The following is a 63916-nucleotide window of genomic DNA, read 5'->3' as shown; positions in this document are numbered from 1 at the left end:
AAAAAAAAAAAAAAAGAATATCCCGAGGAGAGGAAGTGGCAGGATTCTCAATGCAAGGACAACTGGTTTGTGTCAGGTGATTAGTGATGCCACTCGGAACTTTAATGATTGACTTAAAACTTTAATGACTGAGAAAAGCTCAGTAACTGAGCTGAGGTCTGATCTCTCTGTTTCTCTCTTCTAAACCTCCTCAACATTGGCAGGTAATCAACAGTACCACATCGAGCAACGTAGCTCATGCCTGTAATTTCTGATACTTGAGAGTCAGCGATAGAAGGATCAAGATTCAAGGGGGGGGGGGGGAAAGGAAGCTGGGCCCAAGCGCCAGAGGCTTACACCTGTAATCCTAGCTCAAGAGGCTGAGATCTGAGATCATGGTTCAAACCCAGTTTGAGAACAGTCTCCACGAGACTTTTACCTCCAATAAACTACTAAGGAAAAGCCAGAAGTGGTGCTGTGGTTCAAGTGGTAGAGCAGTAGGCTTGAACACAGGGAAAATGCCCAGGCTCTAAGTTCAACCAGGACTGGCAAAAAAGAAGCTAGGCATGGTGACTCATGCCTGTAATCTTAGCTACACTGGAGGCCTAAGAAGCTCTCAGTTCTGTCAGTTCTGGGCATAGGGTGAGATCTTGCCTATAAAAAATAAAGCCAGGCATCGGTGGCTCACACCTGTAATCCTAGCTACTCAGGAGGCTGAGATCTGAAGATCACAGTTTAAAGCCATCCGGGGCAGGAAAGTCCGTGAGACTATCTTCAATAAACCACCAGAAAACCGGAAGTGGTCCTGTGGCTCAAGTGGTAGAGCCCTAGCCTTGAGCTGAAGAGCTGAGGGACAGCGCCAGGCCCAGAGTTTAAGCCCCACGACCACCACCACCAACAACAAAGCAAAGCAAAAGGGCCTGAGGTATGGCTTAATTGAGTGCTTTCCTACCAAGTGTAAAGAAGCCCCGAGTTTGTATAACAGTACCACCATATAAACTTCGAGGCATATATATATATATATATATATATAATTTTCCAGAACCTCCTAGAATAATCCCATGACCCCATGACAGAGCTAGGTAACCAACCAGAAACTATTATTTGGGAGAAAATAATATTACAATGTAGCATTCATTCCAATCTGTTTTTTTTTTTTTTTGTAGGTTGTGAAGTTTGAACTCAGGGCCTGGGTGCTGTCCCTAAGCTCTATGATTATGGCTACCTCACTACCACTTTGAGCCACAGCACCACTTCCAGTTTCTGGAGCTTAATTGGAGTTAAAGAGTTTCACAGACTTTTCTGCCTGGGGTTAGCTTTGAACCTCAATCCTCAGATTTCAGCCTCCTCAGTTGTTAGGATTACAGGCGTGAGCCACCAGCACCCAGTGTCCCATCCTTTCAAGAAAGCATGAAGACCTCTTGTTAAACACCTAAAAGTTTTGCTGTTTCTATGTAATGACAAAATCTATTGATGGAAAAGTGCTCAATTAATGCTTTAGAATGGATAGGCATGCTCTTTACCAGAGCAGTGGTTTAAACACTTGGGAGACAGTACAAGATGCACAAGGTCAATCATGCACTTGGCATTGACCTGGTCCTGCTGTAGTGTCTATCGTCCTGCCAAAATTAGAGAAGTAGGCCAGTCGTGAGGGATTGGGACAGCTGACCTTCCTGCTTTCCAAGACCATAGACTCTCATCTTGCCCAAACTGTTTTCTTGATACTGTCCATTAGAAGTTCTCACCATATCCTTCTTTAGTCTGAGATTATTTTCCATTTCCTGCACTCTCCTTGGCGAGGAGGTAAACATCTCCTGGTTATTTCCTACCTAGGTTTTGCATGAAGGGTGGATACAACCTTTGCTCCTCCTCCTTTTTTGTTCCTAAAAGGCAAAAAAAACACTCAGGACTAATACCAGCATTTGCTCAGTTTGACAAGAGCTGCAGCTCCTAGGCATACAGAATCAACAACTGTTGAAAGCACACATGTGGACTCCACAATTTTAAAGACACTGAGAGACTATCCAGCCAAGCAGCCATCCAACATGGGGGCTTGTCCCATGCACAAGAGTATCTTTTCAGAAGCTCACGCACAAGGCCTAAGCCTCCTCCCCTGCCACCAGCTCCTCTGCCTTGAAAGGTACATCTGTACATCATCTTGGTATCTGCTGGTAGATGGTTCTCCAGACTGACTTCCATGCAAACCTTGGAATTCTGAGGCGTAGGCTTGGCCAGGAGAATGATCAAAGGACTTAAAGAGAAAACAAACAAAATTCACTTTCCCATAAAATTCAACGCATATCCTACAAAACTGAGGGAAGGGAATGATGAGAGGGATGGGGAGAATGATGAAAGGGATGACACTGACCAAGATGCGTGTAGTATTCATAAATGGTTGAATGGCAACTCCTTTATACAAGAAGAAGAGGAGAGGAGGAGGAAGAGGAAGAAGAGAAAGAGGAAGAAGAGTAAGAGTAAGAAGAAGAAGAAACCTCCCTTCCTTAGTATTCTCCCTGACCTCTTCTAACACAGTGCTGAGGGACCAAGGTGAGCTCTACTGCCATGTTGGGCCTCCAAGCCACTAGGAAAAGAGCAGTATGCTCTTGCATGATGCTGCTAATTCCCAGAAGCCCAGGTAAGGGAAAATGCAATAGGGCTGGACGGAGCTAGTGGCTACTGATTTAAAAGTCATGTTTGGGGGCTGTGGAAGTTAAAGAGGGCCAGATGGTCAGTCCCCTCCAGTGCCCAGCTTCTCACAAACACCCCAGCCAAGATTGTGAGACTATAAGCCGGGCAAGGTGATACAACACACCTATCATCCTAGTACAGGATGGCTGAGATAGATCACAAGTACAAAGTCAGCCTGGATGACATAGTGACACCTTTGCTCAAACAGGAAGGGGAAAGAAAGCTGGGTGCCAGTAGTCCGTGCCTATAATCTCAGGAGGCTGAGATCTGAGGATCGTGGTTCAAAGGCAGCCCAGGCAGAAAAGTCCCTGACACTCTTATCTCCAACTCTCCACCAAAAAGCTAGAAGTGGGACTGTGGTTCAAGTGGTTGAGAGCCTCATCCTTGAGCAAAAAAGCTCAAATATAAAAAAAGCTCATATATATATGTATCTATATATATATGTACATGCAAAGAATATAATTATACATAAAGAATATATATATATATATAATTTTCCATAAGAATCCTACTAGGCCAGGAACCCCCAAAGTAGCATTTGCAGAATGAAAGGGCTACACAACATTAACACTGTTGATTTTTTTTTTCTGGGTGGCAAAATTCCTAGGGTCAAGTGAGTTTGAAAAGCGGGTGAGTTAGGATTTTTTGAAAATTTCACGTTATTGTACAATGTGACTTTCCGGGCCGGGGATAGAGATGGCATATTCTAAGTCGTTTCCAGGGAAAACATTACCACGATGCCAGTGTCCACAGAACATTCTCTGGGAAGCACCACGTGGCTAAAGAGACATGAATTTGGAGGTTGCGAGTGTCAGGATTCTGGTGCCACAGCTGTAAGAGAGACCACAGGTGAGGGCCAAGCTTCTTGGCAGGTATCATGGCAAGCAGGCCTCCCTCCACCTCTGGTACCCCATCCAAGGCCCATCACAAGTTGGTTGTGTGCTATTTGCTTTGAGGGTAGAGAGTAGGGGGGGGGGGAAGGAAAGAACTCCTAAGTCTTTATTTGCCTTAGAACTGATGAAAATATTACAGGAAAAAAAAGATCTGGGATATTTAATATATATTAATATACATAACTATTACTTGGAAATAGGTAACACACTTCATTTCTACCCTGTGCCTTGTTGCTGCTTGAATGTCTCCATTGTTCTTCCACAGTTACGCTGCAGCCAACATGTTGCACTCCAGAGAAATAGTCCCCGTCACCCTCCCCCAACCCTGCAACTCTTGAAGGTCTTTCCAGAAGCTGGGAAAGGCAAAACTGTAATGGAGACAGAAGGGTGGCCTTCTTCCCTTTGGCCAGGTACCTGGCACATGCTACTCCCATAGCTTCAACGGGTCATGGCTTCTTCTATCTGTGGATGCTTATCCAGATGTGGCTCTCCTTTCATGATCAAAATACCACTGGCTAAAAACAATCACATTAGGCTGGGAAGGTGGTTCAGTGGTAGAGTGCTTGCCTTGCATGCATGAGGCCCTGGGTTTGATTCCTCAGCACCACATAAACAGAAAAAGCTGAAAGTGGAGCTATGGCTCAAGTGGTAGAGCGCTAGCCTTGAGCTGAAGAGCTGAGGGACAGCGCCCAGGCCCAGAATTCAGACCCTATGACCGACCCAGGGTATGTGTGTGTGTGTGTGTGGGGGGGGATCACATTTAGCAAGTACCTATGTGATCTTTGGCTCTCTGGGTTTGGGGCTTACTATTAATGTTATTATTATTATTTTGTCTTTTGGTAATTGAACCTAGCGCCCTGTGTATGCTAGGCAAACACTATTTTCTGAGCTTTACACCCAGCGCTTTCGTTTGCATTTCATTTTTGATAAAGGGTCTTGCAAATTTTGCCCCAGTTGACCTCAGACTCCTGCCTCTGCCTCCAGAGAAGCTGAGATTAAAAGCACATACCACCATGCCTGGCTTACACTGATCCATCTATGTTGGACATTGTTAAACTCATTTCATCCTTATGCAACCAATTCTCTACCATCATGCTCGAAAGATTCTGGGTGGAGAAAGATGGTGGTCAGCAGCCAGTTGAGGGCTACCTCTCTGAGAATATTTAGAGATGAGGCAGTATGGTCTGTAATGGACCACACTGGACCACTGCCAGTATCCATTTCTTTCTGTATAAAAGCATCCACATCTTCCTTTAGGAATCGTGTTCAGCACAGAGACTCAAAGCAAGGGGAGGAAATTTTCTTTTTCAAAGTATTGGGTATATTTCTGAGTCCAATAGAAAGCAGAATATAAAGGTCAACACTGCTGGAGAAGAGGGATAACCCGTGAAAGAGCAGAGCTGTGACATGGGAGAAAGTTGAATTTCCATGACATTGTTTGAACCTTGGATAATCAGCTAAACCTCAAGTCAAATGCACTACTTAAGAGAACTATGCCTTTTGAGTCAATTTATTCGATTTCTCATTGGCAACTATACTCTACTCAGGCCAAAGCCTGAGGACTTGTCCCTTACTGGACTTCCATATTCCTATCATAAAATCTCTGGTCTCAGGAAAAACCAATCTCTTTTACTCCGCCATCTGTCAACAAGGCAACTCATAGTTTAGGAATGCCTGGTCTGTGCCAGGGCTTGAACTGCATGCATAACTGTTGTTCAAAGCCTGAAGGCTGAAGGACTTGCTCAAAGGTGGCCCTTACAGAAACCTTGGATGAGTCCAACCCTATTTCTATGTTATTCCATGCTGTACCAAACAGGCTATAGGCAAAGTAGACTCACACAAAAATCTCCCAAGTGGCAACTAAACAGTCTGCTTCTTTTTCTTTCTTGTTGGAAAGCCTGCGGTTCCTTACAGCTTAGTTTGGCTTACACGGAGCTCTAGACCAGACAGTCCTGGGGTCAGCCAGACCTTCCTCTCTGCCTAGACTGCATCAATGCAGTCAGAACATGGCATACTTCTCTGAAATGCCTGTGGGCCTTTCTTTTTAAATGTCACACTTGTCAAGGGACAGTCTGACCCCAAACCACATGTAGGTGCCGTAGTTTGCATCCTATCTTCTTGATTAGGACATTCAAGTACTAGATGTAAAGATAAGTCCTATGACTCAAGCTGACATTAACCTACTAGGTGGCAGGCCACTCTGAATCTTTACCAAAGACAACCCAAAAGAATCCTAATCACAACTACTGTGTTTAATTAATAAATCCTCAACACCAGTGTGGGGTGAGGCACATGGTTCATTCTCATTTTCAAATGAAGAATGAAGTAACCAAGCATCAGAAAGATAAAGGACCATGGACTATTTAGATTCCACCATAGGTCTACTACTCCCCAAGCCTGTTATTTTCACAACATTCTGTGTATGTTCATAAAACAAAAGCTTTCCTTGATAATGACTCATTTGTTGATAATAAGCCTTAAAAACAACAAAAAAAAAATATAATCCTAGCCATTCAGGAGCCTGAGATCTGAGGATCATAGTTCAAAGCCAGCCAAAGCAGTCCAGAAAGTCCCTGTAAGACTTACTTCCAATTAACCACAAGAAAACAGGAAGGGGAACTGTGGCTCAATGTGGTAGAGCACTAGCCTGGAGTGAGAGTTTAGGGACAGTGCCCAGGCCCTGAGTTCAAGCCAAACAACTGACCAAAAAATCAAAACAAAACAAAAAACAAAAACCCCAAAACAAACAAAAGAGCTTAGTAAGTGTTGAACAGGGGAGGGGGGGAGTATTTGGAGAGTGATCAAAGGGTACCATCCAAGATTGTGGAGGTGTTTATAGAGAAGGTGACTCAATGAGAAGGGAAAGCCTTAGATCAACATTCTTGGCTTTTAACAATAATCTTATCACACCATAGATACTAATATGGAGTCATAGTCAAAGTCACCGAAAACTTTTTAGTCCTACCTTTCAAACTTGCTTGACAATGGTCAATAAACTCATTTAAGAGATGATTAGTTATGATTCCCTGTCCATCACTGGCTGTACCTTTGAAGTCTTTGTAAACACACTCACCCATGTGGTTTCCAGCGTTTTAACTATTAAGCTAGAAAGCATTTTATTTTACTTTATATTTAATTACGCTTGTTCTTTAAAGAAAAAGAAAAAAACCTTGTCTCCCTGAAAATACTCTCACAAGTCTTTCAAAGCTTGCAGATTTTTAGGTACAAGGCTTTCAATTGCCCAGTAGGTAAAATCACGAAGTAGTCAACAAAGGCTAAAACAGAGAGCAGAGAGAGAACGTGGGAGTATCCAGGCGCCAAGTACATTCAACTCTTAAAATATCCAGCCTGAAGCAAGTTGACAAAATTCAAGTGAGATCCATTCACATAGTAAGCCAGGCACCATTACAAAATATATGGCCTTGGCTGGGAATGTGGCGTAGTGGCAGAGTGCTTGCATATCATGCATGAAGCCCTGGGTTCAAACAGGAAGGCTGGAAGTGGCACTGTGGCTCAAGTGGTAGAGTGTGAAGTCTTCAGCAAAAGCAGCTCAAGGACAGTGCCCAGGCCCTGAGTTCAAGCCCCAGGACTGGGGGAAAAAAAAATGGCCTCCTCTCATGTTTTCCCTCCACAATAGGGACCATGAATAAAGACATGTGAAATCACCATGTAGCACTGCTATAAAATAATCCATCTTCATCAGTTTGCACATATCATTTGGAGAAATTATTAACAATTCAGCCAAAATAGTTGTGAGTGCAAACTTCTTTAAAGGGTTTGGGAATGGGGAAAATAAGAGAAGAATAGTATGCCTTCCCTTTTCAGAGAATCACAACTATCAGAAACCCCTACATTGCTTTGAATCAGGTACTGACTCAAGGCCTATGCGCGAGATTGGAGTCAGAAATCTGAGAGGTATGAACCAGCTATGACTAAGAACTGGAGTGGCGCTATGCTCGACAAAATGAAGCTGCTACTCATTTGAGCGAGTGATCCTTAACATGGATAAATTGGTCCACAAATGGCTTCATGGATGTGGCCAAGGAGCGTACAAAAAGGCCTGGCCTGCATCCTCACATTCCCACGAACTATTAGTCACTTCTAAAAATCAGGCCGGAGTCTTCTGGATGGGGAAGGTCAGCTTCCCCCCGTGTGCAACAGAAAACTATGTAACCCCGTTCTTCTCACACCTGTGACCAAAGCCCTAACCAAGCCTGTACTGCAGCCTACCCAGTTTCCCTCACCCAGGTGAATCTTACCACCCATCACCTGAAGGTGCTGCCAAAACGTTGGTGCTTCCGTTTCTCTATCTCCCTATGATTTTGTGTGCGCACACACTGGTACTGAGGGTTTCAACTGTGGCTCGAGGCTGGTGCTCTACCGCTTCCAGCATTTTGCTGGCTAATTGCAAGTTAAAGGTCTCTTGGGTATGTCTGACTTGGCTGGCTTCAAACCTGATACAGGTTTGAGCCACCAGCACATGGCTTCTCCCTATGATTACACCAAGTTCTTCTAGCCTCCTGGACCCCATCCTACCTACTTCCTTTGCTTGTCTTTAGGACACTCAACAATTCTGCTTGGTGACCCTGGGACTTAGCGGTAGCCCTGGCCTCACGGAGGGGCCTCCCACCATAAAGATGGAAAGGGGACTGGCCAATTTATGTTACAGAAAAGACAAGTGTCACGTTGCATTTAGCCTTTATAAGTCATCCTTTACTTATTTTTTCTACAAAAAAAATGCTTTTTAAAAATATAACACAGGGGAAGCTAAGGGAAAGTAAAGAGAGGGGTGTGACATGGTCCAAAAAAAAAAAGAAGAAATGTATTCATTGACCTGACTTATGAAATGGTAACCCCTTAACAATACTGTAATAATAACCCAATACAATTTATTTACACAACCCACGACGCTCAGCTGCTCGCCTTGACAAGTTAGTTGGGCTTCAGCAGGTCTTCCTGGGGTTCTTTCCCAGCCATGCCCCAATGTTCTAGCTTCCTCCCATCCTGGCCAGGGGTTCTGAGAAACATTGTAGAATAATGGTGACAGAGACTGGCCCCCTCTATTGAAGAACAGAAGCAGAACATGCACTCCATAGACAGGTGAACACAGCGATTCTGCCATGACACACAACACGTGTACTTGCACCCTCACACTTTTTTTTTTTTTTTTTGCTAGTCTTGGGGTTAGAACTAAGGCCTGGGCACTGTCCCTAAGCTTCTTTTTGCTCAAGGCTAGCACTCTACCATTTGAGCCACAGCACCACTTCTGGCTTTTTCTGTTTATGTGGTCCTGAGGTATCAAACCCAGGGTTTCATGCATGCTAGGCAAGCATTCTACCACTAAGACACATTCCCAGCCCCCAAAGTTTCTTTTTAAAGAGGTGAAACCTTACCATTGAGTAACTGTTGCTGTGATTCAAGGGTATCTGTCAACAGAGGGGAACGAACAGACAAGCATACACACACACACACACACACACACACCTCAAATGCTGAAATCTCTCTACCCTTAGCAAGCAGTTGGATGAAGAGGAAACAAAGCTGGGTACAAGAGAGAGAGGGAGAGAGAAAGACAGACAGACAGACAGACAGACAGAAAGACAGATGGGGGTGGGGAGGGAGAAATTGGGATTGCAGGAGCTGAAGTATCTCCAGGACACACCAGCAACCAGCAAAGGATGAGTTCTATTCAAGGAATGGTATTCTCCTGATAATCTGAGAAGGGTGACAAGCAAGCTATTTAAATAAATGTTACATTTGTGAGCCAGGTATAGTAGTAATACTCAGGAGACAGAAGCAGGAGGTTACAAATTCAAGGCCATGCTGAACTACACAGAAAGATGGATCCTGTCCCAAAAGAAAAAAAAAAAGTTGTATTTGCCCTTTTTTTTAATAGCAGTAATATGGGCACTACTCCAGAAGCAGCTCTGCCAGACAGAGGGCTGGGACCCACCCCAGACACTACTGGGTTTTAAACCAGGAGCACATACCTTCTCTACTGCTGCTTATACCTACCACTCAACCGACCATTTCCACAGCTCATATCAAAGCACAGGAGGCCCCTATTTGGGGATGGCATGTTTGAACAATAGGAGGCCCCTATTGTTGGATGGCATGTAACAGTCCAAAGCAGCATGATGCTTAGCTCTCCATCTGAGTTCCATGTGGGCAGAGCTAAGCTAACCCAGTAGTGGTATTAAAACAATTGCAATAGCAGGGCACTGGTAGCTCACGCCTGTAATCCTACCTACTCAGGAGATTGAGATGTGAGGATCACGGTTCAAGGCCAGCCATGGTAGGAAAGTACACAAGACTCTTAACTCCAATAAATTACTCAGAAAAGTCCAGAAGTGGTGCTGTAGCTCAAATGGTAAAGCGCTAGCCTTAAGCACAAAGAGGCTTAGGGAAATCCTAGGCAGAACTCTTAAGATGACGATCCACTTACTTACAACCCTGGCTGTTCCAACACTGATGCAGATTCTCTGTGATCAGCTGGCCTTACGATAGGAAAAGTAGTCTCACCCAGACTATACCTGAGCCATTTAGAAGTCATGCTTCCTCTAGCCAACATCACAGAAAAGGTAGTAGATTAGCAGCATGAATCTGTATTCAGTGTTCTATTGTCGGCTATATAGTTAGAGGTAAGTGGAAATATGGAGTACAGCGCCTTTATATAAGCAGAGGATTGTCTACAACTGACAGACAGCCAAGAAATGGGAACTGCAACTCCAAATCCTGAATTTCAACCTGAATGCCCTGGAAAGCATATACCTTCCCAAAGCCTTCAAGTGAGAGCCCTTCCTTGCTGACATAATGACACCAGCCTTGTGAGAGACCACAGAGAATCCAATCTCACTCACCTCACGTCTAACCTCCAGGACTGTGAAAGGCTAAGCAGGCATTGTTATTAAGCTGCTAAGTCTGTGATCATTTGTTATGAATCAAAAGAACAAACAATATGGGAAGCTCTCCACAGAGTACCTGAATTCAGAATGGCCTGGCCTTCTAACTCTGCTTCCTCCTACACTCCCACATCCCAGAGAACATACCCTTTCCTCCAGCTCTTTTCACTGACAAAAAACAAAACAAAACAAAAAAGACAAAGACCACCCCCAGTGCAGGATAACATTAGACTTTTCCCTCTGCCAACTATAACCCAGCACAAACTAAATATAGAATATTAGATGGCAGAGGCAAATCAGTCCTTGGTCCTGAGGACTCCCTACACGCATTCTTGCCAGGCTCCAAGCCCTATCTCAGAACCATATTCAAAATAAGTCATGAGCCATCTTAAACAAGTCTGTCATCCACTTAGACTTTTAAATGATGAGATCTAATATTTTTCCATTATAAATATCCAAAGAACAAAAATACCCTTTTTTCAATTTTTTTTGTGGTAATAAGAATTTGCATGATGGGGCTATTACAAGAACATAATAAGAAAATCTATGGCACACCTGTGATACAGAAAATACCTAGACACATCCCTAACTGTCTTCTCCAGCCCAGCCACTTACAATGAATCACATGTCCTTGATAAACAACCCATTCATGAGTCCAAAGAAAAAAAAAAAAGTCCAGTATGGAAATTTCCGATATTTGCATAGCACTGCCTGATGCATATGAAACTTCCATATACCGTGGCATTGGTCCTTACGACGGAAAACTTTGGTCAAAAAGTTGTAAGTCCTTGCAGAAAGAGCTGTACCAGGCTGCCCATGCATGCGTGAGAGCCACAGGACAGAAGGCCAGAGATGGATGTGAGCTAGAGGAAACACAGAAACACTGTCCCAGTGAGCCTTCCCCCAGGCTGGCCAGGGAACTCTGGTTGATTGAGTCTCTGAAGAATATTAACAGCACCAGAGAAACAGCTGGAAAATAAGGTGTTCTTGATTTGTATTTGCGTGCTGACATTTTCAGTAGAAACTCAAGAAAGTCGTAATATAAGTGGCTCTCCTGTCCTGGGTTGAGTGGTATGGATGTGGTCCCTTTGGTGTCCTTGGCAGCTTCTGCTTTGTCTGTCAGCCTTCTCCTGTGAAGGTGTCACTTGAGAGTCTTGCTAAGGTTCGAGAAGCCAATGCCAACACAGGTCATCAACACTTTGTCCCCACCCTTGAGTTCTTCACCACAGGGTTTGGTTTCAATTTTAAACATAATCTGGAAAAAGCTCTTCAAGTGCCGCAAAAACTCTATCCTACAAATGAAAACAACAAAAAAATGTTAAAGGAGTCATTTGTAAAGGAAAATTCTCCTTCCTCCTCCAACTTTAGAATCCAAGCTTTGCCATTCCAAGACTTAACAAAGATGAAAATGAATAACTTCTAATCAGAACCGATTTACTAATGGCTCATGTTCAGCCTGCTGGTTTTCAAAGAGAACACAATGCAGCAAGATACGTTTAAATTAATGACAGGTTAGAGTTTAGCACATGACATATTTAGTCCCACACAGCTGTTAAATACAGCGATAATTCGGAATGGCCTGTGCGCAATTTATTCTTCATGATTCACAAACACCATGAAGCTAAAAAAAAAAAGTCAGATACTGGTGGTTCAGGCTTATAATCCTAGCCATTTAGGATGCTGAGATCAGGAAGGCTACAGTTTGAGGCCAGGTTGGGCACACACACTCCCCGACCTACCAAACCAAGAAATAGCCAGGCACAGTGGCATATATCTGTCATCCCAGCTAAAAGGATCACCACTCCAGGCCAGCTCAGGTAGATAAGCAGATTGAAAACCAGGGGTAGAGCCAGGTAAGTGAGATCCTAACTCAAAATAATCAGTGTAAAAGAGCAGGAGGCAAGTGCCTGTAGAGCAAGCTCATACCCTAGAAAAGGAATAGAGTAGAAAGAACAGGGTAATCAAATAGGCAGGGTGATTATCTCTGAGGCTAAAACAAATTCATTCCTCAACAAATGCTACTGGACAGATGCTCACTTGGTACAGGCATTATCAATGTGGGTGCTGGGGTTGCTGCAGCCAACTGAAAATCCTTAGCTTGAAGATTTTAATCTAATGGTGTAGATGAAATGGCAAAGTTCAATATTCTTGAAAGGATCTAAGAAAATGAAATATAGTGACAAGGGGAAGAAGCAGGGGGTTAACAGTAATCATGCAGATTTGGAAGGACCAATAGTAAATAAAATGTCAGGGAAGGGCGCAAAGCGGTCATGGCAGGGTTTTGTATAATCCTGCCTTAACACTGAAGGATGGCAGCAACCCTAAAGACATTAGGATAGACTGCAGTGTAGGTATACCGCTTCTAATGGGCTGCCCCTGCAAACTAAGCACTGCCCTCGTCAGTCTGACTCCAAGACTCACCTGGAGAATTCATTAACACGGGTTCCTGAAGGTGCTGACAATCAATTTGCAACCAGCAGGAACACAGTAGCCATGCAAAGGAGCGCATGCAAACATGTCCCCTCCCCAGCCCTCTATTACAATTCTTACCAGGTACGTTCAGCAAACACTGACTTAGTGAGCAGTGACAATCTGTGCGTCCACAACAGAGTATACAGAGACCTCACGTTATGCCACCTCCCAAGCAAACTAGCCAAACTCTCTACTGCAGCCACCTCGCTGTCAACCTAACTGTACATGGAATCCATCATTTAAAAGACATTTTAGGGGCAGGGAAGGTGGCTCCGTGGTACAGTGCTTGCCTTGCATGCATGAGACCCTGGGTTCGATTCCTCAGCACCACATAAGCAGAAAAAGCTGGAAGTGATGCTGTGGCTCAAGTGGTAGAGTGCTGGCCATGAGTTGAAGAGCTGAGGGACAGAGCCCAGGCCCAGAGTTCAAGACCCACGACTGACAAAAAAAAAAAAAAAGACATTTTAGTCTTTGTAACAATATTGGGATTTGAACTCACAGCCTCACCCTTGCTACAAAGGTGTTCTAACACCTGAACTATGCCTTCAGTTATCTCTCTCTCTCTCTCTCTCATCATGGCTGGCCTATTAACATTTCATGCTATAGCAAGGCTGACAGTTGGGCGCCATCACACCCAGCATTTTTTTCTGGGAGGGTGTCTCAAGAACCTTTGTTGCTTGGGCTGGCCTGGAACCTTGATTCTTTCTATCTTAGCCTTCTGTCCAGCTAGGTGGACAACCATTTGAGGAGCCTTATTTGAAAAAAAAATGGAGGACAGCAAGGTAGCTCCTACCTGTAATCTGACTACCAGAAGTGGAGACTGGAAAGAATATGGTTCAAGGTCACGCTGCTGAGAAAAAGCCACTATCTCAAAAATAAACAGCAATGTGCTAGTGGCTCACGTCTATAATCCTCACTACTCAGGAAGCTAGGATCTGAGGACCAAGCCAGCCCAGGCAAGAAAGTCTGTGAGAGTCTTCTCTCCAACAAAACACTAAAAAGCCAAAAGTGGCTCACTCAAGAGGGAGAACACTAGACTTAGGCAAAAAAGCTCAGGGGCAGTGCTCAGGACCAGCACAACAACAACAAGATGACAACAATAATAACCAGAAAAAAATATTAGGGCTGGAGGCAGGGTTTGGGGGTACGATGCCAGCCTAGCAAGCTCAAGTCCCTGATTTCAAACCTCAGTGCTATCAAAATACATACCATGCATACAGACAGATGGTACACAGAAGATCAGTGGAACAGAACTGTCAAGATATAAATAAACTCACATGCTTAAGGGCAGTTAGATTGGGAAGAATAAGCTCTTCAACAAATGGTGTGGGAACATACAAAAGAATGAAGTTTGGGACCAGATTTGTGTCTGAAGTAGTAGAGAAATTTAGTGCTTTCCTCACATCCAACACAAAAAATTGATTCGACTAGCTCAGAGACCTAATTGTAGGAACTAAAAGTAAGTATAAAACTCATAGAAGAAAACAGGAATAAAAATCTTCATTACTTTGGGTGAGGCAAGAATTTCTTAAATGTGTAATTCCTTACATTAACATTACAAACAGAACAATGAAAGAGGGAATAAAAAAAAACAAGAAACTTTTGTAACTCATATGTAACTTTAAAAACCAATTAAAGGGGGGGCTGGGAAGATGGCTCAGTGGTAGAGTGCTTGCCTTGCATGCATGAAGCCCTGTGTTCAATTCCTCAGCACCACATAAGCAGCTGAAGAGCTGAGGGACAGCGCCCAGGCCGAGTTCAAGCCCCTTGACTGACAAACAGAAACACAAAAAACAGCAACAACAAAAACAAAGCAATTAAAGGATAGCCAACATATCTAAACTGGCATTTCCTGAAAGAGGTGAATAGCCAACAGACTCAGTATCATTTTGTCATCAGGGAGCTGAAAATCAGAAGGTAGGTGATCACCACTTCATACCAAATAGGTTGACTACACTACAACAGCCAGCTGCTAACAAGGAAGAGGTGAAGAAGTGAGACTCTCAAGCACTGTAGGTAGGTAGGAAGGTAAAGTGCTCAGATGCCACTGGAAACAATCTGGTAATTCCTGGAAATGTTAAGCAGTGGGTTCCCATAACTCAGTAACTCCCCTTTGAGATTCACCCCCAGAGAAATGAAAACATACACGCCCACAAAAAATGATACCCAATCATTAACAGTACTACTCATTGCATTTATGAAGGAGCAATAACCCAAATACCATTGGGATTGCATGAATGGACTAATACCATGCGTTCTGTCAGTTATTCAGCCCAATGAAGTACAAGGATGAGCTTTGTGAACAGTATGCCAAGTGAAAGGGACCACGTTTTGTATGGTTCCATTTATATGACATGGCCACAGCAGACAAATCTATCACCGAGGCAAAAGGCAGGCCAGTGGGGCTGGAGAGCAACCATAAATGGGCACAGAATTTCTTTCCGGGGTGATAAAATTTTTCTAAAATTAGATTGTGGTTGTGGTTATACAACTCTGTAAATATTCTAAAGGCCGTTGAATTGTATGCTTTCACAATAAAGGTGTTTAAAATGTACCAAAATATACTTACGGAGTCACAAAAAGGGGAGGGGAGGAGAGGAGAGGAGAGGAGAGGAAATACTCAAGAGTATATATACCACACTAAGTACAGAGCCTACTGCATTGACTGTGTGTCTCCTGCTGCTGCCCTTCTGGTTCAAAAGAGGAAAATGACAGTGAGGAGGAAAGGAATCCCAAACAACCCACAAAGATGGGCTGAAATGACTGGCATGTGAAGGGCTACCAAATGAGTCAGTAATACCTACTATCTACCATCGCAGTTACTAGGGGTGGGAGAGGACTAGAGATTGGATTACAGCCAATGTTAGTGAGACCTTATCTCAAAAACAAGGCAAGTGTTGTGATGCACACCTGTAAATCACTCAGGAAGGAAGGGGTAAGAAGATCATATTCTGAGGCCCTATTTGAAAAACAAACGTAAAAATGAAGATCTGGGGTGTAGCTCAAGCAACAAAACATCTGCCTAATATAAATATGAGGCTCCTAGAATCCCCAGCACCACCAACAAAACAGAAAATCCACACTTCTTTGCTTTCCCTTCTATCTGGGAAGGAGTGAACTGATCTTTAGAATAGCATCCACTGGTCAGCAATTCTACAGTCTTCCTAGCCATGCCTACACCCCTTTCCCTCCCTTCTGGGTATTCAAAAGCATTCTGTTCTTGTGCTGCCTAATTCAATGCCTATGTGTAGTTGTCTCTGTAACTACCTCCCCTCTAACCCCCTGCAGTCATGACCAGATTTTCTACAGCTGAAACCCATTCTAAAGCCCTCAACAAAAGAGACATCAAACAGAATTTAGGAGTTGGAGGTAATTTTGAGAAATGATTTCAACATTCTCAGCATTTAAGAGAAGTCTGCTCTCCCCCTGCTGGCTTCCTCTCTTACTAACCAAGAGAATTTTTTTTCCCTCTTTTTTTCCCCTTACTCCATTTCATCTAGCCTAACACCCTGTCCCAGGCAAAGAAGAAAACAAACACATCAAACTCAAAAATAAACATCTGTGGGCCAAACTTGCAGCTGACAGCAACACAGAAAATGGCAGCCAACTCATCCACGCCTCGGTCTTGTAAGGATAAAACATCGTGTTCTCTCTTTTCTTGCTTTGGATGAATTCAAGCCCAGGGTGCGATATTCTCCCAGGGCCTCACCCAGCTGCTTCACTCTGAACCATTCCGCTGTGCTCAAGCACTCAGTCACCCTCCCCAGCTGGCAGGCTTCCTGGCGGCCTCAGCTTGCTTGATCTCTTGGAGAAGGGTGGGAACACAGGCCTGAGTGTTACAGACCTACATATTTGTAGCTTTGGGGTGTTTGTTACCTTTGGAACAGTTAGAAAAAGCACAGTCAATGTGACTTTTAACATCATGTTCTGCCAACTCTTTGGTCTGCCTGAGGAATGCTGGAGGGCAGACTGGATTAAAGTACGAATGTCTTCCCCTACGCCCCAGCCCTTTCTCTTTTTGTCTCCTAATAACTAGGATGTTTAAAAAGCCCAAAATGTGCCAGATGCCAGTGGCTCACACCTGTAATCTTAGCTACTCAGGAGGCTGACAGCTGAGGATCGCCATTCAAAGCCAGCCCGGTTAACTACCAAAAAAGCCAGAAATGGAGCTCTGGCTGTACCAGAAGTGGCAGAGCACTAGCCCTGAGTACAAAAGCTCTGGTCCATATGCTTTCTCTGCAACCTGCAGCTCTGCACCCGGCCTACCAGGTTCACTACACTTGGTGCTCTTTCCGTCCCACACCATAGACTACAGAGTCACATTTCCTAGATACAACTACCCAGCCACACGAGCAGGAAAGGTCACCATACACTGAAAGTAACTCTGTCCTTCCACAGATGGCCACCCCCACACAGCCATTAATAGCTTCTCTGATGAGCTTCTCTGTTACTCTTGTATGAAGGATTTTAATTCCTAACTTGAAGAACTACATGTGTAATGAGCCACTGTTTAAGATCAAGTGATTTGTTGGCAAAAATTAAACAAACAAACAAACACTCCAGCCTTTTCTACAAAAACCTAATCAACCTGAAGAGAGCAAGCTTCAGAGATTTCCGGAGCAGAGGAATTTTTTTTCCCTCTGTATTTTCAAAAGGCAGATTGTTACCACAGCTGTTGGTCAAGAGGTAAATGGAACGTGGCCATTGAAGCCCAAGTGCCCAGGTCTTCCCAAGCTCTGCCCTTTCATGACAGCCTTTCTCTCCAGGTCCCTTTCTGAATGGGGTGGAGGGAGCAATCATGGGGCCAACCAAGCTGCCTGGTTATGGGACAGAGTTTGGGCTATCTGCGTATCAAGTATACGGAGTTGCATGGGAGGCTAAGAGGCAATATCTGGGGGCAGGAAAAGAATCTGCTTGATGTATCTCCCTCAAGTCAGCATATGACAGCTTTAAAATACATTGCTGGTGTTTATCTATAACAGCTTTTCCAAAGCCCAGCTAACTTCCACTGCAAGAATGACATTATTAATATCAGTTACAGTAGCAACAAGAAACAGAACAAGCCTAGCTATATTGGTGGGCCACTGGGGTGTCCTAGCCAAGTTTAGTCAGAAAGTCACCGTGAACAAATCACTGAATTCTTTCTTACTGTAAAGTAAGAGTATCATGCTGGGTGCTGGTAGTTCATGCCTATAATCCTAGCTACTCAGGAGGCTGAGATCTGAGGATTATGATTCCAAGCTAGCCTGGGCAGGAAAGTCCGTGAAACTCTTCTCTCCAAATAATCACCAGAATACTGAAAGTGGCACTGTGGCTCAAAGTGGTAAGAGTGCTAGTCTTGAGCAAAAAGCTCAAGGACAGTGCCCAGGCCCTAAGCTCCATGACTGTGTTAAAAAAAAAAAATGTACGAGTATCATTTGCTTTTACTATGTGGCAAATATGTTCTAGGCTCAAAGGTATTGGAGTATCACAGTCTTTGTAAATGTAGAACTCACAAAAGCAATGAAGACACTGAATCAGGTGAGCTTCATATGAGTGGATCAAGAAACTCTGATCAACTGCAGTTGAACGAAAGGGCTATAGTTCCAGAAGGAAGGGGGGGGGAAATGGCATAGTTTATGGTAGACTTCCAACTAAAGATCTTTGAGATCACTTTCAACAGAATTTGAAACAAGGTCTCTCCTGGCATCCTGACTCAGGCAAAGCTTTTGAGTTCAACAGTAATGGATGGAAGTCCAGTTTCTGCCTAAGAGGGCAGTGGCTAGTGGGAGCTAGCTGGATGAAATCAGCCCAGCTCTGGAGTGTGACATAACCTCTAACTGAGCACTTGTTAAGTTGGAGCACACTGCCTGCTCTCTCACTCCCAAAGGTTGATGCGGAAAATGAAGAGTCAGGTAATTTACACAGAATTTGGGGACTGGGAATGTACCCTGGAATCGTACAGCATTAGCCTGTCATCGATCTCCAGCACAACAGGGAAAAAAGAAAACAACGTATGACACACAGTAGTTCCTATGACTATATTAAACACTTACCTTTCAGGGATAGCAAATAAAGTGTATGTAGTGTGATCGGTAATGTGACGGGAAGAATTTAAGCAGTTAATGGATACAGAATTATAAATAGCTGTGTAGACAGATTAGTAGCTGACTTCAGGCCTGAATTCACCCAGAGGGAGTTTACCTTCTCATGTTCTAAATGACATGACTGAGAGACTACACTGGGGCAGGGCAAGAAGATGTCTGGTGCAAACTAAGGAAGAGCACTGAGCGTCTGAGCTCATTTTAGCTTAGGACCACTCACGTTAGCTCCGGAGAAGACTGAGGCTCACAGATGCCGAACACCATCTCAATCTCCTTGAGGCTCTGTAGGAGAGCCAGAACTCAAGTTAAAACAGACTGGACCCCAAAGCCTGTGCACTAATAGCCAGTCTCTTACTATAATTTCTGAAGGGCCTCATGAAGGTGTTCGTTGATAGGTACTTTTCTTACTATTAACCTAACTTGTTTTATTTATTTAATTTTTTTGGGGCCACTCGTGGGGCCTGAACTCTGGGCCTGGGAGCTGTCCCTCAGCTCTTCAGCTCAAGGCTAGCACTCTACCACTTGAGCCACAGTGCTACTTCCGGCTTTTTCTGCTTATGTGGTGCTGAGGGGTTTTAAATTATATTTTTATTATCTGTAAGTAGTTGTACAAAGGGGTTATCATTCACCAAATCAGTTTATAAATGCAATGCATTCTGGCCAGTGTTACTCCTTTCATTCTTCTCTCCCAACCCACCCCACCTCTTCCATTCTTAGTTTCCTAAGATATGCACTGAAAGTCATGACTGCGTTCTCCAACTTTAAAATAAAGTAAAAATACACACTAAATTGTAAACTTAAGCCATTTGAGCAGGAGATAGAAGCACCAACTATAAAACATGTACAAAAATTCATCAAATATATCAGAAATAGATGCTCCATACAATATTGTGTTATCCAATACTATTTTAGTCTTCTGAAAAGAATTCCCCTAGCCTTCCTTGGAAATTTCACATATAAAACTTAGCTTTCTTGGGCAGAATACAGAATCAGCAACAGCAGCTACCTAACGCAAGAGGAAGAGGAAATAGAGAAAACAGGGAGGCACGCGGAGACCCACACTTTCCAGCTTGAAAGCCACACTGAAAGAAAAAATTCCAGTGTTCTGTAACTAGACATTTAAAGAGCTATTTATACAAATCCAAGCACGTACAAACTGCCAGAAGAAATACATTCTTGGTAAAACCAAACAAAGTTTTGCTTCTGCTTTTAGAAATGGGAGGTTCCACATATGACATAAGAATATGATTCTTGTGTCCACAGCTATTGAATCTAAGTAGAATAAATTGTTTCCTCCACAATGGTCCCAACCATGGAGTCCGTCCCACTTTACCTTTGACCATTCTTACAAACAGGATGTTACTTACACCTACACATCCCACCTTTAGTCCTCCTCTATGATTAAGAGCAAACCCTTTTTGCTCTTAATGATACAAGTTTCCTGAAAATTAACTCACTTTCCTCTCCATGTGCTGGCTTACTACCAGATGCCAAAGGACAGGTTGGAGGTGTCATTTATTCAACACCAAAGGGAGACACTGGGGAACAGGGACTTGAACTGGAGGGATAATAAACAGGCTTTGGGGAGGAAGGAAGAATAAGATGAGAGAGGAAGCCAGGAGCCAGTGGCGGCTCACACATGTAATCCTAGTTACTCAGGAAGCTGAGAGCTGAGGAGCTTGAGTCAAAGCCAGCTCAGGCAGAAGTCTAAGAGATTCCCATCTCCAAATAGCCAGCAAGAAGCCAGAAGTGGAACTGTGGCTCTGTGGTAGAATGTAAGCCATGAGCCAAAAAAAGCTATGGGAAAGTCCCCAGGCCCTCAGTTCAAGCCCCAGTAAACACACACACACACATACACACACACATACACACACACACACACACACACACACACACACACACACACACACGGGAATACACCTTTTCACCCTGAAGCAGGTCCTCAGAGGGTAATTTGTCTGTGCCCTAGGACCCAGTCTTATACCATATAAGGGGGTTACAGTTACATGAGTAAGGTAATGAGTACACGTCCTACCGAGCAGTTACCCCCTTTGTTTTTCCCTTACTATTACCCTTTCCCTCCCCACCTCACCAACTCCTCCCCCCCCCGCCCTGCCACCAACCCCAAAATTGTAAAGTTCGTATTCAACATAGTGTCTTGTATGTCTCATTGTTATACTGGGTCAACCTGTATCCTTGTTTCAGTATTTTGTTATTTTCCCTTCCCCTGTCCAAATTAGAAAAATGTATATACAAGATGCAGGGCACCAGAATCAAATACAGTGACAACAAGGGTTGTACCATAGGGGGAAGAATATACAAAAGAAACAAAAAAATCACATAGTACATTAAAAACAACAGCAACAAAGAAAAAACCTCTTGTGTCCATATCTTGGGGTTCATTTCTCTTAGCATCATCTTATATATTCATATGTACATAGCTTTTGACCTTTTCTGTTTGTCTGTTAAGATTATCTTAGACATATACTAGTTATTGCAAATAAGGGAAACAATGGGAACTATGTTCCTTTGGATCTGGCTTACTTTGCTTAATATTGTTCTATTCTTTTAATGCTCTGTTGAGAGCCCACCATCCCGAGATGCTGCAATTATAGACTTCTGGAAGAAAAGACATTGCAATTCATGTTTGGTGAAGGGTGCACTGAAGAGAAAACCATCCAGTCACATCTTGACCATCTCCAGTGAGACTGCAGACTTTAATAGAAAGATGATATACAAGGCCCTGGAGCCAAACTGAAAAACTCCAAAAGCAAAAAGACATGTCAAGAAAAGAAAAACTTATATTCCATTTTCACATGATGTTCTGCCAAAACCCATGCCCTGAGACCACACAATTTGAAGACAGTAAGTCCTGCTGTGTGGGCTGTGAGGCCTGCTGCTGTCCTTGAAGCACAGCTGGGAAAAGATGCGGCAAAGAAGCTGGCTGGACCCCGAGTGGGAACATAGCCACCAATCACTTCCACCAATAGCCAATGGGAAGTCTAGCTCCACTTGGGGTGCCGTACTCACAGCCCTCACCAGCTCCCCACACATTTCACTGCCGTGTCTGTTTGAGCAATGTTGAACTGCTGGTGTCAGTGTGCCATTTAGGATTGCTCAACTTTAGGTTTCCTGTCCTGTGAAATACTTACACAAGTGATCAGGAGGTAACACCCAGCTTACCATTTCCCTGCTTATCAATTTTCCCCACTGATAACCAAATGTATTCTCTCCCATTTTCCTGTTCCCCAAAAACCTCCCACCACCTACACCAAAAAATAATAAAACCTCTAAAACAATCCCTTTGTGGCTCCTGGTTTCTAGGCCCTCAGCCTCTCCACAGTCTGCTCCTCTTTCTCAACGTGATGGCACCACCATTCTTCAGTTATCACAGTACTGTACCTTTCACGTATACAGCATCGGTACCATGATAACCGAAAAAGGACAGTTCAGTCTCACAGCTAGCCAGCTCCTCCTTCTTTTCTTCCTCCTCCCTCAATCCCAGCCATTTAATCATCTGCAAGCACATGAGCACATGTTTGCACATGTGTGCAGGCACATATATCCGAATTGAAGCAGGCTGCTTCCAGCAAACTCATTTACTTACTACCCATGGAATTGCTTCTTTCACTATATACTTTATAACTCAAGTTTCCAAACTAGCTGTGCCAGCCAGTTAATATACTATCAGCTGAGACAAATGGACAAGCCCCAAACCACAGCAAATGAGACTGCTAAGGCAAAGTGGACTTTAAGAAAACAGAGAGAGTCAAGGGAAGGGGTGATATTATCCAAAAAGAACTGTAGTCATTACCTGACTTATGTAACTATAACTATAACTAAAACTAAACTAAAACTAAGAACACAATCCAAGCTTAGAGAACCAGAAGCTTACCTGTAAAATAGGAACAAAACTGAAAGCACAACTCAAAGAACCGCCTTGTATCTATCATGCAACTTCAATCACACAGGAATGATGGGACTTTTAAGGAAAGCAAGGAAGGCAACAATGCCTGGGTTAAACACCAGGTTCACAGTAGCATTTGCTGCCTCATGTAAGTGAAGCAGTTGAAGCCAGTGATCTGATGATAGAACACATGCACCACAACTCTGTCATTTTGTGCAACTGGAAAAGTAAACTGCACAGAACAGCGAGACTGAAAGGAACCAACTTACGTGTAAGGGGAAAGTGGTCCTAGCAGAACTTTGGAAACATCCTGCTGTCCAAGGGTCATGAGCAGTAGGGCCAGACTTTGGTTGGTTGAGTCCACACACCCACCCTGTAAACACAAACACTTTAATCTTTGTACAAAGCAGAAAATGAAAAGAAAAAAAAGGAGAAGAGGAACAAAGCCATCCAGAAACATACACTAAGAATATCAGAACTCACAGAAAAGCAGACTACAAAAATAAAACAGAACAAGGAGTAATGAGACCAATCCTTATGCCAACTAATTGGAGGTAGTTAAACAAAGTTAATCCTAACAATGATCACAGCTGATATCAGTATGAATGCAAACATTTAAATATCTTAAAGTGTAATGTACTGAAAAAGGATACTTTCCCTTTTATAATCCAAGCAACAGTGGATATCACTTTACTGAATATAACCAAAAACAGGAAAAGAATAAAAAAAGGCAGAGCCAGACATTGGTGATTTACACCTGTAATCCATCCCAGCTACTCAAGAGGCTGAGATCTCAGGATCCTGGTTCAAAGCTGGCCCAGTCGAGAAAATCCATGAGACTCTTATGTCTAATTAACCACTGTAAGTGGAACTGTGGCTGAAGTGGTAGAGAGCTGGCCTGGAGCACAAAATCTCAGAGATAGTGACAAGGCACTGAGTTCAAGCCCATGACCAACGCAACCCCTCTCCCCCCAAAGGGGAAGAATTTTCATAGGTTGTATAGACAAATCTAAGGGTTAAGTAAATAATGCTTCCATTTATTTAATCTGTCACAAAAGAACAATATCTGACACTGGAAGGCCTTTTCCTTAAGGGCCTTATCACTACACTTATTCTAATACACTCAGAAACTGTTCACATGTTCTTAACTTTTCTTCACCTCTTATGTGTGCCTTAAAACTGGAAGACGTAAAAGACTCCTTTTTCTTTCAAACCAGTATACAGAACAAGTCTTTCCAAAACTTTCTCCTGAGGCACAACTGCTTTAATTGTCTTTCTTCCTCCATTTTTCACTTTTCTCACCATTTCAGCCAGTCTACGTATATGTATTACTAGTATTTAAGTTTGTGGCTTTAAAAAAAAAAAACCACCATAATTTCTGATCATTCTTTCTGAGGCTGATCTACAATCTAAATTTACATTGTACAAAGTATAAGCAGGATGGCCTAAACTCTCAACCTATTTTGCATAGATCAGAATGAGAAGTAGTTTCTGACCATCAATCGTAAATAGAACAGTTGCTAGGTTAGACTTGCTTATGGGGTACACTGCCCTTCTTATGGGTTACACTGCCCTGCTATTTTAAGTGCACGTAGGGTGTGTAATAACTCAGTTCCAGGTGCAATCACCCATTCTCTGACTGTCGGACTTCAGTGAGTAGTCCTGACAAGGACATAAGAAATAAGGAAGTTCATTCTATTACTAATCTTTATGAAATTCTATTACTATCCCCAAATTACTTAAGTTAACGAAGGATGGAGAACATCTTTTTCACACAGCAAGATTCAGGACAAAAGTTCCTTTTCCATACAAAACAAAAAGCCTGCCCAACAAACCAAACTGTCCTGCAGATCTTGGCCCCTTATACAATTGCCTCCTGTCACTAAGCTGTTACTGTACCACGCTCAACTGATTTATGTTCGGTATTGGAGCAATATTTCAATACAATAAATGCTTTAGGGTCTCTGGACAGTATGGAGGAAGAGGAGACTACCAGATGTCAAAGGACAGGTTGGAGGGGTCATTTATTCAACACCAAAGGGAGACACTGGGAAACAGGGACTTGAATTGGCTCTGGAGGGATAAACAGGCTTTGGGAAGGAAGGAAGCACAAGATGAGAGGAAAGCAATGACTTGGGGCCAGTGTGGCGGACAGAATCAAGAAGCCAGCCTCTGGACAGCACACACAACCTCAGCAGGGAGGAGGAAGGGTGGTCAGACTGAAGCAGGCCTTCTCAAACTGGGTCAGCCACACTGACTTTATCCCAGAAGCCAGCAGAGATCTCTGTACTCAGGAGTGAAGACGTAGAATCTGTGATTGAAGGAGATTCAGACGGAAAGGATACTGGAGAGGATTTGCGAAGACCTTCCACTAAAGGAGATGGAGAGAGCAATCTCTGAGGTGAGGTGGGGAGGCAGGAAAGCAGGACAATAGGCAGAGCAGTAAAAAGGATGGAATCTGAAGAGCAGTCCCGGGAAGCCCAGTGCAGAACAAGAGGCTGTGTTAACCTGCAAACAGGAGGAATTCAGTCAGAGGCTTAAAACTCTGCACAAAGCGAAGAGTGCCTTCCAAGGAACTGAGTTTTATTACTCATTTAAAATTCATGTCTCATCATGTACCTGTAGACAATTATTCAAAAAATAAAAAAAGGGATGAAGCACTTTTATCCTTCTACTAATTAGACATCACAGACACACAAAGGAAGTTTTGCAAATGACTAAACAATGTTGGCCCAAGAAATGTAAAATGTTAAAAAGATCTCAATTAAAGAAAATAAATAATGAAATGAACTAATTCAGACTGCATGTTTCTTGTCTTGTATCCGACAGGCCTGTCCTTTTACCCTGAAGTAAATAATCTGCTATTTATGGAAATGCAAAACCCAAATCCCAGCTGTGCTGGGTCCCACCCCTCCCCCACCACTGAACGGCCCTGTGATGGGATGCTTTCAATTTTCCCAAGACCTACTTAAAAAGGACAGAAGTGTCCCTGCAGCCAGAGAGAGGACCTGGGAAAAGGAAACTGGAGGAAGGAGCCTAAGAAACAGACAGACAGACAGACACACACACTACAATGGGCAGCTGACAAACTTCATAAATTAACTGGCAGAGTAACTGCCCCACCATTTACTCACAAACTTTTAGCAATTATTCCTCATCTTTCCAAAGCATCACTAAATTTAACATCAGAAAATGAGTTAATGCAGCACTAAAAACTGCAGCGGACTTGACTGCGCAAGACCTGTGACAGGACATGTCCTGCGGCAGATGACATTTGTTCCTCCACCATTTCCCGCTGGTTCCCAAACAGTGGCAGGCAGAAGTCTGCAGCTGCGTTTCAAAGGCGGCTCACCTTTGGTGTTTTGTCTCCCAATTTTTAATTCCATAGATATTAAACAGATGTGGGCATTTTAATTAATTCTGAGAGTTCATTCTCTCTAGCACCACCTTTCAAGGTTGCTGCTTTGGATTAGGTTGGCGGGCTGTGACTGTCAGCTGGCCTAAATTGTGAGGCCAGTTTCAGGAGTACACAGATGATGAGCCAGGCTTTTCTTTACCACAGCAAATTAATGAACTGACGCAGTGACCAAAGAGTAGGTTGTAAGAAAAACAAAGTTACCTCTGTATCCTTTAACTGGACCTTATTTTTACAGTCCCAAATGTGCAATTTTGCTATTTTAAAAAGGACAAAACAGTTTTACTATTTTAAAAATGGACAAAGTCAGAGATGAGTGAAAATTATAAAGAAATATACATAGAAATGGCAAATATGAAGTCTGCAGCTCCTCATGGACAGAGATGATTAGGAAGCATTATATACTCTCCAACAACAAGCCACCTGAAGAATAGTTCTTGCTAGTGTTCAGTTGAAGAATGTGGGGCCCTGCAAACACAGAACAGAGAAACAACCATCTGTCTCAGAGCCTGTCCTGGACTTTCCCTATGGAAAACGCGAGGCACAACCAAGGCAAAAAAAAGACAGTAACATCGTGAAGCAGGTGTGTGACCCTCCCAAGCAAATCATATAGATCTTAGAGCACTGTATTTTCAGTTAACCTCATCTTCATCTTGTTGGTATCTCCGTCTCCCACCATTCCTTCCCTACTTTTGGTCACCACAACTACTGAGGTGCATGGATGATCAACACACGGTGGCCAGGGAGAAAGCAGGTGACCTAAGTTGCTTCCTACCACATAGCCATAGAAACAAAACAGCTACCAGTTCAAGTCTGTCTTCAACGATGTGTCAACCTTTGTCTATCCCAGTTCTTGTTCTTTCTATAACCCCCCTACCACACTATACCACAGGCCTGCCTCCCTGGGCTTTTCTAATGTTCCAGAAAAGCCTGAAAAACCTAGCCTATAGACATTTTATCTTTGAGTCAATTATCACATACAAATTTAGATTTCTAGCGTCTCTCAGAGTTTTAACGATAGCCAGGTGCTGGCGGTTCATGCCTGTAATTCTACAACTCAGGAAGTTGAGAGCTGATGACTGTGATCCAAAGATAGCCCAAGCACAAAAGTCTGAGACTCTATCTCCAATTAATAAACAAAATAGCAAAGCTCAAGTGACAGAACCTCAGCCATGAGTTAAAAAGCTGAGCAAGAGTGAGAAGTCCTGATTGTTCAAAGGCCCAGTACACACACACACACACACACACACACACACACACACACACACACACACACACAGAGGCTGAAGGCAAGGATACGTATGGCAGCAACTAGTAAAACAGGGAGATGGTACCCTCTCTCGTGAGGGATCATCTCACCTGCTTCTTGCTTGAACTCAGCACTGGGTGCTATCCCTGAGTTTTTATTACCGTCAGGACTAACACTTTATCACTTAGAGCTACAACTCTACTTCCAGTTTTCTGGTCAGTTAATTGGCGATAAGAGTCTCATGCACTTTCCTGCCCAGACTGGCTTTGAACTGTGATCTTCAGATCTCAGCCTCTTGAGTAGCTAGGATTACAGGTGTGAGCCACCAGTGTCCAGCTCACCTACTTCTTTTTGGAGGTTGCTTTGGAGGGCTAGTGGAGGATGGGGACAGGGGGAGGAGCTGTTTTATTTTATTTTTCATCCCAGGATTTGAACTCTTCATCTAACGCTTCTGCTCACTGGCTATCGTTTTACCACCTGGGCCATGCCTCCAACGCCTAGATTTTTCTTTTTAACCTTCATTCCCATCTGTTCTAGTTCTTTCCTCTGTTCCCCCATTCATCACCACGTATCTGCTCTAGATCCCAACCCAAGAGGGACTGGATGCCTTCTTCTTGAGCAATTCAATCAACTAATTAAAGTGTTGCATGCACAGGCACAGGTTAAGTCTTTGGAGAGGAATAAGAATGACAGACTTCCGATAGCTTTTTCCTGGTTGTTCCTTTTCCAGCACCTAGGAAGCGGCTTAGGACATACCCTGTAGATTTCTTCCAGCAGCAGCTGGGCACAGTTCCTCCCGAGGTCCTCTGGAAGCACTGCTGCTCCCTGACCCTGGGGGTTGGAGGCGAGTTCAGCACTGAGGAAGGTGCCATTGGTGGTCTCAGCAACCAGTGACAACCCAAAGCCTGGAGATCTGCAGACACAAAGGTTCAGATGCTGAGTAGGTACAGCACATATACCAGCAGGCAGAAATCAAAGACAGACATCTTTTGGATGGCATTTTATCCTAAGGCTATATATCCTAAGGTTATATTAAGCCTTACCAGACTGCCCCCTAGTTTACACTGGAAATACAGCCTGCTGTATAAGGCACACTCAAGAGAGATGCAAAGTTGACGCCACTTGTCCTACAAACCCTTCTCCCTCCCTCCAACCCGACAACCAGTAGGACATGATGAAGTAACATCAACAGGGTGACCAGATGGTGAGCAGCTACTTCGTAATTACAAACCAAGCACAAACTTACATCATGCGTTGGTTTTTCTATGTAATTTTTCAATGGTGCATAGAGTTAATGGCCCACAAGTCTACATCATTTCTCATTGTACACTTTGACCCTTGTGTTAAGATTTCCACTCACCATCAGCAAGTATGAAACTTGATCGTGTGCTAGGGTCGCTGAGTCACTGGCACTATAAAAAGCCACACCAGTTGGTGGCAGGCAGCGAGGCCTCCTGGCCTGCTCTGCTTCAGTCCTGCCCACTTTTTGGTAAGGATAGCGATCAGACAGAAAGGGAACCTTTATCAAGATCTGACCCGTCAGACAGCAGCTTCTACTGTAACCTACGCTGCCTCAACCTTCTGTAATCTCCTCTATAGAAAATAGTTGACACATTAATTAATTCTAGACCCAAAGCCAAAAAGGCAGGGTAAAGCCAAGGTTAGATTTGCAGGCACCATTTCTGTAGCATCCACTATGTGCCAGAAATCATACTGTTAGCTTACATTCAGGATTGCTTCATATGTACAATAACCATGAGGATGCAAGCATTAGTACCATCTATGAACAAATGAGAAAAAGACTATTGATGTTTAAGTCAAAGGTATGGGCTCTTCCCTGACCTTTCTAATCCCCACAGGAAGGGCTAGCTTTGCACACAAATCCTTTCCCAACTGTAACCTCTGGTACCTCTTTTCTGTTGCTTTGGACTCTGAGTCACCACCATGTGTCTGAAATCACCTTTATCTTTCTATTGGGCCCCAAAGGTCAAAGATTCCCACTCACTCAATACTCCTCCCCGCCTTCATTTTTCTTCTTCTTTTTTTTTTTGAAAGTTTTAGCAAAGGTTTAAGTTAAAGAAGGGAGAAATAGAAAAAGAGAAAGATTCATGTCCTATTCTTCATGCAAAAAATAGGAATTAAAGAATCTCACCCTTACTCTGACCTTCTTGCTAACTCATAAGAACTAACCTCAGACTCTGGGAGTCTTACTGTTCAGAGATAAAACTAACAACTTCAAATTCAAAACATTAAAAAAAAAAGATGTCATTACTTACCTGAGAATGATTTCACAAAAAATTAAAACAAAACCCACAAAGAAAAATCCACGAATGTGGCCAAATATAAATTGTTAAGCCCAAACAACAGAAAAATACACAAGTGTTTTACTGTACTATTCCTCCCATTTTTCTATAGTTGGAACACTTTTTTAAGTAACGAACATGATTTTAATTGCTCTCTAATATCTCAATCCTAAATACATAATAAGCTCAGTCTAAAACAGACATTTGCATTAGATAGATCACCAAGTTCTTCTATTTTTGTTTTAATTTTTCTTATTTACAATGGTCTTAATTTTCTAATATTTCCAGTGCTGGAGATGATACATGTTAGAAGTTTATTTAAACTTCTACTTAGTTTTTGTTCGTTTGCTTTGCTGTTACGGTTTGGGGTAATCTTGAACTCACCATCTTCACGCCTCAGTCTCGCAAGTGGTATGACTGGAAGTGTGCGCCACCACATCCAATTTTGGTCTACAGGTTAGCAAAAGTTTTAACAAAACCAAACTCAAATCTGCAAGAGCAACTTCCTCTACATATACATATTCCCACAGATACAGTGGGAAGTTAATTTGCATTAGGTAACAGCAATTTTTTTTCTCTTCTTGGAACAGAGGACAAATGGGATTTAAAGTAAAGACATTGTTTATTAATAGGTAGGTTTTAATTGTCCACAACTCAAGATCTAACCCAGTGCCAGCCACTGGGACACTTTCCATGTGACAGCACTCAAAAAATGCCTATTGGTGACTACAGCAACAAGTCAGAAGGAAATTTATTTCTGAAATCATTCTTCCTCTGTAGCCCACCCTTGGAGCTGGTAGTTTTACCTTCAAGTAGAATAAGGCGCATGAAGTAAATTCTAAAATTCAGATACTTACTTCCCAGAGTTGAGTCCCTTCATGTGGTCTGTGTAAATATAGATATCAGGTATGAACTTGTTGAGGATGCTCCTTGCAGACTCCACGATGCGGTTGGCCATTTGAGGCGACACACGCACCGAGTACCTGTAGCCTAGAGTTAAGGATATAACGTTGCTTGGACCTCAAGCAGAGAAGCTGGCAAGGATTTGTCAAACTATCAACACAAACCAGGACTTAGAATTCCATACGATTCCAGCTATATGTAATTGCTTAACTTTCTAGTACCATCACTCAACTTTTTTATTTTTTTGCCAGTCCTGGGACTTGAACTCAAGACCTGAGCACTGTTCTTGAGCTTCTTTTTGCTCAAGGCTAGCACTTCTACCACTTGAGCCACAGCGCCACTTCTGGCTTTTTTTTGTTTATGTGGTACTGAGGAATTGAACCTAGGGATTCATGCATGCTAGGCAAGCGCTCTACCACTAAGCTACATTCTCACTCTCAACTTTTCCCATTATTATCCAAGGCCCACATGCTCATAGTAAGGAAAAAAAAAATCTAAATGAGAATGGAAAGTTTAAATTCAAGATTCTTCAACGTGGACCCTAACTTCCTACCCATATTTCCTTTCTCTAGAGATTGTCCAACGGAGAAGGCACGGAGACACTTGCCTCTTTCTGCAGGTATCTTCCTTTAAAGGTACCACATGCAAGAACACCTCTCTATTCCCTGTCCATTTCTGTGGCTACATGCACGAAGCCCTTCAATAAGAACCTAAAGCTAGGATATACTCTTCCCTGGGCGGAACCTGCCTGTCTCCTGGTGTGCTAACATTTAGTCAAAGATCAAGGTGGTTACTGTTACAAAGTTCTAAACAGTTTCTCCCTCCCCCACCCCGACTCAGAGCCTATTTCCTATTATTTAAGCATCACTCCACTTGTGGGTAATACAGACTCCTCCACCTGCTAACTTATGGTGAGGAAGAATGATAATTACTAGCACTTCTACTATATGGCACCTGAGAAAAGGAGGAAATTACTGGGCACAAGTGTTTGAGGAGATAGAAATTATTATACTTGAAAGCAACAACACATGCTAAATTTAAAAAAAAAAGGACTGTGCACTTTCAGTGTGCAATGTGTTATATGATCAAGAGATGGCTACATGAAAAAATACCAAAAAGTGACCTTCCCTCTCTCCCTATACAGACCCACACACCGCAAGTGTGTCTGTGTGATCTTCCCACCGCAGCACAAATGCTGGAGGATTACGATGAAGAACACTTTTCACTTAAGCTGAGAAACAAAACTGTTGTACAAGGAACTTGACTAAGCATCACATCCCGAACCCTTCGCAAGCTGAGTGAGTGTCCCAGAGGCCAGCGACCCTCCTCCATCTTGCCAGCCCGCTGTGGACTACACAGCATTTGTCCCCTGATATCTTTATTTGATTTGGTATCCTTAGCTCCTTCCACCTGTTCAGCTTTACCAAATTCTCCCACCTCAACTATCTTCCCCTCTTCTTCCAACCTCGAATTCCTCCTCTTTCCCCTGAAGCCCTCTCACCTCTCACTACAATCTCCACTTGAACTTACCGCACGTCTCCCTTCCCCTACACACACCTCGTTCTTGCTCTGAAAGACACCACACACTCCATAAGGACAGCGGCTTGACTGCTGCATCCCTAACTCTGATGCTCCTACTTTTATACTCAGAAATGCTCAATAAATATTTGACTTGACTCAAAAGGACAAAACTGCAATGGGGAAAGAGCAAAGAATTTTTCAATACACAAGAGCTCGGTTACATCACCACCAAATTGTACTTTTGACCACAGGCAGTTTAGACAAACAGTCCTGGGTCTCAGATGCTTTGGACTGAGTGGGTACCTCTCGGCCTGACATTGCCCACTTTCCTCAAGATAGCACAAGAGATGCCATTATCATAATCAATCACATTTATGGCTCTCAAAAAAAAAATTTTTTTTTTGGGTCCGGTCGTGGGGCCTGAACTCTGGGCCTGGGCGCTGTCCCTCAGCTCTTCAGCTCAAGGTTAGCGCTCTACCACTTAAGCCACAGCGCCACTTCCGGCTTTTTTTTTCTGCTTATGTGGTGCTAAGGAATCAAACCCAGGGCCTCATGCATGCAAGGCAAGCGCTTTACCATTGAGCCACCTTCCCAGCCCCCCCTCAAAATTCTTTTACGTATATTATTATCACTTTATTTTATATGTGGAACAGGCCTATGGTAAGGGTCATGATTCCTAGTTCCAGGGTTTAATCTAAAGTAAGCCTGTGGGTTGCAGAGCTAAGTTACTTGCTCAAAATTCAAACGATTTGGCTTCAAAATACATATTCCAACTGGGCATTGGTGATTCACGCCTGTAATCCTAACCATTCAGGAGGCTGAGACCTGAGGATCGTTCAAAGGATGGTCTGAAGCCAGCCCTGGGCAGAAAAGTCCACGAGACTCTTATCTCGAATTAATCACCGACACACACAAAAAAAGGACAGTAGAGCTGTGACTCAAGTAGTAGAGCATTAGCCTTCAGCAAAAGAAGCTCAGAGACAGAGACATAGGCCCCAAGTTCAAGCCCTAGGAATGGCAGGAAAAAAAAATTCCAGCTGCTCTGGAGGGGATGGCTAGAAGGACCGCAGTTTGAGGTCAGCCTGTGCACAGTTAACAAGACCCCATCTCAACAAACAAGCTGGGCCAGGTGTTTCTTACCTGTAGTCCCTACTTACATAGTAAGCCACAGGTAGGACTACAGCCCAAGGCCAGCCAGCCAACCCCAGGCAAAATCTGAAACCCTATCCAGAGAATAGCTAAAAGTAAAAAAAGGATGGGGGAGGAGGACACAGTTCACCTGGTAGAATACCTGAGCAGCTATGTCCAAACCCTAGTACTAAAGAGAAAAATGTAAAACCTATATTCTGGCTTCATCATTTAACTCTTACACATGGGATCGTGAGCTCGGGGACAGCACCACAAAACTAACACAGAATGTTCTTTCCTCTTCCCTCCCTCCCTCCCCCTCTCAGCCCCATTAGGCAATAAGGGAGGATCAGAGTGGGTGGCATTCAATAAAAGGTAACTACTGTGCAATCACAGCCAGCAGCCAACACCAACTCCCTCTAGACTCTGCCAGTCAGTCTTCGACTGGGAGGGGAGGGGACGAGGGAGATTCGGTTAAAACCACACTTCTCCCAACTTGAGCCCTCTTAGAGGAGGGGAAAAAAAGAAGACGAAGAAAGGCCACCAAGCTCAGTCCAACAGTCAAGCAGCCTTACACCAAAAAGAAAGAAAGAAAAAGGACAAAAGTGAAGTCTTTTCCAAAGGCAGCTTCCCCCCACCCCCATCCCACTGCCCCCCCAGGCTCCAAACTTGGCAGGGAACGTGCTAATTCAGCCCACATTCCTTTGAGGTGCTTGTTTAATAGTGCAGCTCTGCTGACCAGTAGTTGGAACATTGGGCCTCTAGACAGGAGACTGAGCAAGTGTGGCATGTTGACTTTCCTGGCAAGCAGAGAGGAAGCTTCTACCAGTGAGAGAGGCACCAGGGATGGTTCAGGTATTCCATCCAGGGCTCAGAAGGGAGGGATGTAGACTGACCTGGCTGGTCTCCTGCAGATGCAAGGCTCCAATTATACAGCCAGGAGGAATCAGGGAGCGACAAAGCTGCACCTACAGGGCCAGGCTACCAGTCTTCCAGTTTCTAGGCACCCCTCTATAAAGCCCCCAAGACAGCCTTGAGGATGCTCTCAAAGGATCGTTCACAAGACTTGGAACAAAGAGCACACAGTTACCCCAATATGGTAGCCTCCAGGAGAACCTATGGGACTGTGATTTTTAAAAAAAAAAAACAAAAACAACTAGCATTTTGGGCAAGTGATTGTGAAAAATGGAAAACACATGGTGACGAACTATGTTGGATATGGAGGTTCCCTGGACGGTGGACCTAAGGCAGCAATCACGAGATCCACCTGTAAGTGACTGACACAGATCTGTAGAAATGGCGTATTTGGTTTACAAAATACACATCTAGTCTCATTGCATTTCTATTACTTCGTAGTCTTCTCCATAAACTGTTCCAGCTGCAAAGAATACTAGCAAGAGTATCACCTGAGGAAGTCATCTGGGGGGCCCAGGACAAGCGCCACTTCTCAACCTGCCCGCAATCTCCCCTACCTTCCTACAGGGCCGAGACTTGAGGTAAGTCCCAAGACAGCCATGCAGAGAACACATCCAGGCAAGTTTATTCTATATTCCTGTAGATTTGATGATATACTCTCTCCCCCCTCTCTCTCATTTTATGTTTTCTTGATACCGTTGTGGTGCTGTCTTTTCTTTTCTTTTCTTTCTGGCAACACCAGGGTTTGACCGTAGGCCGCAGTTCTCACCTGGTTTACTTGCTCATAGCTGGCACTCTAACCCTGGAGTCATTCCTCCAGCCTTGCTTTTTGCTGGTTAACTGGAAATGAATTCTACAAACTTTTGTGCCAGGGCAAGCCTCAAACTGAGATCCTCTGGATCTGAGTCTCCTGAATAGCTAGGATTATAGGCATGAGTTACTGGTTGGTGTCTAGTTACAAGTTTCATTTTTATGTCAATAAGTGCTCTCTCGAACTATAAGGCAAAGAAAAAGTTAAAAGCCTAGCTCCAGATAACATACTGATAGGAGAAAAAGAACGAATCAACCTAGTCATACTAAAGCATAAAAATACAAGCACTGTGCCGGGCATCGGTGGCTTTTATCTATAATGCTAACCATTCAGGAGGCTGAGATCTGAGGGCTAAGATTCAAAACCAGCTCAGGCAGAAAAGTCCGTGAGACTCTTAGCTTTAATTAACCACAAAAAAAGCAAGACGCAGAACTGTGGTTCAAGTGGTAGAGCACTACCCTTGAGTACAAAAGCTCAGTACCCAGGTGGAGTTCAAGCCCCAGGATTAACACACACACCAATAATAATAATAAAGCATTATATTCAACTAATAGTTACAATCTCACTGTTTCAAAAATGTTTCCATTATTGTCTCAAATTTAACCGTCCTAGGAAGAAATAAAGCCGTTAAGTAAGTCATTCTGATCTAAGTGAGGCAGAAAAGAATGAGAAATCTAAACCCATGTAAGGATACGCCATTCCTCTAATTCGTTTGATTTTTCCTGGATCCGTGAGCTGAACAGGCTTCAGAACCTTCCTTACAGGACAAGAGAAAATCACTTCGCCGCCTCCTCCGGGAGGCATTCCACGTCGTACAATCTGCATAAAATGGGAGAGGCGGAGGTGAAGAAACTGGCTAGACAAAGACACAGCGGGAGCAAAGTGAAGTCCCCAGGTGCCAAACTGGGGAAGGTTTTCTCCATGGCTCTTCTTCACATGTTTGTTGTTGTTGTTTTGTGGGTCATGGGGCTTGAACTCTGGGCCTGGGCGCTGTTCCTGAGCTCTTCAGCTCAAGGCAAGCGCTCTACCACTTGAGCCACAGCGCCATTTCCTGTTTTGTGGTGGTGAATTGGAGAGAAGAGTCTCAGGGACTTTCCTGCCCAGACTGGCTTTGAACTGCAATCCTCAGATCTCAGCCTCCTGAGTAGCTAGGATTACAGGAGTGAGCCACCGGCACCTGACTTCTTCATCTTAAGCCCTTCAAAGTCTGTAGCATCTAAAGTCAGTGACAAGAGGGAGCAGATCAAAGTGGCTTCCTCTTTACCTACAGAAACAGGCCACTTCACTACCTGGGTCTGTTCTAGGATCCTAGTTTGTCAGCTGATCTCATTTCTTAACCACTGGAAATCCGTTATTATCTTCTTATGCAAACTTCGCATCTACTAAAACTCTGTATTATCCCAAAATTTTTTCTTCTATTTAAATCTAATTTCTTCTATTTAAAATTATAAAATGAGCTGGTGTCTGTGGCTCACGCCTGTAATCCTAGCTATTCAGGAGGCTGAGATCTGAGGATCACAGTTCTAAACCAGCCTAGGGAGCTGAGTTCATGAAATTCTTATCTTCAATTAGCCATGAAAAAGCTGGAAATGGAGCTGTGGCTCAAGTGATAGAATGCTAGCCTTGAGTTTAAAAAGAAAAGCTCAGGGACAGCGCCCAGACCCTGAGTTCAAGCTTTAGGACCAGCACAAAAAAATAAAATGAAAAAGAGATGTCCAGTATCACCATACTTGATTGCTTTATTCCTTTCCTTTCGATAATAAAGAGATGGGGGGGGCAGATGAATGAAGAAAAGAGAGGGAAAATGCAGACAAAATCTAATGTATATCCTACAAAATTAAGAAAAGTGAGGGAAAGGGTAGGTAGGGGAGAAATGGGTGAGAATATTGAAAAGTGTGATACTGATCAATTTTATATATCGTATTCATGGAAGTAGTGCTGTGGCTCAAAGTGATAGAGAGCTAGCCTTGACCAAAAAGAGCTCTGGGACAGTGCCCAGCCCCCAGGTTCAAGCCCCAGGACTAACAAAACAAAACAAATTTTAAAAATACATCTACTGTATTCATAAACTGCTTTGTTAAGGGCTGGGAAGGTAGCAGAGTGGTAGAGTGCTTGCCTTGCATGCATGAGGCCCTGGTTTCAATTCCTCAGCACCACATAAGCAGAAAAAGCCAGAAGTGGTGCTATGGCTCAAGTGGTTGAGCGCTAGCCTTAAGCTGAAGAGCTGAGGGACAGCGTCCAGGCCCAGAGTTCTGGCCCCACGATCAACAATAACAAAAACCAAACCTGCTTTGTTAAACAGCAACTCCTTTGTACACTACTTAAAGATAACAATAAATAGTTAATAGATGTTTAAAATACTTGTATAAGGTTTGAGAAATACTGCAAGCTCCTGGACTTTAGTTGCACAGATGATTTAGGTCAGAGAGGCCGTGGGATCACAGTTCTTGCTGCTCGAGAATTGTGAAGAGGAAGGCAGGAATTAAGTCCATGGGAAATGCTCATAGCAGCACCTACCACAAAGTAAGTGTAACATGACTGTTGGCTACTACAGTCATTACTAAAAGGTCGCCTTTAGTTGGAAATCAGTAGTGTCTGGTTGGTAAGCTTTGTGGGTGTTCTGGGACTTCTGATAAACAGTGACTTCAAATCTCTCTCTCTCTCTCTCTCTCTCTCTCTCTCTCTCTCTCACACACACACACACACACAGTCACAACTCTTCCAAATGAGTTCATGAGAAATGTTTGATACTTATACAGAAAGCCAGCAGTTCATACCTTTAGCTCAAACGATTCTCCATCAATCCCAAACTGTTTCAACAAAGGGAGTGCTGTTGCCTTAAGAACATCAACCTAGAAATTAGTTCAGGAAAGAAGTAAGAAAGTTTAAAGTGTTATACAGTCCAAGGAGCAAGTGAGGCTTAGCAACCACAGTTTGCTAAGAGGAAAAGAGAGCTGGCTTACAACGGCTCTGCTTTTGAGTAGATCTACAAGTTTACAAGCCAGGAGGGGAAGGGGGCGCTATCAGCCTGGCGTTCCTCACTGATCACGGGGACCTGCACTATCTTAAAGTCACTGGGGGCACTATATGCAACATGGGAAAAACTGCCGAACTCACACAGAAAACTAACCTGGCCCTTGTTCATTCTCATTTTCTTCCCTAATTCCTCTTTTTCTAAGATGGCCTTTTAATGTTTAGAGCTGGGGGCACAATGAGCCTATGCAAACCAAATAAAATATTCAAGGTGAATCCAGCCAGGTGTAGGTGGTATTTCTACATGAATGTACGGGTGGATGGGGCTAAGACAAACCTCAAAGTACATGAAGAAGCACAGGACCCCCCCCCCCAACTTCATTCAGACCACGCCACCTGCTTCTGTTATGTCTTTCCCAGTTTCTAGGTCTTCCCTAGTCACCTGTGGATCCTCATAGGGTGTGCAAATGACATTCACATCATATATACCTAACAAGCCCATAAATATTGCTCAGCTACACACAGGAAAGAGAATTACTCCCATACCTGCTCACTAAGGAATGAGCCATTCCCTTTGAAGCCTATGAGCCTGACCTACTAGGGGCAGCGAGGAAAGGTAAAATGAGCAAGAGGGTCCCAGGAGAAGCCCAGTCCTCCTGGCTCTGCCACTAACTCACTGCTTGGTCTCAAACATGAAACTCACAACTACCTGAATTTCCTTGTCTATACAATAAGGGCTTTAAGCTTAGATTGTCGCCAAGCTGGCAACAACTCCGGGAGGCTGATTCAATAGATGATAATGCAACAAGGCTTTAGGACAGAAGACAAGTTATAAGTAAATTTTCTGATATCAGAAAATAAAACAGTATCATAAAAATAAACTCATAAAACCCTAAGAACGTGCTCAGGATTGGTCAGTTGCGGCAGGGATAGTGACTAGGAAAACTTATTCAAGATTTTTATTTGAATCAAGGTTAAGATTTCAATGCTGCATTCTGATGCAACATTAAGCAATTTCATCCTTGCTTGAACATCATATCCTGTCCGTATATAACCTGTGTGCAACAATCTAAAATGTGTTGTTAACTCAATCTCCACACAATTACCCTCAACTGCATTACTGATTGTGGATCTCCTTCCTCTAGCAACCCTACAGTTTGAAGGTCTGCTCCAAAATTCATGCTAAACTATATTTGCCAGTATAACACTTTTAAGATGTAGGACCTTTAAGATGTCATTAAGTCATGAGGATAAAGGTGATTATCTTGGGAGTGGGCTCCTGATCAGAGGATGCATTTGATAAAAAGGATGCTCTATCTCACCACTGTGAAATCCAGGTACTACATCAAGACACAGCACAAAGGCTTTCACCAGATTCTGGGAGAATTCCTAGCCTCTAGAACTATAAGAAATAAATCTTAGACTAGGAGGATGACTCAGTTGGCACAGTATTTGTCCAACAAGTGCAAGATCATGAATGAGTTCAATCCCCACTATAAAAGAAGAAGAAAAAAAAGGAATACAGAAAAGAACCTCCCTGCTTTATACATTAGCTAGTCTCAGGTAGTTTGTTATAGCAAAGTAAGCAAGGTAAAATGGACTGGGATACTGGTACTCAGCACTGTTCTTATACTCCTATCAGGGCCCAGGGAAAATCAGCCTTATTAGCTCCCCAGCTGTGTTTACAGCTGCCCATACTATTGAATGAAGCTCTAGGGTCAGAATCAATCCTGGTATTCATCCATTTATGAAGAGAGGAGCTGGGGACATGAACTGACAGGGAAACCATACAAAGAAAGCTTGAAATGAAAATGGCACAGGATGAAGATGCTATGTTCTTTATCTAGCCACACCACCAGTCTGATCTTTATTATTTCTATTTCTAGAGGCAGGGGAAGTCCAAGGGCATGTTTAGTTTAACCTAGGCTACAGCCAGGTACTCATGATCATTTTAGTCATGTAATAATAAAAGCAGATGGCAATAAAAACTGACTTGTTTTTTAATATTGTGCATAAAACACTCACTGTGAACATGTAAAACATGTTTTTTTTTTAAAAAAAACCTGTTTAACTGCTAATCAAAACCAATTTTTTAACATTATCAGCCATCATAGAAAAAGAAAATAAAACTGAGATACACTGTGCTACCGTTTTCCCATCACGGAAGGTACTTTCCCTCCTTGCAATCTGAAAGTGGATCTAAAAAGAAGTGCATACTAAATGACCCCAAGCTGCTGACCGCATATAGGGTATATATGTGCACATCGGAGGGAAACTAGAAGGAAGACACAGAACCAGAGGGAAATGGAAAACATACAACAGCAAGACCCATCAGCTGTTCTGGACATTGATCAAAACGAACTAAGCAACTCAATGGCAGCAATGGGAGGGAGGGAATGAGTGGGAAAGAGGGAACAGCTGACATTAAACAAAAGGAATGTACATGTCACCTGATGTGAAAGAAATAACTGTATTGTGAAAGCTCATAGAACTGATAAACTTTATAGACCACAATAGAGACAATTTGCCCCATGGCGGTTAGAATGTGTTTGTGACTTTAAGTACCACTATCCCATAATACTATGAAATTTGTGAAATTTATGTAATCATTTAATCACAATAAAAAAATTGCAAAAAAATAAAAAGAAGTGCAATCTAAAAGTGCAATCTCAACTTGACCATATCACTTCTAATCAAAGGGCTCATTTCCTAGAACTGTCTAGAAAATGCCAAGGGGAAAAAGCAATCAGTTAATTTAAAATTCTGAACCACTCATGCAACATTCCTCTAAGGATAAAAATTTCAGCTATTTCACTGTATTCTAGGAGGAAGAGTTTACTCAACTGAGTTTCCAAGAATTTAGAAGTAACTTTTCTACTGCCTTAAGAACATATTAACTGTGTTTAGACTTTAGTGGGTATCTGGGTAAAGACCAACAGTTTTACCTTGGGGCTGCTCACTACGTCACTAAAGATCCTTCTCAGTTAGGAGAACTACACTTCACAAGTGACCTCAGAAGCTATCCATTTTATGGGTTATGGCATGTGTCCACAGTGGTAAAAACAAGATTACCTCTTCCTTCAGGACTTCAGGGCCATCAGCTTTCCAATACCTTCTCTGGACCTCCCTAAGAGATGTCTAAGACTGTCACAAAATCAACTGTGGGGGCTAAGACGAAAACTGTAGTTGGATATTAAACTATTGTCCCCATATATATATATATATATATATATATATATATATATATATACGAAAATTAGTATGCTTGATAAAAAGCCTGCCAGTACCCATAATCTATCAAAGCTCACATATTCCTCTCCTACCCTTAGGCCTTTTTGTCTAACTCTGAAAATTCCTAAGACAAAGAAAGGCCTTGAGTTCATGACTGAAACCTGCATAAGTAACGATTACACTGTGGCATTGCCAAGAGATATGATTTCCTACTTAAACCTTTGATCTGCTGCCTCCTAGCCTGAGCTCTCACGTGACCTTAGAAACTCTTCATTCCCGCAATACAGACAAACAGAGCCATCTTTCATGTCAGGCATGATGAAATGGCCAGCACCTGTTGTGAAGGTTCCTAGACATAACAATGGAAGGTGTCTTGCTGGAATGTTAGCAACCATCCCCAAAATGATCCTTTCAAGTCTGGGTTCATCTGCTTCATGGAATGCATTGACCTCAGATTTAAGGTAAATAACAGAAAGAGCATGCTCCAAAATAAAAGTAAGTTTAAAACAAAAGGGGAATTACACCATACACAACATAGTTTGGCCTCAATACTCACTGAAGGATCAACTTGGTCATTGGTCACTCCTCGCAGAACTATTTTTAACGGGTGCTTCATAAATGGAGCCAGGCAAAGAAGTCCTTCTAAGTAATAGCCAATGCTTCGAAGGACGCTACAGTCATGTTCCACAGTTCCTCCATACAGAAGGCCAGGCTGATAATACAGTGTTGTTCCTTAAAGTGGAGAAAAACAAAAACAAAAAAAAACAACCAAATGCAGCAGGAACAAAACCAAGTGTCACAAGACAACGAAGGCAAAAAGTCATCCCAAGGGGAAAATCTGACAAGGGCATCCAAGGGAATTCAAAATACCATTCCTGAGAGCCACACTTCACTCCAAAAGCTGACTCACTAACTGTCAAGCCTCTGTAACAGTAATAAACCGTGAGAGTAATTTAATAGACAGTAATAAATTAAAACTCTCCCGAGCCATCTAAGTTGCCAATGTCACAGCAGGGCACACAGGGCTCTACATGGGCACCCACACCTCCTGGGGGCATTGTCTCAGATCATGCTGATTGGAGGTGGTCTTAGTCTACCAGTAGCCTGCATTCTCTAGGCCCTTGAAACAAGTGTTCATACATCATTTTATTTGCCAAACAAGATCCCCAGGAAAAGGTGGGACTTATGGCACTTCATGCTATTCCTGGCAGCGATTCCAATTTAGTATTAGTAAATGCAAAGACCACAAATTATTTCATGGCATTAGTGGACGACCTTCATCATCCTTGCTTATTTTTTTCTTTTTCTTTTTGAACCCAGGCCTTTTATTGTTTTTTTTTTTTTTTTGTCAGTCGTGGGGCTTGAACTCTGGGCCTGGGCGCTGTCCCTCAGCTCTTCAGCTCAAGGCGAGCGCTCTACCACTTGAGCTACAGCGCCACTTCCCCAGGCCTTTTAGCCTAGCTGGCATTTTAGCTCATTTGATGCTATACCATTTGAGCCACACTTCCATTGATACATGGTATATATGACTAGAGGATAAAATATTCTGCCTTGTGAATCACTAAAAAAGGACTTTAATTTGGGGGGGAGGGGGAATTTGGATTTTTGTTGTTGTTGTTGTTAATTTGGCCAGGGGAAAATGGCTCATGTTTGTAACCCTAGCTACTTAGGAGGCAGGATCTGAAGATCACAATCAAAGCCAGCCCAGGCAGGAAAGTCTGTAAGGCTCTTAGCTCCAATTCACCACCAAAAAGCTGTGGAAATAGAGCTGTGGCTGAGCAAAAGAAGCTCAGCAACAGTACCCAGGCCCTGAGTTCAAGCCACAGGACACACACACACACACACACACACACACACACACACACACACACACACACACACACACACACGGAAGCCAACATATGAGAAAGGCCAAAAAATTGTGGAACAAGGGTATATAGCCCACAGAATCAGCCCCAGGATGCTTGCCATGGTCTCTTGTAACAGCAAAAAGTGAATCATAAGTAGTGGTTACTTCAATTATTACTCATCCAAAAAGCCCATAGAAGTACAGTGGTAGACCAGTTCCTGAAGCAAGGAAAGCTCTGAGACACACGTGCTACTGAAAAAACTCTGGCTGCAGAAAAACACGAAAAACATGACCCTGTTGATGGTTGGGTTTGTACAGGGGTTCATATAAGCTAATGCTGTGACACTGGCTATCCCTAGAGAAGACTGTCAAAAGAGAATAAGAGGTGTATTTGTTGTAATTAGAAAGTTCTTATAAATCTACAAGTAAACACTCAAGGACGGTAAAGGACAAGAAAAAAAAATACAGCAGAACATGATAAACTATTTAGAATTCTAGACATTCACAAAGTGAGTCCAAAGGACGATATTCTTAGGAAAGAATCACCAAGGTTCAATAGCTATGGGCATATGATTAAATAAAATGATGTTTAATCCAAAAGAACTCCAAGAAATGGAAACAAGAGGTTTTATGTTATTTTTGCTTTCTTGTGGGTTTTTGGGGGTCACTGTTTTTGATAGCTGTACCTTTTATCTTGTATGTAAGTTTATGTGTTTGCGGGAGGGTAAGGGAGAGCACAGAAATGGTGGAACAAAGGGTGAACAAATGCAGCAGTGACATTCACTAGACACTATGTAAAAAATGAATGATATAACTTATGGGGGAGAGGAACTGGGAATAGGTGACACTGTTCAAAAAGAAATGTACTCATTACCTATACAGGTATGACCCCTCTGTACACCTTTACAGTAATAATAAAATAAGTAAAAATAAAAGTAAGAGAATAGAAGTGAAGGACTTCTCACATTTTGTGCATCTTTTTGTACAAATTTTAAGAGACAAACTTTAAATAAAATAGGTATCAGTACATACAAACTCAGAATCTGTTGTAAGAACTTAATATGATGGTATAAATAAATGGACTTTGAGAAGTTTTGCATAAATGCTACACCAGGGCACCAAGTAGCCAGGATAAAAAGAGTGGCTAGACACTGGTGGCTCATGGCTATAATACTCGGGAGGCTGAGATCTTAGGATCTTGGTTCAATGCCAGCCCTGGCAGGAAAATCCATGAGACTCACCTCCAATAAACTTCTAAAAAGTCAGAAGTAGAGCTGTGGCTTTAGTAGTAGAATAACAGCCTTGAGCAAAAAAACGCAGGGATAGTGCCTGTGACCTCAGTTCAAGCCCCAGGACAGGCACCCCTCCCCCGCCCCCCAAAAAGGTACTGGCTTGTCATTCATCTGACAATTTTCAGGTAATCATGTGACTGCCACTTAAATTGGAAGACTTCATGTACACCTCTGGACAATCATATAACACAGAAGAAACTAATAAGCCTTTTTATCTGAACTGGTATTTTAATAAGTTTAACTATACTATTCACTCACGGAATTTCATGTTAATCCCAAAAGGTACTTCTACATCATCTAATCTGATAATGACTTAGGTGTACAAAGTGATTAGTAAAATTTTCAACATAATACACTATTTATACCACTAAAAAGGGTAAGAAACAGACTGGGGGGGTGTGGCTCAAATGGTAGAGCATCTGCTGGGAAAGTACAAGACTGAGTTCAAACTCTGCCAAAAAGTGAGAAATGGAGGAATGTACAGCGAGGTATTTACAGGAATTGACAGAAAAGCAGCTTACCTGTTTGGTTGATTTCTATTCGCGAGCCATTAGTTATTTTGTCCAATAGCCTTATGAAGCTGGCTTCAAAATCTGTAAGAAAAAGAGGAAATGCATTGGTCTGGTGTTAAGGTTCTATTTCCAGAAAGCTTATCTGGTCCAGATTCTGCAGGAAAGGACAGGTTACGTCCAGCATCACATCTGGGTTTTCTTCCGGAACTGGCTGAGGAATCTGAAGCAGTGGGAAGCACCAGCTAGAATATATGGTTAGTATAGAACTGCTGGAAAGAGTTCAGCTTTCACATTCACACGAAATGGCAACTCCACCAGCAACCAAATGGAATGTTAATTTCAGCAGCATAAAGTCCATAAAAGATCTGTTCTTTGACCTTAGGATGGCCAAATAGGACAGAAACAGCAGAAAGTAAGGAAGGTTTAAAATTGCCCCCCCACCCCCACCTCTTGCTCCAAAATAACTGAGAGGGGAAATTAAATGGAAGGCCATTAAAGTGGAAATTAAATGGTGTCTCACAGACAGGAAGCGATCACTAACTAGTTCCTTTTTTGGTTTCTTTACGAAGGTGCTTCAACCGAGTACTGATGGCTCACACCTGTAATCCTAGCTAGTCACGGGGCTGAGATCTGAAGACCACAGTTCAAAGCCAGCCTGGGCAGGAAAGACCATGAGACTCTTATCTCCAGTAAACTACTCAGAAAAACTGAAAAATGGCACTGTGGCTTTACGTGAAAGAGCACTAGCCTTGAGCAAAAAGAGCTCAGTGACAGGGCCCCAAGTTAAAGCTCTACAACCAACACCATCTACCCTCCAAAATAAGTAACAGTAATATTATATTGAAACTCTTTAAAAGTTGTTGTTGTTGTTGTTGGTTGTCTCAAGGTCTTTCCTATCTGGGCTGGCCCAAGATCCAGAGATATCATCCTCCTGATTAGTTGGGATTATAGGCATGAGCCACAGTACTGTTACCTATTTGTAAATGCATAAAACACAATTAATACATGAGCTTCATTTGTTGAAAAGACTATATGAATTTAATTTTATATAAAACGGCTATACTTTTCTGTTCAAATTTCCTTCAATTCCACTTATGCATAAGGCAGTTTAGCATAAGGCAGTTGTTCTTTAAGAGAAAGAGAGGGAAAAAGGAAATAAGAATATGATAGAATCTCTTTTCTGAATTGTGAAATTATGGAACAGGACAGACTAATGATTCTAACAAGAGAATATGACCTTCCATATGACCTTCCATTAAGCTGAGGACCAACTCCCCACCACACACACACCCCTCCTGCCATTAAAGACACAACTCCCCACCACACGCACACACACACACACACACCCCTCCTGCCATTAAAGACACAACTCCCCAACACACACACACACACACACACACACACACACACACACACACACACCTCCTACCATTAAAGACACTGCCTGACACTTGCAGACAGGTTCCCCTCCTGTAATAAACCAGTACAGATCTCAACAGTCATCTAAACTGATCCCAAAGGGTGAGCAAATCAACTAAGCAATTCTCATCTCCCTAGTCTGTTGCTTAACAAACACTGCCTCTTAACTCCTGTCCAAGTAAATTCCACCATTTCTGCAAAGAGCTCTAGTTTGGAAGGCAGAGAAACTCCATGAAACCTCAAAATAAATAAATAAAGATAGCTAATGCTTTACACCAGACTTTCTGTCATGTAAGCCTCATTGGCAATGAATGTCATGCGTATCTGATGGCCAAGACGGCCAACAAACCTACCTAACCAGCAATGGCAGACAGGATTTGGAACTAAATCTGTCCTTAAAGTCCATGCTCTAACCACATTGTGCCATTAGCTTGCTCCTAGTCTATTGTGTGTGTGTGTGTATGTGTGTGTATGTGTGAGTCACGGGGTTTGAACTCAGGGTCTGGTCACTGTCTCTGAACTTCTGTGCTCAAAGCTGGCGCTCAACCACTTGAACCATAGCTTGCAGCTCTTTTCTTGGTAATTTATTTGTGTTTAAGAGTCTCGTGGACTTTCCTGTCCAGGCTATCTTTGAATTGTCATCCTCAGATCTCAGCCACCTGAGTTGCTAATTACAGGCATGAACCACCAGTGCCTGGCTGTTTCGAAAAGAAGTGAAGCACTGATTTCTAGGTAAGTTTTAAATTGCAAGCAGCAACTCACTGTCCATTTAATGGACTGTAATCAACATTTCTTTTTAATGAACCTAGAACGGTATGGACAGACTCCTCCTATCTGCCCATTTCATTTTGCACAATTTCACTTACCCACAGACAACCCAACTCAGAAAAGACTAAATGGGAAAATCTCAGAAATAAACCATTCCTAGCCAGGGCCGGTGGCTCACTCCTGTAATCCTAGCTACTCAGGAGGCTGAGATCTGAGGATCTTGGTTCAAAGCCAGCCCGGGCAGGAAAGTCCGGGAAACTCTTCTCTCCAATAAACAACCAGAAAACCGGAAGTGGTGCTGTAGCTCAAGTGGTAGAGCACTAGCCTAGAGCAGGAGAGCTGAGGGACAGTGCTCAGGCCCAGAGTTCAAGCCCCACAACCGACAAAAAAAGAAAGAAAGAAAGAAAGAAACCATTCCTTTCCCTTCTGTCTAGAATCAAAATCTTTCCTTGGCCCAGCAATATCCAAACACCACACATCCTTCCCAAACCATCTGCCACTTAGAAGACACTTCAGTTACTGCAGATCCTGTCATGGGACCCCAGTACTTCTGTTCAATAAATCTTTATTTTACTTAACAACAACCCTAGAGCACAAGAGTATGAGGCTAGAAATGTGGAAATGCCAAAGAGAAGCCTACTGTCATTAAGTATGTATATGGTGCGGGCGAGTATAGCTAGGTGTGGTGGTGTTTAATCCCAACTGTGGGAGGCTGAAGCAGAAGGATCATGAATTTGAGGCCAGCCTCCTGTGTTACACAGTTGAGTTCTAAGCAACTCTGGGCTACATAGTGAGACTCGATCTCAAGAAGTAAAATAAAACAGCAACAACAAATAAAGGAATGACTTGAGTACTATGAAGACACAGTTTAAAGCATCACTGGGGTCTTGGAATATTCACAGTAATTATATACTAGCACTGCTGGCTGGTCATGAAATTTGGCTTCAATTGGACATTTCTTTGTACACATATAAACAGATTGTGGGATAAGTAGCCCCATCTTTTTTAAAACAACCGCACTGTGGAGTTGAACTAAAATTATGTCTCTGGTCTTTTTCTGCAGAATATTCTGTATCATTAATATGAAAAGAAAAAACTAGACACAATCTCCACCAAAATACTACAAGAAAGAAAAAGAAAGGAAGAAAAAAAAGAAAGAAAGAGAGAGAGACAGAGAGAGAGAGGGAGGGAGGGAGGGAGGGAGGAAGGAAGGAAGGAAGGAAGGAAGGAAGGAAGAAGAGAGAGGAGGGAAATAAGGGAGGGAGAGAGACAAAGGAAGGAAGGAAGAGAGGAAGAGGAGGGAGGAAATGAGGGATGGAAAGAGGAAAGAAGGAAGGAGGGAGAAAGGGAAGAAGGGAGGAAGGGAGGAAGAAAGGAAGAAAGGGAGGGAGAAAAGGAGGGAGAGAAGGGGGAGAAAGAAAGGGAGGAAGGGAAGAGAAGGGAAGGGAAGGGAAGGGAAGGGAGGAAGGAAGGAAGGAAGGAAGGAAGGAAGGAAGGAAGGCAGGCAGGCAGGCAGGCAGGCAGACCTTATTTGCTCAAGCTTTCCAGATACAATATGAGAAAGGAACAAATACAAATAAAGACTAAAATGAAAACCCCATACCTTTTACAAACAAGGACAGAAAAACCAGCAAAGAAAAAAAAATATTATGTTAGAAAATGCTTTGTTTTGCAATCCACAGGATTCTGAAGCATAAGCAGCCAGAAATGTTTTAACAAGAACAAGAACAGGAAGAGAACAGACACCTAAAGAGACCTCCACAAGACCATCTCAGGTCAGTCAGCAAGTGCTTCCAATGCAGTATCTCAAAGAACCACACTCCCAGCTAGTTCTAGAGTCCTAGCAACAGTGAAAATAGAGCTCCATCACCTGGTACAAAACAGATCTCAAGTTCACCTAAAAATACTAAGCGCCAAGTCCCAAAACTTCATTAAGCCAAGATGTATAGTGTTCCTTCCCCATTGCCTTTCTATACACTTGGACTCCCTCCCTTCAAGACTGTCCCCTGGGGTAGACAATATTACAGATCTAAAAGTTGGGGGATAAAAGTTCCAAAAGAAAAAAAAAGTTTACTATGTTTACTATGTTGTGTAAGAATATATAAGGTTATAAAGGTATAGAGAGAGTCAAAGTGTATGCCGTATCTTAAATTCGGACATAGCTACCACTTGGTACAATGGTTGACAGGTAAGAATGCTCGCAAGGTTCTATTTTCTAACCTGGATGGAGTTTACATAGATGTTCACTGCACAATCCATTAATATTCTTGTTTATTAAGTAATGTTCTGATATTTTAATCATGTCTTTTAACTATTTGGGACCATCAAACCCATGCCTACCCCCCTGTTTCCCTAATAAACCTCCAGATGAACAAGGACAAAACACAAAAGGCAAAATGATGTCTCAAAGAAAGGGCAAGCTAAAATAAAGCCTAGTAACTTGTACTTCAAAAACAAGGATTGTCTGTAATTCTAGCACTTCGAAGGAAAATTCTAGCATTGAAGCAGGAATATCTCAAATATGAGGCTAGCCTGGGGCTACACTTTAGGGAAACCCTGTCTCAAAATAAGAAGAACTGAGGATTTAGCTCAGTGGTAAAGAACTTGCCTAGCGTTTGCAAGGCCCTGGCCTTAGATTTATTGAGATATTTTTAAAATATGCTGTACCTCTATGAGTCATCTTCAACAGTGAATAAAAAAAAAAAAGATGAGGACTCAGGTAAAAAAAAAATGTGTGTGTGGGTGTGTGGGTGTGTTATATGAAAAAATAACAGATTTGTAATAGGAGCTATTTCAGAGTCAAGAATAAAAGACAGCCAGGCACTAGTGGCTTATATCCATAATCCTAGCTACTCAGGGGTTCTAAACCAGCGAGGGTAGGAAAGTCTGTGAGACTCTTATGTCCAGTTAACCACAAAAAGCCAGCATTGCGTTGAGCACCTGTGGCTCATACCTGTAATCCTAGCTACTCAGTAGGTGAGATCTGAAAGTCCCTGAGATTCTAATTTCCAACAAACCACCAGGAAACTAGAAGTAGCAGTGTGGCTCGAATGGTAGAGAGCCTTGAACAAAAGAGCTCAAGGACAACTCTCAGGCCCTGAGTTCAAGCCCCATGACCTACAAAAAACAAAAACAAAAAAGCAGTCTACAGTATATCTTCATACTATGTGGCAATTTAAAATATTTTCAATCAGATGATGAGGCAGTATACTCCTCTAAGCCTTAATAATTCTAACAATGGACAAATCTAAGGCAGAAGGTTCAGGAGTTGGAAGTCAGACTGCTCCACACAGTGAGACTCTATCTCAAAGACAAAAAAAAAATTTGAAAAGAATTTTACTTAATTACACAAAGAAACACTCATAGAGTATTGAGGAAAAGTTTAAAAAGTACTAGATGCAACGTGATTTAAACTTCTTTAGGGAATAACAAGAACACAGTGAGCTGCAAACAAGATTAGGAGTCAGTTCAACCAACAAATTGAACTCAGTGATGGGACCCCTGTCATCCTACTTATGCAGGGGGGTGTAGGAGAGAGGGCAGTAGTCTGCTGACTTACAGGGGTGGGGGTGGGGAGTAAGCTGCTTAAGAAGGACTTAAACAGGCAAACATTTTAAAAAGGGCTGAAGATATGGCTCAAGTGGTAGAGAGGCTACCTAGCAAGAAGAGACCTTGAACTGACAACCAGTACTACCAAATAAACAAATACACACACACACACACACACACACACGTAGAGACAAATGAAATTGAAAACAGAAAAACAAGACAAAAATTGCTGCACCTAAAACAGCGTTTGTGCCACTTCCAGGAGTGCATGTATGCATGTATATGTGGTACTGGGGAAACAAACCCAGGACCTCATGCATGCGAGGCAAGCTCTCTACCAACAGGCCAAGATAAGAGCTGGTTCTTTAAAAAAAGAGACAACAGAAAAATAGTAATAAAAGGGACGTCCCTTAACTTAATAAAAAATAATATAGCTAACACATTTGGTGAAATACTGTGTGCTGTTCCCCTATGATAAGGACGGAGTAAGAATGTTTATTTTTATTATTCTTATTTAACATATGGTGTTTAAAGTTCTCCCCAATACAATAAGGCAGAAGCAAATAACAGTCATAAAAATTAAATTCATAAATTATTCCTGGGGGTTGGGAAGGTGGCTCTAGTGGTAGAGTGCTTGCCTTGCATGCATGAGGCCCTGGGTTCGATTCCTCAGCACCACATAAGCAAAAAGCCGGAAGTGGCACTGTGGCTCAAGTGGTAGATCGTTGGCCTTGAGCTGAAGAGCTGAGGGACAGCGCCCAGGCCCAGAGTTCAGGCCCCATGACTGGACCCAAAAAAAAAAAAATTATTCCTGGCAAGTGAATGGAGACAGAAATAATGGGTTATGGCAGTCATAATACACAATGTAGGTATGTGAAACTAGGTAACTTGAGGGGAAGGGTGGGTTGGGACATAGGAAGAGTGAGGAGGGAAAGGGTGACATTGATTAGGATGTGTTGTATTCATAAACAGACATGCTGAAAGATTATAGATTCATATGTAAATTTGTAAATATATAATCTATATATTTATATAAATCTATAATCTATATAAATGTATATTATACATAAACATTGTACAATACATTAAATTATATATTACATTATAACATATTATATAATTACATGTGTCATGTTATATATTACATATGTCATGTTATATATAATTATAATTATTAACTAATTATTAGATTTCATGATTTAGAACTTTATATATTACATAACTATATAATATAATGTGTGTATTGTATGTACATAGATAATATATATAATTACACAGCATATGTGTATATTATTTGATATATATTATATATAATACATTTATATATACATATGTATATTATATGGGTTTATATATAAATATTTAATGATTTACTTTATATATATACATATATGTATATACATTTATGTATATGTGTATATACATATATATTATTCCTACCTGCGGATAACATGATTATCAATGTAGAAAAATCCCCTAAAAATTTACCAAAAAACAGTGAAATGTACCACAAAACCCACCTACCTACTAAGAAAATAAAGCAAGTTTGCAGAGTACAAGGTAAATATACAAAAAAAATCAACTATATTTTCATATACTAACAACACAGAGACCAAATTAAAAATACTACTCCATTCCAACTGCTTTAAGAAAAATCAGGCATATCTAACAGTATACACAGGGCTTGAGTTAGAAAACTACGTAACCCTGATAAGAAAAAATAGGTATTTTTTTTTTTTTTTGTCGGTCATGGGGCTTGAACTCTGGGCCTGGGCGCTGTCCCTCAGCTCTTCAGCTCAAGGCGAGCGCTCTACCACTTGAGCTACAGCGCCACTTCCGGTTTTCTGGTGGTTTATTGGAGATAGGAGTCTCATGGTCTCTCCTGCCCGGGCTGGCTTTGAACCGTGATCCTCAGATCTCAGCCTCCTGAGTAGCTAGGATTATAGGCGTGAGCCACCAGCGCCCGGCAAAAAATAGGTATTTTTAAAAGTAGACTATGTACATAAATTTGAAAACTCAACAAAAATATCAATTCTCTCCAAATTGACATATGTTTAATACAATCCTTGTGGAAATTAACAGCAAGACTTTTCTGTAGAATAGACCAGCAAATTCTAAAATTCTGTGGAAAAGCAATTAATGTAAAGCTGGAATAAGTAAAATGATTCTGAAAATTGAAAATTAGGAAGCCAGGCTCTCCAGGCTCATGCTTATAATCCTATTTTGGAGGCTGAAAACAGAAGGATTGTAGTTCAAAACCTGCCCAACTAGAAAAATCCATGAAATTCCATCTCAGTGAAAGAAGCTAGTGTTATAGCACACATCTATCTTCCCAGGTAGAAAAACTGTAGAACCAGGAAAAACATGCAGATTGGTTATCACTTACTCAAAATGCTTGGGATTAAGTGTTTTGGATTTCTGATTTTTTTTTCTTAACTTTAAAACATGGACACATACAAAAAAAGATATCTTGGAGAAAGACCCAAGCCTAAACATGAAATTCATTTATGTTTCATATTCATCTTACACAAATATCTTTTGTATGTAGGGGGGGAGGGGCGGTCATGGTACCTGAACTCTAAACCTGGGCGCTGTCCCTCAGCTCTTCAACTCAAGGCTAAAGCTCTACCACTTGAGCACAGTGCCACTTCCAGCCTTTTCTGCTTATGTGGTGCTGAGGAATCGAACCCAGGGCCTCATGCATGCTAGGCAAGCACTCTACCACTAAGCCACCTTCCCAGCCTCTTACACAAATATCTTGAAAGTGCTTTTTATACAATATTTTTAATGTACCTAATATTTTACTTCTGACATGTCACATGATGTCAGATGTGAAATGTTCCATTTGTGGAGTTACATCAGCCTTCAAAAGAAAAGTCTCAGATTATGATGGATTTCAGATTTTCAGATTAAGAATGCTTAATTTGTCATAGAAAATCTTTAAGATTTAAGGCTAGGAAAAGAGTTACTACATTTAAAATCAAAAGCTCAGCCACAATTTAAGAAATTGAGAAAATCTACTTTGTGACTTTAAAAACACTGGGTAGGGGCTGGGAAGGTGGCTCAGTGGTAGAGTGCTTGCCTTGCATGCATGAGGCCCTGGGTTCAATTCCTCAGCACCACATAAGCAGAAAAAGCCAGAAGTGGTACTGTGGCTCCAGTGGTAGAGTGCTAGCCTTGAGCTGAAGAGCTGAGGGACAGCGCCCAGGATCAAAGTTCAGGCCCCAGGACTGACAAAACAAAAAAAACAAAAAACCAAACACTGGGTGGGAAAAAAACAAAAAAACAAAAAACATAAAACACTGGATGCAATGATGAATACCTGTAATCCCAGCACTCAGCCAAAGGCCAGGCTGTCCTATCTAGCAAGACTCTTGTCTCAAAAATAAACATAATTGTGCTGGTAGCTTTAGTATGGCCTTGTTTGTGATCATCTGGGTAAATGCCCAGAAGTGGGATTGCTGGGTCAAAGAGGAGCTCTATGTGGAGTCTTTTGAGGAACCTCCATAATGACTTCTAGTGGTTGACACCAACAATACAGTAGGGTTCCCTTCTGACCCCATCCCCTTCAGCATCTGTCATTATTAGATTTTCTGATTATAGCCATTCTAACTGGGGTGCAGTAGAATATCAAGGTTGTTTTGATTTGCATTTATGACCAGAGAAGTTGAGCATTTCTTCATGTGACTATTGGCTATTCTTAGTTCCTTTTCAGAGAAGTCTCTCTTTAAGTCTTTAGCCCACTTGTTGATGGGAAAATTGTTTCTTTGAGAATTTGTTTTGGGAGGATTTAATTTTTTGAGTCTAAGTATATTTTCGATATGAGGTCCTGTGAAGATCTTCTCCCAGCCTGTGGGCTTTCTATTGATCTTACTAGCAGCATTATTCACCATAGCTAAGATATGGAACCAACCTAGATGCCCCTCAGTAGATGAATGGATCAAGAAAATATGGTGTATTGTATTTGATGTTGGTATAATTTGTGGAGGGAAAAGGGAAAAACAAATCGTTTAAATGGGGATACAGGTGGACCCATTGCAACAATGAGATATACAAGTCGTTATGTCGGAAACCAACTTTACAACTTTGGGGCGGGGGAGGATTGGGTGGGGAAGGCAGGGAGAGGATGGGAAGGAGAAACAAAAGAGGAGGCTACAATGCTTGATAAGAAATGTACTCATTATCTTGCTCATGTAACTGTAACCCCTCTGTACAATATTTTCACAATACAAAAAAGAAAATATGGTGTGTATATATATATATATATATATATATATATATTGAATTCTATGCTTCCATCAGAAAGAATGATACTGCCCCATTTGTTAGGAAGTGGAAAGACCGGGAAAAAAAATTGTATTAAGTGAAGTAACCCAGTCCCAAAGAAGTTTAGATCCTATGGTTTCCCTTGTTTGCAATAATTAGCAAACATATAGGATAATCTTATTAGGTGAGCTGAAAAACTCAAAAGCCATGTACATATGACCATATAAGATGATGCTAAGTGAAATGAACCCCAAGATATGGAACAAGGGGTCTATTTATTGTTATTGTTTTAATGTACCATATGATTTTATTATTGTTGTTGTTTCCTTTGTATGTTCTTTCCTTTATGGTATTATCACTATATTTGATTTTGGTGCCCTGCATCTTGTACATACATTTATCTAACTTGGGGAGGGGAAGAGGAATAACAAAAGGCTGAAACAAGGACACAGGATGACCCATTGCAACAAGGATACCCACAGGACAGTATACTAGAAATAACTTTACAACTTTGGGGGGGGTGGTATGGGAGAGGAGTGGAGAGGGAGGGGATAGTGGGACAACAGCAAAGAAGGGAAGGGGCAACAATGCTCGACAAGTAATGTACTCATTGCCTTACTCATGTAACTGTAACCCCAAGTAATATACTCATTGCCTTACTCATGTAACTGTAACCCCAAGTAATGTACTCATTGCCTTACTCATGTAACTGAAACCCCTCTGTGCAGCATTTTTACAATAAAAGATTTAAAAAATAACTTACAAATTATTTATAAAACATTATGAAATAATTGTTTATTTTTGTAAATTGATTACTTATAAAGATGAAGAACTGAAACATAGAGAATTATTGGCAAGCCACCGAATGCCCAAAACTCATGGTTAAGGACAAGTCAAAACAAGAAAACAAAACCACTACCAACTCTTAAAACTCTTGAAACATTATAAACAAATCAACAGTCCTATTAGAAAATGGGCAATGGCATTAAAAAAATAAAGACATCATTAGTCACTTTGTGATATGTGGATTAAAGCCACAATGAGATATTACTGCATAAGTAGTAGAATTACTACAGCTAAAAATAGTCAAAGGCTGGAGAATGAAGAGCAATTGAATCACTCACTTGTTGGTGAGAATAAAATAGTACAATCACCCTAAAAAAAAGCTTGGCAGTCTCTCAAGAAATTAAACACAACTAACTACAACAAAGCATTTGCTCCCAGTTATTCCAGAGAAAACAAGACCTGAATGAACTCTCAAGTCATGGGCTTTATGATATGCAGAGACAAAAGTACTTGGGACAGAGCTTTATGATGCTGATGAGGATAGTCAGTACAATAAAGTTTACTTTTTAAAATGGTACAAAATACTGTCTATTGTGAAGTTAAACAGGGGAAAATAAGTCTTCAGGCTGGAGCTGGATGAATTCTCACTGAATGTTTAACTCAGAAGCTTTCTATATCTTTGGCTTTTTATCTTCAGCAAAATGACATTTCCTCTTTAATGTCAGGAAGCATATAATGATATAGTGTAATTGATGCTGACTATAAAATAGCCCAGGATGGCCTAGAACTCAAGACCCTGCTGCCTCAGTCTCCAGAGTGCCGTATACTACACCATGCCCAACGTGAATACGTCAATCACTGAAAGCATTCCAGCATCAATTTGAAGACTCAAGTTCTTCTCATTAACTACAACGTCTCTGGATAGGAAGGGGATAGTGAACTCCCAGAGTTTGACCTAGGTCTGTCTCCTTGAGAATCCTTGCAGTTTTCATTTTGTTGTTCTGCTGTTTTGCTTTGCTTTGCGACAGCATCGCATTCATTAGGCTACGCAGGCTGTCCTCAAATTCTCTATGTAGTACAGGCTGGTCTTGAACTCATGATTCTTCTGCCTCAGTCTCCCACCTGTTAAGATGACAGATATGCACCACTACACCTAACTGTTGGGCAGTTTTCTTAATGCCACAGGCTGCTATTCCTAATCATCAAGGATATGGGAAAAGAAAGGTTTTAACTATTAAAATATAGTCATTTTCAACATCAGCACAACTGACTTTTGGACAGAATAATTATTGCGGGAAACTATCCTGCCTCATAGAATATTTAGCAGTACACTGGTCAATACTAGATGTCAATACCAAAACAACACTCCAAGTTGAAATAACCAGAAAGGTCTCCAAACACTGCCAAATGCCCTTTGTTGAGCAACTATACCTCTAGCTGACAATCACTGCATTCACAAAGTACATACAAATAACTAGAACTGGTCAGCTAAATGAAAAAAACTGAAAAGATATAATTCTCTTTAAAGTTCTGAAAAGTTTCCAAGCAGAAACAGGAACAGATTCAGGATATCAGAGAGCAGCGCTTTACCCCATAGGTACCAACTACATCTAATAGTCCACAGTACTAGGGATTGAATCAGGGGCTCGGGTCTCATGCTTGCAAAGCAGGCATTCTACGCCTTGAACCACATTTCTAGCACCTTTTTGTGTTTCTTACTTTCAAGGTAGTGTTTCAGTTTATGCCCAGGCCAACCTGGGCTGTGGTCCCCCTTACTTGTGCTTCCCTAAGATAACAGAGATACATCACTGCTCCCAGCCACTAAGTAAGATGGAGTCTCAGAACTTTTCTGTGATCCTCTGAGACCTGACAGCTAGGATTACAGCCTTAAACCACCATGCCCAGCTCACTACACTTTTAAGTATTTATTAGAACTCATCATAATCCTATGAGATAGGTAGCACTAATCACCCTACACAAATGATAGGAAGTGGAGCCTAAGAAACATTAAAGGACTTACCTATGGTCCAAGAGCTAAAAGTAAGTTAGACCAGGATTCAATCCAAGGTCTAATACTAAACCTAAACTCTTAACTGCCAAGCTAGTACGACCATGACGACTTTTACCATGGTGAAATAAAGAAAATAAAGAACATCTTTACTTAAGAACCATTTCCTTCACCTATAAGGATCCTCACAGCACTCACTCCATCCTATCAAGACACAAAGAGATCCACAAAGTTTTCCTTTGTAACTTCGCAGGCCAGCCTCAGCTTTTTCTACTACAAGTTACTCAAAATTCTTCCTGCTTAGATAGTAAGCCCCTGAAGAGCAGAGGCAAACTTCTCACATCTTATGCCCCTCAAAAAACCTTGCACATAAACAGGCTCAATAAATTTTTTATGAAAGAATGGTCCTGAGGTAGAAGGCCTCCCATAAAAATGCCTATTCCCCTCAGTCCACTCCATGGGGGATGCTGGAGTACTTTTGGCAGATGTTATTCTTGTATCTGGCCAGAGGTTTTACTGAAGATCTTACTGGATATTCCCTGAGTTGTTTCCAACTGTCATAACCTGAATCAGAAAAAAGCAGAAAGAGACAACTAGCAACACAGCCTGTTGGTTATATCTCTCATCAAGCTACCAGGGGCTCACAACTTTCTATTGTATAGCAATGTATTTGTTGTTTAAAAAGAAAAAAAAAAAGTCAGGGAGGGGAAAAACAAAGGAGAAGGTAACAATGCCCGATAGGAAATGTACTCATTACCTTACTCGTGTAACTGTAACCCCTCAGTACAGTATTTTTACAAAACATATATATATATATATATATATATATATAAAAGAAAAGTCTTTATTCTAAGGCACCTCTATTCAAAAAAAATCCAGAGTTCATAGAAAATAGAAGCCCTTCTTGTATGTATCTTCTTGTATGTCTCTAGACTAATCTGGAGTTCAAAAATGAAAAAGATCAATGTGAACACTAATCAATCACTTTTCACAAGGCCAGACTGAAAAGAAGGGTGACAAAGTCACTGCACAAATAACTCAGTGATCTTTCCTTAACTGGCTCAGCTTTCTCTCTCTCCTTCCTTCTTAGACAGGATCTCACTGCATAGCCCAGGCAGGCCAAATACTTATGAGCATCCCTGTCTCAGTCTCCAGAATGCTAGGATTACAGGTGTGTTGCACCACATCCAGCTTTCCACCTCCAGTTTCTAAGTAGTACACAGAGCACAGGAACTATATGGGCAAGCTTTTCCTAATATCACCCTCATCACTGTACATAAGATCTTGTGGTTCTTTCCTTCCCAATCTTCTACCTTCATCAGCTGACATAACATTCCATCGCACCATATGCGACAATCTCCCTTAAAGAAATGCAGAAATAGCATAGCGGGCCACTGCTGGCTGACACCCGTAATCCTAGCTACTCAGGATGCTAGATTTGAGGACTATGTTTCAAAGCCAGCCAGGATAGGAATGTTTGTAAGACTCTTATCTCCAATTACCAGCAAAAAAGCAGGAGTAGACCAGTTTTTCAAATTGTAGAGCACTAGCCTTGAGCAAAAAAAGCTCAGAGACAACACCCAGGCCCTGAATTCAAGCACTAGTACTGGCACCAAAAAAAAAGAAAAAAAGACAGAAGTAGAACTATCAAAAAAAAAAAAATGTATTCAGACATATGATGAAATGGACGGGCCACCGAATACAGGAGCCAGAGAAAAGTTAAAGGTATCATCCTGACCGAGGAAGTTTCTGTGACTAACCACACACCTTTGGTTTTCTTTTGTCCACTGTTGGAAAAATCAGTAATAAGTCTTCAAAGGCATATGCCTATGATTCCAGGGGACCAGCCAAAAATAAAAACTATTCTGATTTGAGAGACTTAAATGTGATCTTTTTTTTATTATGGTATCTAGCTCTGTGGGACAAGAAGGGAGCTTCCAAAAATCTACAGTTGACTGCTTGCGTGAAGTGAAGACACGTGGGCCTACCTAGTGACCCATCCATGTCCAGATTCACTCCGGGCCTATCAATCACGCGTCCTGATGGACACAAACACATTCTTCTTTTAAATTCTCCAATTCACACCCAAGGAAGGCGGAGCAGCCGAGCAACACGAGCGTGGGGGCGGCGCTGCTTTTGGAACCAACCCGTGGTTATTTTTTTTTTCCTCTCCAGATGCTCCTGGACCACAATTCGAGCCCACCGACTGTTCCCCCACACACACACTTTTGGGGGAGAGGTTTGTGGCACTGAGTGGCGGACGCGAGAGGGAGCTGGCAATAACACGTCAGGCTGGGAAACGTGTGCATGTTTACTACCAGCGCCCCGCAGTCGCCCCGCACCCCGAGACGCCCGGGGGACCCCCCACGTCCTCCCCCCCCGCTCCCCTCCCGAACCCCGCGACGTCCGGGGTCCCCGCACCCCCCGCACCCCGAGATGCCCGGGGCCCCCACGTACCCCCGCACCCCGAGACGCCCGGGCCCCCCACGTTACCCCCGCACCCCGAAACGCCCGGGCCCCCCAAGCCCCCGCCCCCCCGCGGCCCCCGGCCGCCCGCTCACTCCGAACCCCGTGCCGCCCCCCTCAGGTACGCACCGCGGAGGCCCGGGCTGTCGTCTCGGGCCCGAATCTTCCGGATCTTGACGGGGCGGCCGCTCAGGGTGGACAGGACCAGCCGCTGTCGTAAGAAGTTGCAGCCCGCGTAGCCGAGCGAGTGCGCCGGGGTCGCCATGTGCGCGCCCGGACGCCGAGGCGCCGGCCACCCCTCCCCTCCCCGGGCGCGAGACCCCGAGACTTCGGATGGGGCACGCGGATCGCGACCCCCCGGCGACGGGGACGCTGGCGGCCCCGGGTGGCCGCCCTTTAGTCCCGCAGATCCCGCAGCCCCTCAGCGCGTCCACGTGGTTTGGAACAGGAAGACGGAGTAGACCAGACACCGGGGTCAGAGGGGAGCGGGGCGGAGCCAGCGGCCCCCTTTCTGCTTCCCCGCCCAGTTGTGGAGAGGGAGGCGGCGGCGCCGGGGGAGGGCGGCCGATTGCTCCGGGCTACGCTTTCTATTGGTCCTGTAAAACCAGGGCGGTGCCTATTCCGGGCTACCATTGGCCTACGCTGGAGCTGGGCGGTGCCCAGACCTCGATAAATTGGCCAGTAGTGGAGGTGGGCGGAGCCTAGGTCCCCGGCAACAGCGCATGTAGTGGGAGGGGATGGAGGATGGAGGGAGGGATGGAGGAGGGGGCGCGTACCCGCTGCCTGGGAACCCAGGCGCGGAACTGGCTGGTCGGGTCCGTGTTCCGTGGTTTTCCCGGAGGCGGGAGGAAGCTCCCGAGGAGGCGGGGGACTCCAGTGAATCGCCTACCGTAGCAGCGCCGTGCTCGGCAGCCAGCCGCGAGGATGATACTATCCTAGATGAGCCGGCAGAGCGCGCGCGCCCTGCCGGGGCGACGCCGACACCGTGCCCGCTGTCCGTGGCAGAATAGCCGCCTTTGGTCGCGGGGGGAAAAGCCTAGAAGAAAACGCCAAGCGCAAAGTAGCATCCTAGAGCTAGGATCCGAGTTCGGGAAACCGATCGTGGCTTACTGTGGGAGACCCACCTCGCTTTGTCCTTTTCCGTCGGTGCCTTCGTTTATATTCCTTGAGCTTCACCTCTAAGCCTCAGAACAAATAGTTGCAGCAACTTCAAACATTGTCTCTACCGAGAGAAAGACAAAGAGAGACAGACAGAGAGACAGACAGAGAGAGCCTCTTCCTCTTCTCCATTCTCCAAACGTGCAAATATTCTTGACTATTGGGTGATTCCACTTCTCAGACTTTCAGAGATGCCCAGTTACCTACCAACGTGAAAGTTCAGTGTCATCATTACCTTAACTTTGTAGCCGTAATTAAACAAAATTCCCCAGAGCAGGAGTTCCAGAATGCACCCTGAGGAATGGGGTGAGGGGAGAATGTTCAAAGAGTGGGTGCTGGAGTAAGATCAAAAAGTGTAACCCACCCCAAACGGTAAGAATCAGGGTAAGAATCCTCCTTATAGGAGGACAGAAATAAGGAGGTCAGGTTAGTACAAATGTAATTTAAACTTGATAGAATCAGCACTGAGGCTAACTGCGAACCTATTGTATTAATGCTGTTTATTGAGATGGCATTTTAGGGAGCTATAGACAGCATTTGAAAACTCCAGGGGCCCTGAAGACTCCCCCTTATTGCTGTTGTGTGGGATGTTAAAGCAAGGCATGGAAGTGCCGCAAGGGTGATCTTTTTGTGTGAGTGCCTATACTGGGGCTTGAACTCAGGGCTTTGAGTTCTCACTTGGCTTTTTCCACACAAAGCTCTGCCACTGAGGCACAGCTCTACTTTCAGCTTTTCGCTGGTTAATTGGAGATAAGAAAGAACACGTACAAAAGTAACTAAGTATGTAAATATAAATGATGTTAGTATTTATGCTTACAACATTTTTTCCTTTTTTTTTAAAGGCAAACAATACCTAAGTCAATAACTAAGTATCTATGTTATAGGATATACAATGAAGGCCGATATAAATTGTAACAACAACAGCATAGAGTAGAAGGGAGAAACAAAAGGAATTGTTAGTGAAATTGAGTTAGAACTTATTTAAAATAGGCTGCTAATAGATACTATTATTCATTTCCAGTTCAACACTAAAAAATTAAACAATACATAGTAAATACACAGTAAACTGACAAAATAATTAAAATTATACAATAGGAAATACCTATTGAACTCAAATACATAAGAGGACTGGAAGGAGAAAAGTAAAAGACCTTCAGACAACAAAATAGCAAAGTCTTCCTTACTGATGATTACATTAAATATGAATAGATTAAACTATCCAGCTAGGAGGTAGAGATTGGTAGGAAAAAAACACATGATCTAATTACATGTTTTTGCCAGAAAAAGTCAACTCATGGATTTTTGAGAGAGGGATCTTGCTATGCTACACAGGCTGACCTCTAACTCCTGAACCTCCTGCCTCTTCTGCTTGAATGCTAGGATTGCAGGCATGTGCCACCACACCTGGCTTCATTTTATACTTAGAAAACCACAGTTCAAGTCAAGTGCCATTAGCTCATGCCTGTAATCCTAGCTACTTAGGAGGCTAAGATCTGAGGAGCACACTTCAAAGCCAGCTGGGCAGGAAAGTGGGTGACACTCTTATCTCCAATAAATCATGGGAAAAATCAGAAGTGGCCCTGTGGCTCAAGGGGTAGCCTTGAGCTGAAGAGCTGAGGGACAACTCCCAAGCCAGTGGTGAAGCTCCACAACCGACCAAAACAATAAAAACAAAAAAAAAAACACAGTTCAGGGCTAGGAATGTGGCTTAGTGGTAGAGGGCTTACCTAGCATGCATGAAGTTCTGGGTTGGATTCCTGAGTACCAGATAAACCGAAGTAGCACTGTGTTTCAACTGGTAGAATGCTAGCCTTGAGCAAAAGAAGCTCAAGGACAGTGCTTATGCCCTTTGTTCAAGCCCCAGAACTGGCAAAACTAGGTAAATAGATAAATAAGTCATAGTTCATTAAAAATCAAGAGATATTCAGTTAATGGATTGTCGAAATGTGGTGTACAATGAAGTATTACTCAGCAATATAAAAGGAATGATACCCTCATAATACACTGACAGTAGAATATTTACTTGGCAATAAATAATAAATAAAAGCATTATGTTAACTGAAAGAAGCTGTGCACAAATAAATATCCATATTTATATTGGTTCCATTTATATGAAGTATACAAAACATGCAAATCTATAGAGACAGAAGAAAGCATATTAAAAAGAAGCAAAAAAACCCACTAGAAAACCAGAAGTGGTAGTAAAGCAATAGTGTTGAACTAAAGAGCTCAAGATCAGCGCCCAGGCCCAGAGTTCACGACCTACACACACACACACACACACACACACACACATGCACACACACACACACACACACGAAAAGTAAAAGAAAAAAGAAATCCAAACTCTTGTTCTAGTTGTTTAGCAAAACCATCAAGAAGAAACTTTGTAGCCAGGTGCTGATGGTTCACACCTGTAATGCTACTCTAGAGGCTGAGATCTGAGGATCACAGTTCAAAGCCTGACAGG

The 63916-nt window shown here is 42.6% G+C and overlaps 1 protein-coding gene across 2 annotated transcripts; it reads right to left on the bottom strand.

Moving 5' to 3' along the window:
- Positions 1–10859: 10859 nt before the first annotated feature.
- Rcl1 (RNA terminal phosphate cyclase-like 1) lies at positions 10860–60726 on the bottom strand. 2 transcript variants are annotated; one of them, XM_013018477.1, is made up of 9 exons: positions 60418–60726; positions 45036–45107; positions 41930–42105; positions 37947–38021; positions 35864–35988; positions 30749–30874; positions 28345–28501; positions 23194–23297; positions 10860–11754 (listed from the first exon to the last, which is right to left on the bottom strand). In XM_013018477.1, exons 1-9 carry the CDS (start codon positions 60551–60553, stop codon positions 11604–11606), a joined length of 1122 nt encoding a protein of 373 aa, XP_012873931.1. In that variant the 5' UTR covers positions 60554–60726; the 3' UTR covers positions 10860–11603. The 2 variants fall into 2 exon arrangements, with proteins under 2 accessions (XP_012873931.1, XP_012873932.1); XM_013018478.1 differs by lacking the exon at positions 23194–23297 and having other exon boundaries at positions 11608–11754.
- Positions 60727–63916: the final 3190 nt, after the last annotated feature.

The sequence above is a fragment of the Dipodomys ordii genome, unplaced genomic scaffold (genome assembly GCF_000151885.1).
Source record: "Dipodomys ordii isolate 6190 unplaced genomic scaffold, Dord_2.0 Scaffold40, whole genome shotgun sequence".
In the NCBI taxonomy this organism is placed as follows: domain Eukaryota; kingdom Metazoa; phylum Chordata; class Mammalia; order Rodentia; family Heteromyidae; genus Dipodomys; species Dipodomys ordii.
This window is presented reverse-complemented; position numbering and strand designations above follow the sequence as displayed.

What these genes read in the sequence shown, in the direction of transcription:
- Rcl1 (XM_013018477.1), bottom strand. Translation starts at nt 60,553, where the DNA reads ATGGCGACCCCGGCGCACTCGCTCGGCTACGCGGGCTGCAACTTCTTA. An exon ending in ATGACCAAGTTGATCCTTCA is followed by an intron (nt 38,022 to 41,929) that starts GTGAGTATTGAG and finishes ACTAATTTCTAG; the next exon opens with GTTGATGTTCTTAAGGCAAC. An exon ending in AAGGGACTCAACTCTGGGAA is followed by an intron (nt 28,502 to 30,748) that starts GTAAGTATCTGA and finishes TTGTGTCTGCAG; the next exon opens with ATCTCCAGGCTTTGGGTTGT.